Source organism: Mytilus edulis, chromosome 4, assembly GCF_963676685.1.
Source record: "Mytilus edulis chromosome 4, xbMytEdul2.2, whole genome shotgun sequence".
NCBI lineage: Eukaryota > Metazoa > Mollusca > Bivalvia > Mytilida > Mytilidae > Mytilus > Mytilus edulis.
In genome coordinates, this window is record NC_092347.1 from 39,739,020 (window position 1) to 39,793,067 (window position 54,048).

The window sequence follows — 54,048 nt, forward strand, 5'->3', positions numbered from 1 at the left end:
CGCTGTGTGGCAACGTGTAAGTCTTGTCCATGAGTGCAATCTATTTGGATTCTACTATTTAATTACACGTGTTCAATTGAGAAACAGTAAATGTATTTGTGTACCTATAATACATAAGGTATTTGATCAGACTCGGTAAGTATCGAATCCGCAACCAGTAGTCTCGGATTCACAATGATATGTCTGGGAAAAGTGAAATGTCTTCTTGATGACGTTTATCATGTGAGCTAGCCCAGTAATAATCCTGCTCAAAATGTCGGTCTTGTACTTCGAATTTTTTTCAATTACAATTCTGAATAGCATGATATATCTGCTGCTGGACATTAAAGAGTCACCAATCTACGTTGCTATTTAGTCACTCAATAAATTATAATCACTTAATTTGATATTTTTTCTTATTATATTCTAGGGAGGGTTTCAGATTGCCTATGATGTTAAAAGACAAAAAACCGTTATGATGGGAGAAGGACAAAACATGGGAACCCGCTTTTATGAACATGTTCTCGATGATTATGCATATGTAAGAAATGACATCTGTGTTTAATTGTTTGAGGAGATCATACGATTTCAGATATCTATATTAATTAGGCATGAACTTGATTTAATTTGTTTCATTTCTTTTTTAATATCAGACCAAAAAAAAATGTTTTGTTTATATTTATTTCAATAAACAAATTAAACATTGGAAAATTTGAATATGAAATCGTATTTTCCAATCACATCAGATCATGTTCTTGAAGACGTCCACAAACAAATAAATGTTTTATTCAAACTCAAACTATAAAAATGGACAAATAATCTCGACATACGATTTTTTTTAATTTCTTCATACTATAAAGACTGAATTCAGTTGAAAAAAAGAGAGATATGCAGTCTTAAAATACATGAACACGAATGAAAAATCACAGCCCTTTTGAAGGTTTTTAAGACCAAACATTCATATAACTCTTTCTATTGTATTTTGAAGTGAAACCTGACATAAGCATTTAGCATATCAAATACGTCAAATATATTTACGCTGCTTTTAATTTACCAATTATATTGCAGGGAAAAGAGTATGTTGTTTTGAATGGCAAATGCACCATTTCGCCTCTGAAACGTAAAATGTTGACTGGAATCCCAAGTGAGTAGATGTATACTTAGTATTTATTTATTTGCCAGATATTTCATAACAAAATTTTAAAGAGAAAATTATTAAAAAAAAAACAACATATAATTCCTTTCTATATTTACACTATAGTGGAGAAAAAGCTGCTTATCCTCGACATTGTTTACGTTTGCACGAATTCGGTGGAACAAGTCTTTACCGAACCTCTTCGAATGCGGGACTTTTTGATTTTGTTCGGTTTGGCAGCTGTTCGATTTTAAAATCATGCAGGTTCACAATGCATAAATTTGTACATCATTGGACTTAAGAAAAATTTTGGCTTAAACAAGTTGAAAGTTTATTTGATTGGCTGTAAAGATAGGATTCCGACACTGTATTTGAATGTTTGTATATATATGTAAGCATCCTCGATGTTTATGACTGTAATTAAGGCTTCAAGAATTAGAAGATATTGTATTGTATTTTAAGCTCCGATGGCATCCATTTGTGATTTGATGGTAACACATTTTAAAAGTTTACTGGCGACGCGTTACCGATCCGCGAAGTATCTCCATTCTAATGAAACTTACAGAAAACAACGTATAAACATACATTTAAAATCCTTCATACGTCTTCATCGCTTACGCGTAAATTTACACGTAGCATCAATTTTGAATTTTGAATTGATGCCATGATGATTATTGACGTTATTCAATCAAAATGAACGTTACACACAATGTTGCATTAGAATACTCAACATGGTTTCTTTTATAACGTTACTGTATATAAATATCTATAACACAATGATTTTGTTTTACGTAGGCGATGCAAAAAAGATTATGTCGTCGTATTATGGATTTGATGATAAGAAGATTGGTATTGACGTATACTCATTCTCCTATGAAGGAAGTCAGATAACTATATCTGTACTGAAAGAGGGGTATGTTCCCGTTGGGGAGCATATCACAGGAAAAGCATTTCTGCTTGACGTCGGATTCATGGGAATGACCAGTGGTGTCAAGAATGCCACGGTCTTTGATATCCCTAAACCGTGTCAGAGATCAATGCCACTGAGTTTCCTAGAACATAATGTAGGTACATTTAACTTTAGAGTTAACATTTATAAAAGTTTCAGGCAAATATTTCAAATTGCTTCATTGCTTATCTACATGTGCCACAAAGTGAGAATTTGAGGGAATCCGATGTTGAATCAATCACTGTATATTTCGAAAATGCTCAAGTTATCGTCCTCTCGCCTTCGTCATAACAAGTCTTTATAGATATTACAGACTGTTCTTGATGAAAATTTTGATATCAAACCAGATTGAATGCTTGTTTGAATACATAGCTAAAAGTGGGACGAAAGATACCAGAGGGACAGTCAAACTCATAGATCGAAAATAAACTGAAAACGCATTTCTAAAAACTAAAAAGACAAACATAACAGTACACAAGACACAACATAGAAAACTAAAGACTAAGCATCACGATCCCCACCAAAAACTGGGGGTTATCTCGGGTGCTCCGACAGGGAAAGATATAAAGATTGTCGGTGCTCGTATTTGTGCTATTTCTACGGAAATCAAACAGTAACTGTTACTGTATCCAATATGTGACCAGTTTTAAACGTTTTGACTTAAATTGAACAGAAATTATCAAAGAAATACTAGAAACGTAGATTTTCAAAATAAAAAAAATAAATAAAAAAATGAGATGAAATTTCAGACATAGGATAGGCACAAGATAATGTGACAGGATTAATTTATAATTATTAAAAATTAAAATTTTCTCATTTTTTAAATCAACTAGTGTATCCAGTAGATTAACGAAAGGTTCAACATTCACTTTCAATAAGGATCAGCACAGAAATATTCACTAAACTCGATAATGGTAAAAAAAATAAAATTAAAAAAAAAGTGACAGTTATTTGTTGGTAACATTTGAATAAATATCATGTATAACTATATATTGGGAAAATAATTTGAATCCATTGTATGTTTTTCAGAGTGTTGAATTTCTGAGGAATACAAGACACTTCTCTTCGATTCATTAACACCTGAAGTTAGTTTTACAGCACGGATTATTTTGTCCATTATTTAAATCATGTGAACGAAACCAGAGTTTTTCCATAACGCATTCAACGTAACTTGTAATCTTTTGATTATTTTTTGATTTTGATCATTGACTGTGTTTGTTTTGTCTCTAAATATATAATTGCACATTTTATTGATGCACATAAAGAATAATTAAACCATCCTCATTGACTGTGATAGGAAATCGGATCTGAAAGTTAGGAGCTAATGAAGATCTGAAGAATTGCTTATGTGAAAGGAATTTTTAACCTTCGAAATAAAAATAAAACTTGAATTGAGAAAATGTGTGTGTGTTGTTTTTCTCAATTTGAAATGCACACCTAAGTAAAAAAAATCAGTATCAAACTGACTTTCAAAGATGAAAATGCTATAAACGTGTAGTCAGAAAGCCGAGCAAACAATAGGTATCTTCAGTTTGAATTATCCGCAGTATTGGTCAAGTTAAAACTGGGTCACGTTTTATTAACAGGCTATGATTCTCTTCCAAGGTAGAGTGAGTTCTTCTAAAACTGGGTTAATCAAGTTAACTATACATATTGATATACAAACTAACAACTCTTTGTACCCTTCCCAATCCATACATGACCAGCATAGTTTTTCTCCTCATTATTGGAGCCGTACGGTTATCTGTAATTGTTTACATCCTTGTCCTTAAGTCTGGTAGATAATTGTATCACCGGCAATCATACCAGATCTCCTTACATTCATATATTATGGTTTTTAAGTGCGACTGTTGAAAAGGACAATAGGAATTTTCTCAAATTCCATAGTATAACCATGACGATAAAACCGATGGAAATCTACAAATATAAAATATAGGTAACCCGGTTTGATTTTTTATAATCCAATTATATTGCAACTTGGTCCGGTTCTTTTCAGTTGCAGCTTCTTTTCAACATTTTCTTTTTGCAAAATGTATTAAACTAGTCTAACTTATACTCTTATTCCCCTGCAATTGTTTACATCCAGGGATTGTGCTGGCTCAATCGGTCCAGTTGACCCCGTTCACGTTAGCTCCCACCTTTTTATGCCCCATTTATGGGCATTATGTTTTCTGGTCTGTGCGTCCGTCTGTTCGTTCGTTCGTCCATTCGTCCGTTCGTCCGTTCGTCCGTCTGTCCCGCTTCAGGTTAAAGTTTTTGGTCGAGGTAGTTTTTGATGAAGTTGAAGTCTAATCAACTTGAAACTTAGTATATATGTTCTGTATGATATGATCTTTCTAATTTTAATTCCAAATTAGAGATTTAACCCCATTTTCATGGTCCACTGAACATAGAAAATGATATTGCGGATGGGGCATCCGTGTACTGGGGACACATTCTTGTTTTCTTCAGATTTTATGTTCTTTTTGTGTTGTGTTTAAGTTAGTGTACTGCTTTAGATAAACATAAGTAAGTTTTTGTCGAGCCTGCGACTTTTGTAGCAGAAAGCTCGACATAGGGATAGTGATCCGTCGGCGGCGGCGGATACTACTGCGGCGTTAGCTCACTTCTTAAAAAAGTTGTAAGACCCGGATGCTTCATACTTTGTATACAGATGCCTCGTGTTACGAAGTTTCTGTCTGTCATATGTCCATTGACCTCACTTTAATGGTTCAATAGATATAGGGAGATGTGGTTTGAGTGCCAATGAGACAACTCTCCATCCAAATAACAATTTATAAAAGTAAACCATTATAGGTCAATGACTGCTAGTACTTGAAAACAAGGAAAGATTATTTTGTAATGTTAATTTCTCTCTTATTATGAGTAATTATAGGATAACTATATTCAGTATGTGCTCCTCATGCCCATCAGACAGATTTCACTTGACCTCGATCTCATTTCTTGGATCAGTGAGCAAGGTTAATTTTTGGTGGTCCAGTCCATATCTAAGATACTTTAAGCAATATGACTAGTATATTCGCTGTATGGAAGGACTGTAAGGTGTACATGTCCAAATGACAGGTGTCATCTGACCTTGACCCCATTTTCATGGCTTATTGGTTATAGTTAAGCTTTGTGTTTTGGTCTTTTTTTTCTAATACTTAATGCAATAGGTCAACTATATTTAGTGTATGGACTTATTTTATGATGTACACGCCAGTCTCATAAGTTTTTTTACCTTGACCTCATTTTCAGGGTTAATTGCTCAGTGTTTAGTTTTTTGTGTTTTGGTCTGTTTTTCTTAAAACTATAAGCAATAGGTCAACTATATTTGTTGTATATAAGAACTGTAATTGGCACATGTCTGCCTTGCATAGTTCAGATCTGACCTTGACCATATGTTCATGGTTCATTGGTCAATGTTTTATTTTCTTGTTTAAGTCAGTTTCTTAGAAACTATAAGTAATATGTCAACTATATTTAGTGTATTGAATGATTGTAGGGTGTTAATGTATTTCTTGTTTGGTATATATGACCTTGACCTCATTTTCTTGGATCATATTAAGTATGTGATAGTTGTAGTAAAACCTTATATTTAGGACTATCAACAAAGTATCAATGATGACTAGTAAATAAAATCGTTCTTATGTTGTACTGTTACACCACTGTCCTAGGTTAGGGGGAGGGTTGTGATCCCGCTAACATGTTTAACCCCGCCACATTATTTATGTATGTGCCTGTCTTAAGTCAGGAGTCTGCAATTCAGTGGTTGTCGTTTGTTTATGTGTTACATATTTGTTTTTCGTTCATTTTTTTTACATAAATAAGGCCGTTAGTTTTCTCGTTTGAATTGTTTTACATTGTCTTAGGGAGCTACCATTTGATTTTTATAGGGGGGCTAGGATGAAATTTGAAAAAAATAGGCAGGACAGGAGTTTTGAGTAAAAAAAAAGGCAGGATGAGACACTTGCAAAAAAAAAAGTCAGGACGACAATTTAGGTAAAAAAAAGTCAGGATAAACTAAAAAAAAAAAAAAAAGGCAGGACCGAACAGAGTGAAAAATAAAAAGACAGGACAGAGATTACAGCTAAAAAAAAAAATGCAGGACAAAATTTTTCATCCTAGCCCCCCCATAAAAATCAAATGGTAGCTCCCTTATCGGGGCCTATTATAGCTGACTATGCGGTATGGGCTTTGTTCATTGTTGAAGGCCGTACGATGACCTATAGTTGTTAATGTCTGTGTCATTTTGGTCTTTTGTGGATAGTTTTCTCATTGGCAATCATACCACATCTTCTTTTTTATAGTAAAGAAGGCTAGACATTTCAGTGTGTGGGCTCTTGTTTATTTTATTTAAAATTTAACATTGTGAAATATAAACTGGCTTCCTTTATTGTTTTGTGAATTATTTTGACAACGTGAATAATGAATACATGATGATCAAATACCAAGTTAGACTTTTAAAAGAAAGGGGGAAGATACCAAACGGCTTTCAAGCTCGTCACAATGACATTGGCATGGCAACAATGAATAAGACAAAAACCGGATCACAAAGCACATGTCCATTTGGTGTTCCTGGTGTTGCATTTCAGCTTAAAGTTCCTACACCGTATTTATTTCCATGTTAACGGAAGATTGAAGGTAACAAAATATAAATGTGATTATTTCTTATGCAGCAAAATATTGCAATCAAATTATGTACACCCCTGATTCAACCAAGATAACTAATATTATGCTTATTTGGTGAATTACAGCTGAGTTCATATACAACATTGATTCCCATGCGTAAAAAAAAGCTTGAAGCTATCAATAAACAACTTTAATCTCTTACAATCATTCAAATCATTCACTATTCCAAATTAAGAAGAGCACTAAAATAGAATCATATTCAAAACAGTGTAGCTGTGGCCATTGATTGACAACCTTAAAGTATCACATTGACTGGGGCAGATTAGGTGAACGTGTGTCTGCAACGACAACTGCTCACTACTTACTTATTATAGAATTTAAACTGTGGGATCACCAAAGGTTCTTAACGCCTTTAATATTAAAATAGTTCGAAAAATTAATCAGGAATAACTTTATGTTTTGATTTATATTATTGATATAAATCAAAACATCGTGTTATTCCTGATTAGTTTTTCTAATTTCTTTATTTTGGTGTTGAGAACCTTTTATGACCCCACAGTTTAAGTGCCTTTAACAAGTACATAGTGAACAGCGGTTGTTACAGACAAACGTTCATATAATCTGCCCCAGTAAATGGGATAATTTAAGGTTGTCAATCAATGGCCACAGCTACACTGTTTTGAATATGATTCTAGTTGTAGTGACCATAATAACTACACAAAAGCAAGTTATAACAGCAATCATGATTTTCCAAACCATAACAATATATAATACTAAATTATATTTGTAAATTCAAATTAACAGTTATGAAGGACGCCTCCGGGTGCGGGAGTTTTTCGCTACAGTTGGCCTTCGCCTGTTTTCTGCTCTATGGTCGGGTTGTTGTCGCTTTGACACATTCCCCATTTCCTTTCTCAATTTTATCCTATAAAATAATAAACATTAATTTTATCAATTAACCATCTTATAATAGAAAAAAATATTTCGTTTAAAAAATTAACGAATTTTTATTCATGATTAAATAAATATTTTGATATTTACATCTAAAAACATCTATTCTTATATGACGTGCTCGATATCTATACTTGGCGCAGACTCAGAGATATACATAATAATGGCTGTTACAATATACTTCCCACGTAAATCTACATGTATTGGAACCTATTTGCAGACTCTGTGTCGATTTTATTGTTTTAAAAAGTGCAATTAAAAAAAAAAATAACTGTTATTCTTATTTTTGTTACAGAGATAACAACTAAAAATAATGAAAGACAAAATATTATTTTTATATTTATATGCATAATAAAAAGAATTAAACCATTGTGGTGACGTCAGCCTATTCATTTACCGTGGATTCTTTTTCTAGAATCAACGCTTTCTAAATCCGTCGCTGAAATTGACTCACCAGATTATATTCTATTGTTTCCTTTGTGTGCCTAATATCATTAAGCTTGAATTTAGTAATTTCCTGATTTCTGTTCACTAATGGAATTATTTTTAAAAACTTACCTTTAATTTTTGTAATTTCTATATGCCTTCACTGGGAATCGAACCCGTCCATAAATTTTGTAACTTGTTACTGACATTAACATATCGACGAAACCTCTGGGCTACCAATTGGTTACGATTTTAAAGTTTATTTTTATATATATAAATGAATATATGATACATGTATACATCGGTACAACGGACACATGGCTTCTACCTTTATATATAATTAATAGGTAATGGTATAGTATGAGTTGGTAGCCACGAGGTGTCGTTTATTAAGATAAATGAGTTAAAGCTAAGGACTTGTCTGTTTAGGTTCGAATCCCTGAATTCTCTTTGTTGTTCCAATAATCTAGTTTTCCAGTTTTTGTTCTTGTTTTGAATGTTATTGGGGATATTTTGTGTAAAAAAAAGCGATTATGGTCGTTTATTATCGGATAATGGTTGGCTATTTCATATGTTTCGAGCAAAACAAAAATGGATTGCATAATATTGGTCCATTTTTGTTTTATAAATTAATATTATATGATTTCATCTGTTTTACTACCTAATTTTACAAATTTTAATTCGCAAATTCCTATGCTAGAAAATCGTGATGTGTCTTGAATTAGGCTTATTGCTAGAAATTTCGGAAACAAGTCATACTTATTATATGCACTATATATAATGTTTTTTGTCGGGTTGTTGTCCCTGTGACACATTCTCCATTTCCATTAAGATCAATTCAAATAGAAATAAGTTCCAATATGTCTTATTTTGTAAAATCAGAAAACATTCGGATGCCTGATGATATGAAGATCTTTAAGGGCAGACGTGTTGTGTTATAATACATTTGTATTCTTTTAACCATTTAATTGTGATATCTAATTTATTGTAATGGATCGTTCGGCACAATATCATGGTTAATTAAACTCACTTACAATACCTTCTAATTAAGAATAGGCGTTAATTTTCAAAACACATTATCACAATAGTTAAAGTGATAGATACAATGGATAAGCGTTGATTCATGAAAAACAAACCATTCGCCCTGCGGGCTCATGGTTTCTTTTTCAAGAATCAACGCTTATCCATTGTATCTATATCACGTAATGCACAAAAGCTCGGAGAAATCAACAAAATAAAATATCACGAAAGTCTATTACTTTTTTTGGCGCATTTAAGTCATTTCAAAACATGACGTCATACAAATGAAACCGCTAAAGTTGAAAGTTTTCTGTTACGTGAACCATCAAAATTTGTATGATATTGTATTAAAACTGATTTTGAGGAAGGTTTTGTTTTATTTTCTATTCTATTGCATTATTTGCATATTTACTATTTCAGCAAGTCAATATATGGCGGCTCCTTAGTTACGAAATGTCAACTTTGGATTTGACGGAAGCTTACGAGAAAATCATGTAAATCAAAAATGGCAAATGTTGGGTTTGAGAATTAGAAGATTTTTTTTCTAGCGGTTATTCACGAAATAACCCATGCAATCTACGGATTTATTAAGATATTTGAGCTTTATCTAACAGGGAGTAAAAAGGATCAGCCACACACACACCAAACCAACCCTCGCTTCAGTATTTTAATGACCGTATTTGTCCTATTAGAATCGAAATAATTCATGGAAGCCATAGATTGTTGGAAATTTACACATGGCCCGTTAATTTTATCCCTCTCTAACGCTCATAAAATTCGAATATCACGTCCCAGGCCATGTGTAAAGGACAAGGTATGATAAGGCCAGTTTTTGGCCCCTATTCTCTCATTTTTCTAATTCTGTTTAGGAAAGCTTCTTATTATGTTAAAATATTCCCCGAGGTTGGAATTTTGTTTGGTTGACCTTCAAAACCACTAATTTTAGCAACTGGGTGAGGTAAGAGGGGTTAACTTTTTGTTATTTTTCAAATATTGTAATTATAATCATTTTGCAGGTGATTTTACAACAAGGTTTTTGTTTTTTAGTGCCTGCGCCAACGTGAACCAGGAATTTTTTTATTCCAATGTCAAGAGAACTGTTTTTGCTGTCTAAATCGCCATCATTTTTCCCGGGTCACGTAGGCGCACGCTAATAAATTTTAAGAAACAATGACCAAAAATCGTTATTTTTCCTTCTTTTGACGTTTTTGAAGCCCTTTTACCCCCCTCACCTCACCCATTTTCTGAAATTAATGGTTTTGAAGTTCATCCAAATAAACTTCAAACCTAAGGGAATATTTTAACGTGATAAATAGCTTTCCAAAACCAAATTTAGAAAATAGGGAGGCCAAAAACAGGCCTTAACGTACCTTGTCCTTTCCAACAATCTATGGCTTCCATGAATTATTGCTTAAACAACTTATAGATATAAGTAGATGTGGTTTGAGTGTCAATGATACAACTCTCCATCCAAGTCACAATTTGTAAAAAAAACTGTCTTAGAATAAATATAAGAGAAAACGCGATATTGGAACGAACAAATTGTTGCCAGAGAAAAATCGACAGGTTTTTTTTTGCCACGAGTTCTATGTATCCCCACTCTTATAAGAACTGCATTTTCCCCATTCATATTAAGTTAAATCGTGCATATCTGGTATCAACATATAGATGGATCTTGTTCAGTTAATCAGTATTATGGAATTTGTATCAGAAAGACAATGCATAACTTTACTTCTAAAAGGGGCCATACCAGGATTGTTTTCCCTTCTTGGTCTTCGATGAATTAGCATTTCTTTTTCTTCAAAAAATTGGACAAAATATTTCTTTGTTTTAAATAAAGAAATGCTTGGCAAGAGACCGGTTTTATTTGTCAAGTACTACAGCGAGATAAAGGATACAAAATATACAGTCAAGGCTGTCTTATATCTTCACATATATATCTAGAAATTAACACTGGGGGTAAGTTTAAAGCAATACTTTTTGAAAAAAAGAGATGATTTCAGTTTCCCCATTTTGAACTTTCCATTCTATGTAGCAACCTTGCAGCAGCACCTCCATACGGAGTATATGTGTTGCAGTTGATACACTATTTCACTACTTGTATTTACTATCATGATTTCCTTGATAGAAGATGGCAACTAACCAGGACGCTATTAAACCAAGGACTCCCAAGAAGTGAAGTTGAAATCATCCCATCGTAAATTGTACGGGCTCTCTCATGATTTGTATAGCGTTATGGAATATTTCTTTCACAGATGACGACGGATATGTTCCAATGGTCGTTACTACAATCCCGTCCCCTTTTTCCCGAATGTGACCTACTGAATTAGACTTACAATTGGTTTTTACTTCCATGAGCATCAACACGGGTGCCTGACATGTGGAGCAGGATATTCTAACCCTCCCTGAGCACATGAGATCAACCCGCGTTTTTTGTGGGTTTTGTGTTACTCTGTCTTAAATTTTTTCCATGATGGTGTTTTTACTGGTGTTCGTCTTTTTCTTTTTAAGCCATCGCGTTATCAGTTTTTTTTCGACTTATGAGTTTGAATGACCCTTTCGTATCTTTGTCCCCTCTATTGTCCTACTTACTCAAATTCTGATATGAATACTCAACGTTCTGAAATACGACAAAGCGTTGTTTTAACTCGAGTTACCCAGACTACATACATGAAGCTGTGATACTGTGATTCTTTTTAAAGATGAAATTGCTTTAAAAAAGCCCTGTGTTTAAATAAAATAAAGGGCATTTAGATTCTACCACTTATTGCAGAATTATCTTTCTGCTGAAATTTGTATCTAGTAAAAGAAAGTCCTACTGATACATTATTAAATTATTTTGTTCGTCTTTTTTAAATTCAAAAGCAATCTGATCTGTCGGATGTACTGCCACAAACATTACAATACAAGTGTTGGTTTTTTAATATTGATTAACCATCTCTAAATTTCAATGAAAAAAAACACACCATACTTACAGTCTGGACAGATTTTGTAATGTAGATGATTATATACTGGATAAAAATATAATTCATCAGTTAGAAGTTAATATTTTTGATAATTATAAAACTGAATGGAGTACAAGGCTTGATTCTTATGGTCAAGGAAATAAGTTAAGAACTTATAAATTGTTTAAATTTTCATACTCTACTGAACAATATTTGTTGCAAAATATACCTATTCGTTATCGCAGTGCATTTGCGAAATTTAGATGTGGAGTAGCACCTTTAAAAATTGAAACTGGTCGTTACGAAAGATTAGATTTAGATAAAAGATTATGTTTCAATTGTGATAATATAGAAGATGAAAAACATGTATTGTTAACATGTCCATTATATGAAGATTTAAGGCAGTCTTTATTTATTGATATAATTCAACATAATGATATGTTTTTAACTTTGTCAGATGATGAAAAATTTATATTTCTGTTCAAAAATGAAAATGTTTGTAGTTCTGTTGCCAAAACCTGCAATAATATTTTATTACGACGAAACAGTATCTTATACTGTTAAAAATCAAACTGTTTCAGTTATTTTTATTATGTACATGTACAAAATGTATCAGGTTTTATCCTTGGATGTGCATGGTGATATTGCACTTTTATGTTTTGTATAAATAACAAAACTTATGTTTTAATTCTGTTGTTTTAAAATTGTATATAACAGTCTCTCATAGTTCTTTTAAGAATGGCACATGCATTCTAAATTTTATATTGTGTACTTGATATTATATTGTGTTTATACTTGTATGTATGTGGTGAGACTTAATAAACTATTGAATCTTGAATCTAGTTAATTTCCACATTTTATATTTACAAATATTAATTACAAATTTGACCACATGATCATTCAACAGACCAGATTGTTACAAATTTAATTCATTTCAATCAAGCAAATATCGCTGTTGATTAATTAATCTGATACAAAGAACATTTCCCATCATATCCCGCAACCAGTAACAAATCCCTCTTACTGTCAAAAAAAAGTTTGTACGGAGTTTCAATGCCATCTGCAGCACTAAGAAAATCTACTGCTTTCTTCCCATCAGGAGATACTGCAACAATGCAATTGCGTTCACAGAATGCTACATACACGATGCCATTTCTGTCAACAGCAACACCATAGGGACTTTTAAGAACTGTTTTATCTTTAAATTCCCACATTTTATTGCTTTTATCACTGTAGCAACATACTGAATTGGCTTCATACTCTGTTAAGTATATCGACTCACAAAAACACGACACATAAAGCATAAAAGATTTCCTATTACCAAAGTTAACAATGGACTTCGTACAATTGTCTTCAAGTTGTGCGACTCCGAGATGCTCTGCATTTGCATAATATATTTTCCCGTCCTGGTATGCAATACCATAGCAATCGTTTTTTGTTTCAATCGTGGTTTTTATACTTTTTTTCTTAATATCAAAGATATAAATTTTGGAACATTCCCATGCTGTGAAGGCAACTGTTGTGTCATCAATGCAAGCCACATCAAATGGTGTTAATCCTGAAATAGCTTTTTCACAATCAAAAGAACCATCAGTATTGAAAATCACCAGTCGTTTGTTATTATCACAGTCTGCAAAAATAAATTTTCCGTTTGGAAAAATAGCACAACCAGTTATATTACACTCACAACTTTTCCCTTTTGGAATTTGAATTTTTCGCAATAATGTGGCACGGACATTGTCGACTGATTTTGGAATAACGCTAGCAGACATTATCTGAGCTTGTTTAGTCTTCTCCAATTTAACAACAACAGATGGTGAACTAGATTCTATCGATATTGACCCAAATGACGTTTTGCTTTGGAGTAAATTCAAAATCCCCTCATTATGAGTACATTTCAAGGAAAGCTGTTTTAAACGGTCATCTTCCGATAATGACTGAACGTATGTCTCTTCTGCTTCAATTTTCTCCTCTAGCTGTTTGCTTCCTATGAAAGTTTGTAAGTCGGATGCGTGATTCTTAAGATCTTTAATGTTACTTTGTAACACTGCAATTCTTTCTTGTTTCTCCTTAAGTCCATGCAACAGATCCTCAATTTTCGTTTTCAAATCACACACAGATGTGTTTAATTCTTTCTCGATCTCTTGTTCCATTTTATCAAAATGTGAGTTGATTTTTTTGCGTAGGTTTTGAATGCCAGCGAGAATGTTTTGTCGTTGTTCTCTAATTTTGGTCAGATTGGATTGCCTATCTTTTACTACATTATCAATGTTGCTTTTTAGATCTTCTAATGATTTCTGCAAAGTTTCTAACAAACCACTTGATTTAGAAGTTTTCGCCATTTCATCAATAGGTAACATTCCAGTACAATCCTTGTGACTTGTTGAAATACACAAAAGACAACAGAGTTGATCGTGGTGGGGACAGTATATTTGAAGTTTTTTTTCATGTTCTATGCAGTGGTGGACTATGCTTGAAATATCAGGGGACAATTTTCTGTAATCCTCTATCGAAATAACGCCATGAAGTCGACTTGCTTTAGAAAAACTGTGATGGCTGTGACATTCATTACAGAGACCATCGTCACACTCTGGACACCAGAAATCTGCAGTTTTCGTGACATGCTGAGCATCACATATCCCACATAGTGTTTTTGGTGGGGTGTCCATAAGTTCTGAAAAAAAAAAGATAAAATTTGTAAAAACTAATGCTGTTATATTACAGATGTTTGTATAAACTCTACAAGAAACATTTTAGAAAGTCCGACCTCAGATGTCTCACATGCTTTTCTTGTAATGATTTAATTTGGCGCTGAAAATCTTTAAGATTAAAGATTTTAATAAATACACTTGGGAAAAATTATTGCAACACTTCCATTGAAAACCATGTAAAATGACATGATTGTAGAATGAGCATAATTTTGGTTCTGCTAAATACTTTTGATCCATTTATGATTTAAAGTTAAATTCATGGTATTAACCCGGGGGTTGGAATCTCCCTTTTTTTTTTTTTACCGATCAATGCATTTGAATGGGGACATATAGCTGGAACCCCCCCCCCCTTATCCTGAGTTGGGAATCCCTTTTTTTAAAATGGCTGGCTCCGCCCCTGGGTTATGACATAACAGCTGCACTGAAATAGTTTTCTGCGCTGTTCACAAAAATACAAATTTTGCCAGACTTATTTTTTCAAAAACATTAGATCTGCAACAAATACAGATTTTTATGCATTAAACTCAATCAGAACGTTTCGAATGTAAGTTAATAACACAAAGTCAATTTTAAACCCTAAATGGATCAAAAATATTTTGTAAAACCCAAATTAAACACATTCCACATTGTTTTCAATGGACATGATGGAAGTGTTGCAATACTTTTTTCCAGGTGTAAATATAAATATATCACATTTACTTTACATTTTAAATATCAATGAAAATAAGGTCAGTGTCATATGAACCCTTCCAAAACACATGTTCACATTAAGATCATTCAATGCACCAATTATTGGTCACAACTATTGCATTAAGTCATGTAAGTGTTTTATGAACTTATGGAATTCCAACAATTACATGTTGACCAATGAACTATGTAAATGAGGCGAAGGTCAAATTAACCCTGGAAGACAGTCATGGGGGATGAACACCTTACAGTTGATCAATTTCTAACAGTATAAGCAAAAAGCATATATTATGGATTCATTCTTTTAATGAAATTCTTGGGTATAAGTACACTACTTAACTAGATGTTCAACTAAGCTCAAATTATATATATAGCTTTGAATGCAGACTTATGCAAGACTATAAATATGATATCCGCGAAAATACTATTTCTCAAACCCAGAAAATTGGTAACCAGGAAATTAAATAAATCCACAATGAAATATAAATGAATAACGAACATAATGGAACTTTAGGTGGTAAATGTCAAACGAACCTTGTACCTCACAGTCATTTGTCAATTAGTCTTATATGGATGCAATACTGCTTATTTATGCTTTCTGGGATATTTATAATAATCAGGGACAAGGTCAGATGAGCCATGTCAAATGATGATCTTGACAAAAGCTTTTTGCGAAATTAATGGTCAGTATTAAAAACCTGATGTCTGATCAAATTATTGTAACGTTTTATACAAATTCAAAGTTTATGAGGAATTTCTTTAAACAAGGAGAGATCTGTTGCAAACATTTTAACGTAACTGAACTGGGTCAAAATGTCAGAAAATCAACAACTAAAGGTTGCTGAACGGTCTACCAGTGAGTGGTCCAGCTAGCTATCAAAAATAGGATCGTTCAATCTACAATCCACACAAGAAAATTCCTGTACCAAATAAATTAAAAACAGTGGTTATAAGATAAAAGTTATTTAATATCAGGTCAATCTGTTTTGAAACCTGAAGTTCCACCATGCAAAGATGACATTATTGCAGTATTTTGATTGACGGCTGTCATAGTTCAAATAACCAAAAATTACTATAAGAGACATTTTATAATTGTAACATGAATGGTAATTTTTCCTTTGATCTTCTGGTGAGTTAACTCGGTTATTTTTAGTAGAGTGCGTTAACTGAATGATTTTTTTAGTTATTTCACTCTCCAATCCCGCCGTAGAGAACTTCTCGTTTGAAAAGCAAAGAATGGGAGGAGCTTAAACCAGTGCATTAACTTCCATCTCAAAAGTTGTTAATGCACAGTCTAGCTCCGCCTCCTTGGGGTAGTAATTAGGGAGCAACCATTTGAACTTCAAGGGGGCTATGTTTTTGTTTTTTGTTTTTTTTTATCTCAGTCGGAAATTTGTTTTCGCACAAAGCGCGATTAATCTAATTTAGTTTTTCAACGCTATCAATCAATTTTTTTTTTTTCAATATTTAACACTATAAGGAATGGGGAATATCTGGATTCAGAATTTATTATTTGTCATCTGCTTGACCAGAATAAAAAAAAAACTTTCATAAAATTGGTGATCAGAATATCTTTTTAGAAGAATAGAAAACATACCCCCCATGTAAAGTTCCATTTTCGTGTATTGAACAAGCTTCAAACATTTGTCCCTGGACCTTACATGAATTCAGCACCCACTCAATTAACCGATCTTCTCCAGTTTTGGGGAATAAAAGAATGATTTACATTCATAATTAGTATAAGGGATATGTTTCTTTTTTTATCACAACACCCTTTGAAACTACAAGTCTTCCCCTATGTTTTGATGGCAAATAATCATAAAATAAATTTTAGCATTACCCCCCCCCCCCTTTTTTTCTCTCTCCCAACCACACACCCTTTTTTAAGAAAATAAATGACTATCTAGTATGAATCAAACGGCAACATTTCTTTGAATTTTAAACGTACCTTTATCGGACAAACAAATCCAACTGACATTAATTTTCTGAAATCAGATATATAGTATCACGTCACTATTTGATTGACGTATCTAAAAGTGCAGAAAAGTTTTATTGGTTAGGGTGTAACCTTTAACATGTGTCATAGCCCATTAATGTTACAAATCATATATAGACACGCCTTACTCATTAACATATTTAATCCACTCAAAGCTACGCTTTTCGTGAATTAAATAAATTAATTCGTAAAAGGCGTGCTAATTTATATCTAACTTACTGTACCAAAGCATAATCGTACAAGTGTAGATATAAAAACGTCAGGCCAATTCGACATTTTAAACTAAATGCACCCATGGAACACATACAAATGAATATATGTACAGTAATGACAACTTTAATAGTCTTTAATGTGGGTAAACAACAAAACTGTTGAATGGACAGGTTTAAAGGACTCTGAAATAAAGCTAAATTACTTAAGCTATGCAATGATTATTTGCATTTATCAGTAAATGGCTTAAGTGCAAATTGTAATTGAAACAAAAACGTCTTGACCTTATAAAGAAAAAGAAACTAAAAAGCGATGTGACATGCTCAAAGAATGTTAGAAAAACAAACTGCATAGAAACACCTTAAATGCGCATTTGACATGTTGCATATACATCGCAAAAATAGGACTTAAATAAAAGTGAGTCAGTCTTTAACATAAGCTCAAATGACATTTTGCGAATGTGTTATTAAACTTCCAAACATAAACACAAACTGTGTTTCTTTAATATTCAAAAGACAAAACGAAATTGAATTCAGTGCAATAATATTTTTTTTGGTTGTTATGACGACAATGAACCAGACTATCCAATGAAAGAAGCAATACAATGCTTAAAAAGAAAATGATCTGTTTTTTAGTAAAACGAATTCTGTTTAATACAAATATGATCAAGTGATAAATGTTGAAAGTGAAAGAATTAATTTAATTTCAATGCGTTAATGTTCCATGATGTTAATATTTATGCTGTTACCTCTATAACATGCACATGTATAAAGAGATGTATTATTCCCAATAAGAAACCTGAAAACAGACCAAAGGGAGGGTGTCAGCTAATCATACATTTAATTTTAATTGTAATTGACCTAATTAACAATTTTACCCTATCAGTTTGCTCTAAAGCTTTGATTTCAGAGATATAAGCCAAAATCTTCATTTTACCCCTATATTCTATTTTTAGCCATGGTGGCCATCTTGGTTGGCTGTCCGGGTCATGATGGAACACATTTTTTTAAACAAGATTCCCCGATGATGAATGTGGCCAAGTTTGGTTTTAATTTGTAGTTTCAGAGGAGTAGATTTTTGTAAAAGTGAAGGACAGCAACAAAGACAGATAACGGATGACGGACGCAAAGTGATGACAAAAGCTTACTTAGCCCACAGGGGTTTGTTACAATTGCAGGATTTACTAAGCCCACAGGGGTTTGTTACAATTGCAGGATTTACTAAGCCCACAGGGGTGTGTTACAATTGCAGGATTTACTAAGCACACAGGGGTTTGTTACAATTGCAGGATTTACTAAGCCCACAGGGGTTTATTACAATTGCCGGATTTACTATCCCCTGTGCTTAGCCCTTATTATTGTTATATTTTCATGTAACCTTAGCCAGTGCCTTTTTCATATGGTTTTATTATGTCACCCGATCGACAATGTCGGGTGACATATTGCTTTTCCTCTGTTTCTTTTTCTGTATTATTATTATGTCACCCGATCGACAATGTCGGGTGACATATTGCTTTTCCTCTGTTTCTTTTTCCCTATTATTATGGCACCCTAAACGGAGTTTGGGTGACATATTGTTATTCTACGTTTCTTTTTGTTTTTATTTTTATGGCACCCTCAACGGAGTTGGGGTGACATATTGTTATTGTTCGTTTCTTTTTGTCTTATTATTATGGCACCCTCAACGGAGTTGGGGTGACATATTGCTTTTCTACGTTTCTTTTTTTCTTATTATTTTTTTTCTTCCACTTTTTTTGTCCAGCTTATATCTTGGAATTTTATGAACCAATGTTAGTGGAACTTAACCATAATGTTGACCAGCTTGTGCAGATTTGCAATCGGGGTATGGCATTTTCAAGATGGCCGCAGTTACCATGGAAACGGAACAAATGTGAAAAAATACAGTTTTTCGTTTTGGTGAACTATTTGGATATGCTTTAAGTCAGAATCATTATATTTTAATACAATGTAGGTGACCACTATATACAGGTATTGGATGATTTTTGGCCCTCATTGGAACTACTATGTTGCCATGGAAACTACTCCAAAAAATTCAAAAATCTCAAAATGATCCAAACTTAATGAAACTTCACAGTAACGATGAGCAACATTGGAAGATGTGGAATTTGGCGTTGGAATTTCCAAAATCGCTGTTGTTATCATGGAAACAATGCAAAAAGGTCAAAACTTTGAATTTTCACAGAACATTCTAGAACATCAATGTTTAATTTATTCTAGAGACATTAAATGGTATATGATTGTATACGATTATGGAGAGAAAAAATTGCAGCGGGGGTTTGACTTTGGAATATTCAAAATGGCCGCCGTTACCATGGAAACAGCAAAAATACAAAAAACTTCAAAATGCTTCAAATTTATTGAAACTTATAACAAATGTTGCTCAGCTAAAGTAGACTTGACTTTTGAGTTTGGAATTTCCAAAATGGTCGCCATTACCATGGCTACCGCTCACCTGGCAATAGGGGAAGGGTGCCATCCGCTATTGCTTGCAATCGCAAATCTAGTTATGGCACCCTCAACGGAGTTGGGGTGACGTATTGTTATTGTACGTTTCTTTTTTTTTTTATTTTTATTATTTTTCTTCCACCTAATTTTGTCCAGGAGATTTCTGGAAATCCAATGGACCAAAGTTGATGGAACTCTATTATATAGAGGACCCTTAGGTGAAGAGTTGCAGGCACCATGGAATGGTTCAAGATGGCTGCCGTTACCATGGAAACGGAACAAATGTGAAAAAATCTAGTTTTTTGTTTTGGTGAACTGTTTGGATATGCTTGAACTCAGAATCATTATATTTTGATACAATGTAGGTGCCCACTATATACAGGTGTTGGATGATTTTGGCATTCATTGGAACTACGATGTTGCCATGGAAACTACACCAAAAATTTCAAAAATCTCAAAATGCTCCAAACTTCATGAAACTTTACAGTAACGATGAGCAACATTGGAAGATGTGAAATTTGGCGTTGGAATTTCCAAAATATCTGTTGTTACCATGGAAATAATGCAAAAAGGTCAAAACTTTGAATTTTCACAGAACATTCCAGAACATCAATGTTAAATTTATTCTAGAGACATTAAATGGTATATGATGGTATACATAATTATGGAGGGAAAAAATTGCAGCGGGGGTTTGACTTTGGAATATTCAAAATGGCCGCTGTTACCATGGGAACAGCAAAATTATGAAAAACTTCAAAATGCTTTAAATTCAATGAAACTTATAACAGATTTTGCCTAGCTTATGGAGACTTAACTTTTAAGTTTCGAATTTTCAAAATGGCCTCCGTTGTCATGGAAACAGCAAACATTTTCTAAATGGCTGCCGCTGGCCTGGCAATGGGGAAAGGGTGCCATCCGCTATTGCTTGCAATGGCAAATCTAGTTATTATTATTATGTCACCCGATCGACAATGTCGGGTGACATATTGCTTTTCCTCCGTTTCTTTGTTATTATTATTATGTCACCCGATCGACAATGTCGGGTGACATATTGCTTTTCCTCTATTATTATTATTTTTCTTCCACCTAATTTTGTCCGGCAGTTTTCTCAGAGCCAAAGGAACCAATCTGAATGATAGTGCACTATAACAAGGAACCCTGACTTACCAGTTGCAGTGCAACTTTGGAACTAAAAAATGGCTGCCATCACCATGGAAACGAAAAAATGGTGAAAAAATATAATTTTGGAGTTAGGTGAATTGTTTGAGAATGCTTAATCTTAAAATCTTTAGATTTTAATACAATGTAGGTGCCCACTATATACTGCTTTGGGATGATTTTAGCAATCATTGGAACTGCTATGTTGCCATGGATACTACACCAAAAATTTCTAAAATATGGAAATGCTCCAAATTTTATTAAACTTCACAGTAACGATGAGCAACATTGTAAGATGTGGAATTGGGCGTTGGAATTTTGAAAATGTCTGCCGTTACCATGGAAACAATGCAAAACAGTCCAAAAACCTTAAAGTGGCAATAACTTTCTTAATATGGTAGGTCAAATGGATCGAAATTTTGATGGTATGGTCCCTCCCATGTACCAATTTGGTATATGCCATTAAATTTTGGGAATGGTCTCTGTTGCCATAGGAACCATCACAAATGTCAAAAATTTCAAAAATTTCAAAAAGCTCCAAATTTGATGAAACTTAATAGGATTGTAGACTGGCAAGTCTGGATGAGATTTTTGCAGTTGGAATTTCAAAAATGGCCACCGTTGCCATGGAAACTGCAAAAATGTCAAATATTTTCAAAATGCTCCAAACTTAATAAAACTTAATATTATTGTAAACTGGCATGTATAGATGAGACTTTTGAATTTGAAACTTTCAAAATGGCTGCCGTTGCCATGGAAACAGCAAAAATGTCATGTTTTTAAAAATGCTCTCAATGTACTGAAAATTTACAGAAAGATGTATTGCCATGCATATATGTGCATTCACTGTTAAACAATTTTGAAATGGCTGCCGCTTAGTGGCAATTGGGGGAAGGGTGACATCCGCTATTGCTTGCAATGGCAATTCTAGTTCTTCTTATTCTTCCAATGATTTTTGTCCGGCAGATTTTTTGAAGGCAATGGAACCAATCTTAGTGATAGTCAACTATAATGAGGAACACAAAATTTCGGGTTGCAGTAGGTCATAGGACCATTAAAAATGGTTGCCGTTACCATGGAAACGGAACAAATGTGAAAAATTCCACTTTTTGGTTTTTGGGATTTATTTGGAGATGCTTTAACTTAGAATCATTATATTTTGATACAATGTAGGTGCCGGGCATATACTTGTTTTGGATGATTTTTGGCATTCATTGGAACTACTATGTTGCCATGGATACTACACCAAAAATTTCCAAAAAACCAAAATGCTCCAAATTTAATGAAACTTCACAGTAATGATGAGCAACATTGGAAGATGTGCAATTTGGCGTTGGAATTTCGAAAATGTCTTGTGTTACCATGGAAACAAGGCAAAAATGGTCAAAACGCTTTAAAAAACCTTAAAAAGTGGCATTTACTTCCTTAAAATGGTAGGTCAAATCCATTGAAACTCTGCTGGTATGTTCCCTCCCATGTACCAATGTGGTATCTGCCATTCGAAATTTGGAATGGTATCTGTTACCATAGAAACCAGACAAAATGTCAAAAATTTCAAAAATTTCAAAATGCTCCAAACTTGATGAAACTTAATAAATTTGTTGACTGTCTAGTCTGCATGAGACTTTTGAAGTTGGAATTTCCAAAATGGCCACCGTTGCCATGGAAACTGCAGAAATGTCAAATATTTTCAAAATGCTCTAAACTTAATGAAACTTAATATTATTGTTAACTGGCATGTATAGATGAGACTTTTGACTTCGGAATTTTCAAAATGGCTGCCGTTGCCATGGAAACAGAAGAAATGTAAAACTTTTGACAATACTCAAAATGTCCTGAAAATTTACAGAAAGATATATCGCAATACGTTGATCTGCATTTACTGTTAAAATGTTTTCAAATTGCTGCCGCTTAGTGGCAATAGGGGAAGGGTGACATCCGCTATTGCTTGCAATGGCAATTCTAGTTATGTCACCCGATCGACAATGTCGGGTGACATATTGCTATTCCTCTGTTTCTTTTTCACTATTATTATTATTATTATTATTATTATTCTTCCACCTAGTTTTGTCCGGCAGTTTTCTCAGAGCCAAAGGAACCAATCTGAATGATGGTGCACTATAACAAGGAACCCTAACTTTCCAGTTGCAGTGCAACTTTGGAACTAAAAAATGGCTGCCATCACCATGGAAACCGAAAAATAATGGAAAATTCCAGTTTTTGGTTTTGATGAATTATTTGGAAATGCTTTAACTTAGAATCATTATATTTTGATACAATGTAGGTGCCGGGCATATACTGCTTTGGGATGATTTTGGCAATCATTGGAACTACTATGTTGCCATGGATACTGCACCAAAAAATTCCAAAATATGGAAATGCTCCAAATTTTATAAAACTTCTCAGTAACGATGAGCAACATTGGTAGATAAAGAATTTGGCGTTGGAATTTCGAAATGTCTGCCGTTACCATGGAAACAATGCAAAACAGGTCAAAATAGTCCAAAAACCTAAAAGTGGCATATACTTTCTTAAAATGGTAGGTCAAATTGATTGAAACTTTGATGGTATGGTCCCTCCCATATACCAATGTGGTATCTGCAATTTAATTTTGGGAATAGTGTCTGTTGTCATAGGAACCAATCAAAATGTCAAAAATTTCAAAAATTTCAAAATGCTCCAAAATTGATGAAACTTTATAGGATTGTACACTGACAAGTCTGAATAAGACTTTTGAAGTTGGAATTTCCAAAATGGCCACCGTTGCCATGGAAACTGCAGAAATGTCAAATATTTTCAAAATGCTCCAAACTTAATGAAACTTAATATTATTGTTAACTGGCATGTATAGATGAGACTTTTGACTTTGGAATTTACAAAATGGCTGCCGTTGCCATGGAAACAGCAAAAATGTGAAATTTTCTAAAATGCTCTCGATGTACTGAAAATTTACAGAAAGATGTACTGCAATGCAAATATATATATGTGCATTCACTGTTAAACAATTTTGAAATGGCTGCCACTTAGTGGCCATTGGGGGAAGGGTGACATCCGCTATTGCTTGCAATGGCAATTCTAGTTATTATTATTCTTCCACCTTTTTTTGTCCGACAGGTTTTTTGGAGTAAAATGGAACCAATCTTAATGATAATTCACTATAAGGAGGAACACAAAATTTCGGGTTGCAGTAGGGTCTAAGACCATAAAAAATGGCTGCCGTTTCCATGGAAACGGAACAATTGTGAAAAATTCCAGTTTTTGGTTTTGTGAATTATTTAGAGATGCTTAAACTCAGAATCATCATATTTTATCACAATGTAGGTGCCAGCCATATATTGGTTTTGGATGATATTGGCAATCATTGGAACCACTATGTTGCCATGGAAACTACCCCAAAAATTTCAAAATTTCAAAATGCTCCAAATTTTTTCAAACTTCATAGTAACGATGAGCAACTTTGGTAGATGCGTAATTTGGCGTTGGAATTTCCAAAATGTCTGCCGTTACCATGGAAACAGTGCATAAGTGTTAAAATGCTCTAAAAACCTCAGGGTTTGGTAAATAATTTTGGTATGCTAGAACTTGAAATCATCAAATTTTTACACAATATAGTTGTCCACTATATACAGGTTTTTAATGATTTTGACAATCATTGGAACCACTCTGTTACCATGGATACAGGACCAAATATTTCAAAAATTTCAAAATGCTCCAAAATTGATCAAACTTAATAGGATTGTTGACTGGCAAGTCTGGATGAGACTTTTGACTTTGAAATTTTCAAAATGGCTGCCGTTGCCATGGAAACAGCAGAAATGTGAATTTTTTTTAAATGCTCTGAACATACTGAAAATTTACAGAAAGATGTATTGCCATGCATATATGTGCATTCACTGTTCAACAATTTTGAAATGGCTGCCGCTTAGTGGCAATTTGGAAGGGTGACATCCGCTATTGCTTGCAATGGCAATTCTAGTTATGTCACCCCTTTGAAAAAGGGGGGATATATTGTTATTCTACGAATTTTTTCTTCCACACTTTTTGTCCAGCCGATTTCTCGGAGATGCCTTGACATATATTTATAAAACTGAACCATAATGACAATCCCCATGTGCAAAGTTGCAGTAAGCATGGAATGGTTCAAGATGGCCGCCGTTTCCATGGAAACGGCAAAAATGTAAAAAACCGAAAAAATGGTCCAAATTTAATGAAACTTTCAGAACTAATAACTCATCGTTAGAAGGCGTGACATCCATCTTAAGAACTTTTAAAATGGCTACCGTTGTCATGGAAACGGTCCAAACGTGAAAAAAACGAAAATAAATCCTTAATTAATTCATAGAAAATAAACCGCTACAAATACGGCAAAAAAAACCGTAAGTAGAAAACAGCAGTATAAACTGTAGAATTCATTGCCGTTGGAATTTTTAAGATAGCTGCTGTTACCATGGAGATAACGCTAAAAGTGCACATTGGACCCATATGGTAAAACACGTCAAAGTAACATTTTCGTACAAATTTTAAGCTCATTCCCGTTTAAATGCTATTGTATTGTCATCTGTCTTCGAAATTTTCAAAATGGCCGCCGTTGCCATGGAAACAGCCTTAAAAAAAAAAAAAAAAAAAAAAACTCGAAAATTTGAGACAAAATTCTGTGATGAAGACTATGTGCAAAACATCTTCTAGAATATGCTAGAAGAAAACGAATATATAATTTAACGTGCTTCTTTCTATTCTATACAAAAATCGTGCTCTGAAGAGAAAATCGCCACTGCGAGAGAGAGATGGAGAGAGAGAAACATGAAGAGTACACATAATTGACATTTCGGCACTTGCATTAAAGTACACATCCGTTAATCGAACACCTGCAAAAATATACACATTAGCTGAAATCAATCGATAAGCGTGTAATTAAATTGTACAAGATAAAAATACTTGTATCGTGTGATACGCGAGATATTGAAGAATAAAATGAACAGTTAGTATGCCGCTCCGTCAATATATACACATGTTGTCTGTCCAAGGTCCCCTCTAAAAAGAATAGTAATGTACTAACTCCACGATAATATACTTCAGTATCACGTGACAGCACCTTTCTTCCTCAAGCGTGTGTCTAATTTAAGATTTTAAAGAGTTCCCCAACTATAAATAGACATCACTCTTAGTCTACGAGAAGAGAAAATGGGGGGGGGGGGGGGGGGGGGGGTCAAAGGCATGTATACTAGACGTGCCATGTGACTTTGATACACTCAAACTGGTTGATGCTACTGTGACAATGTCAAGAACGGGGGTGACATCCTCCGCTATTGCTTGCAATGGCAAATCTAGTTATTATTATTATTCTTCCACCTAGTTTTGTCCGGCAGTTTTCTCAGAGCCAAAGGAACCAATCTGAATGATGGTGCACTATAACAAGGAACCCTGACTTTCCAGTTGCAGTGCAACTTTGGAACTAAAAAATGGCTGCCATCACCATGGAAACCGAAAAATAATATAAAATTCCAGTTTTTGGTTTTGATGAATTATTTGGAAATGCTTTAACTTAGAATCATTATATTTTGATACAATGTAGGTGCCGGGCATATACTGGTTTTGGATGATTTTGGCAATCATTGGAACTACTATGTTGCCATGGATACTACACCAAAAATTTCCAAAATATGGAAATGCTCCAAATTTTATAAAACTTCACAGTAATGATGAGCAACATTGGTAGATGTGGAATTTGGTGTTGGAATTTCGAAAATGTCTGCTGTTACCATGGAAACAATGCAAAACAGGTCAAAATGGTCCAAAAACCTTAAAGTGGCATTAACTTTCTTAATATGGTAGGTCAAATGGATCGAAACTTTGATGGTATGGTCTCTCCCATGTACCAATGTGGTATATGCCATTAAATTTTGGGAATGGTCTCTGTTGCCATAGGAACCATCAAAAATGTCAAAATTTTCAAAAATTTCAAAATGCTCCAAAATTGATGAAACTTAATATGTTTGTAGACTGGCAAGTCTGGATGGGACTTTTGAAGATGGAATTTCCAAAATGGCCACCGTTGCCATGGAAACTGCAAAAAAGTCAAACATTTATAAAATGCTTTGAACTTTATGAAACTTGATATTATTGTTAACTGGCAAGTAGAGATGAGACTTTTGACTTTAAAACTTTCAAAATGGCTGCCGTTGCCATGGAAACAGCAAAAATGTGAAATTTTCTAAAATGCTCTGAATGTACTGAAAATTTACAGAAAGATGTATTGCCATGCAAATATGTGCATTCACTGTTAAAAGTTTTTGAAATGGCTGCTGCTTAGTGGCCATTGGGGGAAGGGTGACATCCGCTATTGCTTGCAATGGCAATTCTAGTTTTTATTATTTTTCTTCCACACATTTTGTCCAGGTGATTTCTCGAAATCCAATGGACCAATTTTGATGGAACTCTACTATAGTAAGGACCCCCATGTTAGGTTTTGCACGAAGCATGGAATGGTTCAAGATGGCTACCGTTTCCATGGAAACAGAACAAATGTGAAAAAATCCAGTTTTTTGTTTTGGTGAACTGTTTGGATATGCTTTATCTCAGAATCATTATATTTTAATACAATGTAGGTGCCCACTATATACAGGTGTTGGATGATTTTGGTGATCATTGGAACTACTATGGTGCCATGGAAACTACACCAAAAATTTCGAAATTCTCAAAATGCTCCAAACTTCAGGAAACTTCACAGTAACGATGAGCAACATTGGAAGATGTGGAATTTGGCGTTGGAATTTCCAAAATATCTGTTGTTACCTTGGAAACAATGCAAAAAAGTCAAAACTTTGAATTTTCACAGAACATTCCAGAACATCAATGTTAAATTTATTCTAGAGACATTAAATGGTATATGTTTATGGAGGGCAAAAAATTGCAGCGGGGGTTTGACTTTGGAATATTCAAAATGGCCGCCGTTACCATGGAAACAGCAAAAATATGAAAAACTTCAAAATGCTTCAAATTTAAGGAAACTTATAACAAATGTTGCCTAGCTTATGTAGACTTGACTTTTGAGTTTGGAATTTTCAAAATGGCCGCCGTTACCATGGAAACAGCAAAATTATCCAAACTTTCAAAATGCTTCAAACTTAATGAAACTTTGCAAAAATGATACTAGACATCTGTAGATGCACTATTTGACTTTGGAATTTTCAAAATGTCTGCCGCTCACCTGGCAATGGGGGAAGGGTGCCATTCGTTATTGCTAGCAATTACAAATCTAGTTATTATTATATTTATTCTTCCACACTTTTTTGTCCATACTATTTCTCAGAATTGACTTGAACAATATTGATGGAACTATACCATAATGTTGACCACCACATTCTATAGTGCAGTGGGGTATGGCATCATCAAGATGGCTGCCGTCACCATGGAAACGAAACAAATGTGAAAAAATCCTGTTTTTTGTTTTGGTGAACTGTTTTGATATGCTAAAACTCAGAAACATTATATTTTGATACAATGTAGGTGCCGGCCATATACAGGTGTTGGATGATTTTGGCACTCATTGGAACTACTATGTTGCCATGGAAACTACACCAAAAATTTCAAAAATATCAAAATGCTCCAAACTTCATGAAACTTCACAGTAACGATGAGCAACATTGGAAGATGTGGAATTGGGCGTTGGAATTTCCAAAATATCTGTTGTTACCATGGAAACAATGCAGAAAGGTCAAAACTTTGAATTTTCACAGAACATTCCAGAACATCAATGTCAAATTTATTCTAGAGACATTAAATGGTATATGATTATGGAGGGCAAAAACTGCAGCGGGGGTTTGACTTTGGAATATTCAAAATGGCCGCCATTACCATGGGAACAGCAAAATTATGAAAAACTTTAAAATGCTTTAAGTTTAATGAAACTTATAACAAATTTTGCCTACCTTATGTAGACTTAACTTTTGAGTTTGGAATTTTCAAAATGGCCGCCGTTGCCATGGAAACAGCAAAAATTTTCTGAATGGCTGCCGCTGGCCTGGCAATGGGGAAAGGGTGCCATCCGCTATTGCTTGCAATGGCAAATCTAGTTATGGCACCCTAAACGGAGTTTGGGTGACATATTGTTATTCTACGTTTCTTTTTTTCTTATTATTTTATTTATTCTTCCACACATTTTGTCCATGCTATTTCTCAGAATTGGCTGGAACAATGTTGATGGAACTTTACCATAATGTAGACCACTATATGAAATTGTGCAATCGGGGTATGGCATCATCAACATGGCTGCCGTTGCCATGGAAACTGATGAAATGTGAAAAAAAATGCAATTTCTAAATCTTTTATTATAAGACCTAGCTGGATGAAATTTTATGGTAATGCTCCTTGGTACGCCTAGGTGTTGTGACAATATTAGGAAATTCCAAAATGGCCGCCATTGTCATGGAAACAGGGCGAAAGTTTAACATTGGCCCAATGGGAAAACATATTCAAGCTGAATTTCCTGCAAGAATATTATATCAAACCTTCTACAACTTAATGAATATGTTACATGGCATGTCCCAAAGTGGCACCTGTCTTTGGAATTTTGGAAATGGTACCCGTTACCATGGAAATAGCAAAAATTTCAAAAATTTCAAAATGCTCCAAAAATTGACGAAACTTTACAAAAATGTGAATTGGCATTTGTATATGTTATCTTTGACTTTGGATTTTTCAAAATGGCTGCCGCTCACCTGGCAATGGGGGAAGGGTGCCATCCGTTATTGCTAGCAATTACAAATCTAGTTATGGCACCCTCAACGGAGTTGGGGTGACGTATTGTTATTCTACGTTTCTTTTTTTATGGCACCCTCAACGGAGTTGGGGTGACGTATTGTTATTCTACGTTTCTTTTTATTTTTTTTATTTTTATTTTTCTTCCACACTTTTTTGTCCACTATGGATCTCAGAATTGAATGGACCCAAGTTGATGGAACTATATCATAATGTGAAGCACCATGTGAAGATTTGCTTTTTAGTGTTGGCACTTTCAAGATGGCCGCCGTTACCATGGAAACAGCAAAAATCCGAAAATTCTCAATGTCTTCCAAACTGGATGAAACTTCACAGAAATGGTAACTAGCATGTGCAAAATTGCATTTTGAAGTTGGAATTTTCAAAATGGCTGCCGTTACTATGGAAACGGCAAAAATATCAAAAAGTATAACTTTTTCGTTATAAGACCAAACTGGATGAAACTTAATGAAAATGTTACCCAGTATGCCAAGATGTCAAGACAATATTTGGTTAGTCAAAAATGGCCGCCGTTGTCATGGAAACTGGAAGCAAATTTTACATTGACCCTATGGGAAAATGCATAAAATCAACATTTTCTCAAAGAGTATTTCACCAAAGTCAATTAAACTGTACTGATATATAACATGACATGTGACAATGAGATGTCTGCTTTTAGAATTTTGGAATTATCTACTGTAACCATGGTTGCAGCATAAATGTCAAAAAAAATAAAAATGCTGCAAACTAGATGAAACTTTACAGAAATAATATCTGGCATGGGCAAACATGTTTTTTGAAGTTGGAATTATCAAAATAGCCGCCGTAACCATGGAAACAACAAAAATGTCCCAAATTTCAAAATGCTTCAAACTTAATAAAACTTTACAAAAATAATAATTTGCATCTGTAGATTCAACCTTTGACTTTGGAATTTTCTAAATGGCTGCCGCTCGCTTGGCAATTTGGGAAGGGTGCCATCCGCTATTGCTTGCAATGGCAAATCTAGTTTTTCTTATTATTATGGCACCCTCAACGGAGTTGGGGTGACGTATTGTTATTCTACGTTTCTTTTTTTTTTCTTATTATTTTTATTATTTTTCTTCCACACATTTTGTCCAGGAGTTTTATGGAAATCCATTGGACCAAAGTTGATGGAACTCTTTCATATTAAGGACCCTTAGGTGAAGAGTTGCAGGCACCATGGAATGGTTCAAGATGGCTGCCGTTTCCATGGAAACTGCAAAAATGTGAAAAAATTTCAAAATTCAAAATTCTTCATTATAAGACCCAAGTGGATGAAACTTTGTGGAAGTGTTACCTGATATGCCTAGATGTGCATGCAATATCAAGAGGTTCCAAAATGGCCGCCATTGTCATGGAAACAGGGCGAAAGTTTAACATTGACCATATGGGAAAACACATAAAAGCTTCATTTTCTTGAAGAATATAGCATCAATCCCAATGAAACTTTATAGATATGTAACATGGCATGTACCAATGTGGCACCTGTCTTTGGAATTTTGGAAATGGTACCCGTTACCATGGAAATATCAAAAATTTCAAAAATATCAAAATGCTCCAAAATTAAAGAAACTTTACAACAATGTTTATAAACATCTGTAGATGCGATCTTTGACTTTGGAATTTTCAAAATGGCTGCCGCTCACCTGGCAATGGGGGAAGGGTGCCATCCGTTATTGCTAGCAATTACAAATCTAGTTTTTATTATTTTTCTTCCACACATTTTGTCCAGGAGTTTTATGGAAATCCATTGGACCAAAGTTGATGGAACTCTTTTATATTAAGGACCCTTAGGTGAAGAGTTGCAGGCACCATGGAATGGTTCAAGATGGCTGCCGTTTCCATGGAAACTGCAAAAATGTGAAAATTTTTCAAAATTCCAAATTCTTCATTATAAGACCCAAGTGGATGAAACTTTGTGGAAGTGTTACCTGATATGCCTAGATGTGCATGCAATATCAAGAGGTTCCAAAATGGCCGCCATTGTCATGGAAACAGGGCGAAAGTTTAACATTGACCATATGGGAAAACACATAAAAGCTACATTTACTTGAAGAATATAGCATCAATCCCAATGAAACTTTATAGATATGTCACATGGCATGTACCGATGTGGCACCTGTCTTTGGAATTTTGGAAATAGTCACTGTTACCATGGAAACAGCAAAAATTTCAAAAATTTCAAAATGCTCCAAACGAGATGAAATTTTACAACAATGTTAATAGACATTTGTAGATGCCCTCTTTGACTTTGGAATTTTCAAAATGGCTGCCGCTCACCTGGCAATGGGGGAAGGGTGCCATCCGTTATTGCTAGCAATTACAAATCTAGTTATTATTATTTTTCTTCCACACATTTTTGTCCAGTCTGGAACTCTAATGTGAATGGACCCAAGAAGATGGTACTATACCATAATGTTAACCACCAGATGAAGATTTGCTTTTTGGGGTTGGCACTTTCAAGATGGCTGCCGTCACCATGGAAACGGAACAAATGTGAAAAAATCCAGTTTTTTGTTTTGGTGAACTATTTGGATACTATTTAACTCAGAATCATTATATTTTAATACAATGTAGGTGCCCACTATATACAGGTGTTGGATGATTTTTGGCACTCATTGGAACTACTATGTTGCCATGGAAACTACTCCAAAAAATTCAAAAATCTCAAAATGTTCCAAACTTAATGAAACTTCACAGTAACGATGAGCAACATTGGAAAATGTGGAATTTGGCGTTGGAATTTCCAAAATCGCTGTTGTTACCATGGAAACAATGCAAAAAGGTCAAAACTTTGAATTTTCACAGAACATTCTAGAACATAAATGTTTAATTTATTCTAGAGACATTAAATGGTATATGATTGTGGAGGGAAAAAATTGCAGCGGGAGTTTGACTTTGGAATATTCAAAATGGCCGCCGTTACCATGGAAACAGCAAAAATACGAAAAACTTCAAAATGCTTCAAATTTATTGAAACTTATAACAAATGTTGCTCAGCTAATGTAGACTTGACTTTTGAGTTTGGAATTTCCAAAATGGCCGCCGTAACCATGGCTACCGCTTACCTGGCAATAGGGGAAGGGTGCCATCCGCTATTGCTTGCAATGGCAAATCTAGTTCTTATTATTTTTCTTCCACCTAATTTTGTCCGCTCGCTTTCTCAGAGCCAAAGGAACGAATCTGAATGATGGTGCACTATAACAAGGAACCCTGACTTTCCTGTTGCTTTTTAATATTGGCACTAAAAAAATGGCTGCCATCACCATGGAAACGGAAAAATGGTGAAAAAATATAATTTTGGAGTTAGGTGAATTGTTTGAGAATGCTTAACCTTAAAATCTTTAGATTTTAATACAATGTAGGTGCCCACTATATACTGCTTTAGGATGATTTTGGCAATCATTGGAACTGCTATGTTGCCATGGATACTACACCAAAAATTTCAAAAAAATGCTGTGAATGTACTGAAAATTTACAGAAAGATGTATTGCCATGCATATATGTGAATTCACTGTTAAACGATTCTGAAATGGCTGCAACTTAGTGGCAATGGGGGGAAGGGTGACATCCGCTATTGCTTGCAATGGCAATTCTAGTTATTATTATACTTCCACCTAATTTTGTCCGCCCGCTTTCTCAGAACCAAAAGTACCAATCAGAATGATGGTGCACTATAACAAGGAACCCTGACTCCCCAGAGTCTGTGCAACTTTGGAACTAAAAAATGGCTGCCATCACCATGGAAACGGAAAAATGGTGAAAAAATATAATTTTGGAGTCCCTTGAATTATTTGAGAATGCTTAAGCTTAAAATCTTTAGATTTTAATACAATGTAGGTGCCCACTATATACCGGTTTTGGATGATTTTGGCACATTTTGGAACTGCTATGTTGCCATGGCAACTACACCAAAAATTTCAAAAATATGGAAATGTTCCAATTTTTTTGAAACTTTAGTATAACGATGAGCAACTTTGGTAGATGTGGAATTTGGCGTTGGAATTTCCAAAATGTCTGCCGTTTCCATGGAAACAATGCAAAAAGGTCAAAATGCTCCAAAAACTTCCGGGTTTGGTGAATAACTTTGGTATGCTTGAACTTAAAATCATCAAATTTTTATGCAATATAGTTGTCCACTATATACAGGTTTTGAATGATTTTGATAATCATTGGAACTACTATGTTACCATGGATACAGGAGCAAAAATTTCAGAATGCTTCAAAATTGATGAAACTTGATATGATTGTTAACTATCAAGTCTAGATATGACTTTTGAAGTTGCAATTTCCAAAATGTCCACGGTTGCCATGGAAACTGCAAAAATGTCAAAAATTCTCAAAATGGTTTTAACTTAATGAAATTTGATATAATTGGTAACTGACAAGATAAGATGAGATTTTTGACTTTGAAATTTTCAAAATGGCTGCCGTTGCCATGGAAACGGTATAAATGTGAAATACTTTGAAATGCTCTGAATATACTGAAAATTTACAAAAAGATGAATAGCCATGCATATTTGTGCATTTACTGTTAAACAAGTTTGAAATGGCTGCCGCTTAGTGGCAATAGGGGGAAGGGTGACATCCGCTATTGCTTGCAATGGCAATTCTAGTTGTCTTTATTCTCCCATTATTCATGTTATTATATGAGAGAAAAAAATAAAAATAACTTAATTTTATAAATATTTTTGAAAATAAAAATAAAGGGGGATAGATTCTACCCTCATTCAAAATCTTTGTAACCATGGTTATTACGAAATATAACAATATGCTTAGAAAAGTCATTTTTCATTTTACAATGTAGTTGCAAGTTGGTTTTTATTAAGACCAATCCTTTATAAAGATTTGAAAATGCAAACAAATATGCCTTATACTGTTATATGCTATGGCATGAATGGGGCGTTACAAAATTTTGCACAGGGAATGCGAAAGTTGAGAATATTTGTTTTCCTTGTCAGTGTGACAAATATATATTTTCTTACCTTCCAATAATGTTGTTAATATCAGTTAAGGGTAAATTTCAGATGCAAGTCATTTTTGATTTCTTTCATGTAACAACTGACCCGACACAATCTGATTTCTACTTTCACTTTCGTGTAACGCATAGTTAAAGAGTCAAACACGGAAACAAATATACGTGTTTTTTAAATTGTATATTAAATTACACCTGTCCGTATGAACTATTTTGTTTTAAATATGCAACACTTTCCTGTATGTTCTTTTTTTTACCTGGCCCGATTAAGTAGTGTTACATCTTAACCACTCTGTCAAAACTATTTTTGCAAAGAATTCTGCTAAAGGTGCCGTCTTAAACTTGCAGTGAATTGAGAGTTTTTTTTTGTCCGTGTTGAAGACCTCACTGTGACTTTGAGATGAAGAACAGCAATAAAAGCGCTGTTCCTTTGCTTTTTTGTGTGTTTTTTTATGTTGTGCATGTACCCATTTTGTGTCATGGATAGATACCTCATATCCTTTGTTTTTCTATTTTATAAATAAGTATGAATATAAGTATAGAAGTTAAATTCTTTAAATCATATACTTGTATTGAACTTTTAAAGATGAAAACATTTAGTCTAGAATATGCTCGTATAATATTTGTAACAAAAAGTTTTATTTTTATTGTTTCATTTCAATCGGAAATCCGCCTGTATAATCTAGCTTTTTCTATTATACAGGTTTGAAATATCAGTAGGAGTATTCAAAATATTTATTATGATGCTATTACATTTTATTTTATTGAACATTTCTTTCCTCAAAAGTTAAATGATAAATGACAATATTTTGATTTTGAAATGAAATATAGTTTAACATCTCGCTGTTTGCAGCTGCTTACTATAAAATGACAAAACATTACTTTGAAACAGCTTTCCTAAATGAAGTATAGTAATCATTGATTGAAAAAAAAGTGCTAATGTACTGTCCTGACCAAACTGTAATCACACTTGGCAGTTACTATTTCAGACATAATGTATATTTAATGTTCATACTTCTTGCTTATTAGCTTTTTGACTACATCGTCGCTTTCAATATTTCGTTATCACCTTATTTACAATTGACTGTTGAATACTCGTGTAAACATGCCTGAATTTCCGATGTATCATCTTGATAAGTATCTGCTGCTTTTTCTTTAGTCCACTTATCCGACGACGTAGCAGGCAATCGGTCTGGACAATCATATATAGATTTATATTCGTGCAAATGTCTTTCTTGTATATCATTGGTTGATATGGATTAACAAAAATAGCTTCCTTCATTAATAAAATTAAGAATGAAATGGGGAATATGTCAAAGAGACAACAACCCGTTCAAAGAACAGACAACAGCCGAAGGTCACCAAATGGTCTTCAACGCAACGAGAAAAATGTTTCAGACCCTGATGAACCGGAATCATGTATGGATAAATACTCATGAATATCTGCTGAATGAACGATAGGTTGATACGGATTTAGATAGCTAGATCTGCTATTTTGTGCGTCTGAAGTAGAGGAAGTTGATTCAAGATCACTTGTGGTTTGGTTATTACCATCTGACATCACTACAAGGTCTGTTTTATTATCAGTTACATGGCTTGTTTTTAAATCTTTATCACTAGGTTGATATGGTGTAAGATAACTGTTGCTATTGGTCTGGGAATTTCTTTCGTTTGTGTTCAAAATTGAGCTATTGCATTCCATAATGGTCTCAACGTTATCTACATGTATCATATTCGACTCGTCTATTATTTCATATGTTCCCTCAATTTCCTCTAGCGGAATGTTTGGCATTGATATTTCTGGTATATTTCTATTTCTTATATACGCAGTGTGGTGTCTCCTAAATTTGACGCAGAATCGTTTGCAATTGTAACGGCGTTGACACACCGTACACAGGAGAATAACGAAAACAAATGCACCGGTACCAGTTGAATAAACAATAATTTCTCTTTGACTCAAAGCTGAAAAACAAAATGTGAGTATATTAAGAATAAATAGGAGGGAACAGAAGTTGCAATTCATTTTCGATACACAAAACAAGAATAGAAATACGTGGGTATTGCATTAATTGCAAAAAGTGAAAAAACAAAAATATCTATCTGCAATGAAATTCAAATGAAAAGTCACTCAAGAAGACTGAGTGGCTATATCAAAAGATTAAACATATCAAGCGAATGGAAAACAACTGTCATGTTTTAACTTGGTATGACATTTCCTTTAGTGTTGTGTTTTGTAAACTATTGTTTGGTCTGTTGTCTTTTTCTTTTCTTTGTCATGGCATTGTCGGTTTATTTTTGATGTATGAGTTTGAATGTCCCTCTGGTATCTTTTGACACTCTTTAAAGTAGATAATGTTGGGATACTCAACAAGACATAGTGCATAGAGAAGGCGGACAACTCTTGCTATGTCAATCTAGCTTTAAGTAAATGCAAACGGCATATTAGTTTAAATGATATCTTAAATAAATTTCAAGTTGGTTTCGCCATACGTCAGTAAAGTTTTGTGGACTGTTGTTGAGTATGTCAAATCTCGAAATTCATTACACAATAAGTAAGTTAGTAAGTAAGTAAATTGTTTTTTTTATAGTGACATGTGTAAATCAGCATAAATATATAAATTTGTACAAAATATAATTACATATATAATACACCCGGCCCAATGGACCAATAAGTCACCTTTTACTTTCATTTCAATATAAATGTTCTAATAGCACGTGTCAATTGACAATTTGAATTTAAATACAGATAATTATAGATTTAGAATTAACCTTTGTAAGAGTTCCTATATTATTCATCTAAAGTTTGTAAAAAAGTTTAAGAATCTTAACTAGAGTTAACTGTTTGTTTTCTACGGAAAAGTGACGCTGCTAAGTATTTAGCTATTTTCCTTGGATGGTTCACCATTAGAAATGCTAGTTTTCCCTGGTCATCTAGTTGCGTATAGTCAGGCACCATTAATATCTCGCTAAAACAGTTTGTCTGTTATCATTATAAAATGTACAGTTTATAAAAAAATGTAACTCACTTTCAACATTTTGAGAATTACAAAATCGACACAGTCTGTTTTCTACTGGTTCCCCAATATATCTACCAGTCTCAATTCTGATCGGTAATATCCCGCACAATATGTTAAATCACGTGTTCTATTTCAAGAATAAATTATAATCAGATCTAGCAAAACCATTAATTATAAGTTTGAAAGTTCTTCTACTTCCTAATCTGCCTTTTAACTGTTGTAATTCTTGCGGTACTTGTTTGATTTATGTAAATGATACGCGCATCTGACAAACGGATTTTTACACTACGTGCTTTGTTCGTTTTTATCCATCCTATTCCGATACATTCAGTAAATCATATCGGGGTCTTTTAATATAGACTGATAATACGTTACGTGATATACATTTTGTTTACCTAAACCGTTTGCATTAGACTTTGTGGTTTTGCTTGTTATTTTTCTTGTACTTGTCATGACAGCTGTGTCTTTTTCTCTAAAAGTGAATGATTTCGTTGAAGCTAGCCATATGACTGTTGATTCTGAAATGGTTTTTTTTATTTAACACAATAAATCATGATAGAGCACATTAAAGGGGTATTCGCTACGTATACGAGATATATTTTTTGTTGGTTAATTCACTTATTAAAGTTAAATAGTGGAATAATAATTTCGATTTTAGCAGCCATTTGGTTCAATGTAGTTAAAATAAACTAAAAACACCTCTGATGAATTATTCACTTGCAGACGCATTGTTCGACCTCACTGAATCTGTAGTAATGTGAACTTCAATTTAAAAACCTCTCGGTTACAGGGGTGTTGCTAAACGTCGGAAACGGAAAACGGAACGGAAACGGAAACGGAAAGAAATATTTATATGGACAGAATTAATTTAAGGGGGAAAATGGAAAGATCGACGAAAGTCGATAACGATTGAAGTAACAACAATTATGTTGACAATAGAACAGGAGCAAGATATATATTACATAGCAGTTATAAAAAAAACACCAAGAGGCTATAAAGAGCATGTGTATATTAAACAATGGGAACTCTCTAACCATATAGACTTGATTAGTTCATGACAAAATTCTCTCTATCTTCTGAGTTTTTGTACAAAACATTTGACCGTTTTGACGTGAATGAATATAAGGTAGAGCTCAACATTCTAATCATGTTTTTAGATCAGGTTTTCGCTATTCATAGCAGTTTTAAGGTAGCGCAATACAAAGATTTTTCATCCCCAATCAGACATCTTTAAACTGATGTAATTCCACTCATCTTTCTTTAAATTTTATAAATGAGGTACCAAAAGAAAGAAAAAGGATTAATCTTTCAAATTGTGATAATTTCATTATGACATAATTATTACATAATTAATTGTTATGTAATTAGTTGCCATTCTGTGTCCATACTTGAATGAATTTAGCTTCTTTGTTCTTCATAGCATCCTGAAAAAAAATTATAGATTCTTGCAAAACACAGTTTGAACTCCAAAACTGTGTCTCAGATTTTTCCTATTGTATTTCATTCTCTCATAAATCTTCAATGAAGTTTGCAACACCAATTCATTAGAGACCACTAAGTTCAATTGGGTATAAAATTTGTTCTATTGGTGTTTTTGGAAATCTGAGACACAGTTTTGGAGGTCAAGCTGTGTTGTACAAGAATCTATAAAATATTTTGGGATGCTATGAAAAACAAAGACGCTAAATTCATTCAAGTGTGGACATCACAATATAGCGACTAATTACATAATAATTAATTATGTAATAATTATGTCATAATGAAATTATCACAATGTGAAAGATTAATCTTTCTTCTTTCTTTTGGTACCTCATTTATAAAATATAAAGAAGGATGAAATGAATTACATCAGTTTAAAGTTGTCTGATTGGGAGTGAAAAAGTCTTTGTATTGTGCTACCTTAAATAGACAGCACATGTGTTTTATCTCTACTTTTTGCCGGCTATCTTGCCTGACAGACAGGGTTTATATTAAACTAGATACACCAATGAAAACTTTTGCCAAGGTTAACAAAACTCTCAGTCGACTTCTTATAAAACATGTGTCCGGTTACATTTTGCCCAGTAGGTTCAGAGAAGATTTTTGTAAAAGTTAACAAAGACAAAAAAAGACGACGGACGACGAGAAAAATTCACTTGGTAGGGTAAGGTCAAATAAAAAACAAACCTCTCAAAGTATACCATTACTAAAAACTGAAGCAGGTCTACCAGCAGAAACGACCATGACAGAGTAGAAATAACATTGAATGAACAATTCACTATCATTGTATCAACTTAGAAGACATCAACTGAATATTACAACTAAATAACCCGTTATATCTAAAATGGAAAGACAATAACTTAAGTAGAGAAAAAAATTAGAACATGGAAAACTGCAGATATTTGTGTATTTGCCCTAAGTATCTCAAACATGCTGTGACACCGTTAGAGTCCATGTCCAAGAACTTATGTAAGGTAGAAATAACTTTTATTTCTTCATTTTTTTGACGCTATTTTAGAGTATGAATGTTGAACAGGCGGTCTAGGGACATGCCATTTTGGTTGTTTTGGACCATTCAGGAGTAAATATCTTATCAATCCCTCTAAAAACAAACTGTTTTTTTTGCTTAAAAATGTTAAATCTTATTCAATGTACTGACTGCGCAAAAAATTACTTGCAAAGATCAAACTTATGTCAGTGTCTCCAGGCAGCATATACACGAAGAGAACGTTATGTTGGAGTTTCTTGTGGATGAACAAATGTTTACTAAAGAATAAAAAGAGCACCATAGCTTGATAACTTTTCAGAAATGTTGTCTGTTTGATTGATTGTAAATTTCAATACACAGATCAAATTTATGGGGATCAAAAGCAGATACGACACGGGTTATGTTCTTCTCATATATTTTATGATGGTATAACCCTTACGGGATGGATTGTGCCTGATATTCCCATAATGAAGGCATAATCTTTCAATCAGTCGGGCTGTTGTCTCTTTGACACATTCCCCATTTCCATTCTCAATTTTACTACAATCTTTTCATTTATCACAAATATAATTCAAGCTAATGAGAAATACTTTCCAGGAACAGATTGTAAATTTCAATACACAGATCAAATTTATGGGGATCAAAAGCAGATACGACACGGGTTATGTTCTTCTCATATATTTTATGATGGTATAACCCTTACGGGAGGGATTGTGCCTGATATTCCCATAATGAAGGCATAATCTTTCAATCAGTCGGGCTGTTGTCTCTTTGACACATTCCCCATTTCCATTCTCAATTTTACTACAATCTTTTCATTTATCACAAATATAATTCAAGCTAATGAGAAATACTTTCCAGGAACAGATTGTTTAGCAACACCCCAGTTATAGATAGGTTACCCATGCACTAGGTGTGCTACTCTATTAAAAGTGAAACAATGGTAAACCATTTGGTTGATTGATGCGAGCCACAAAAAACTTATTCTTATTATACAGGTTAAAACGATGATTAACAATTTTTCAACCTATAATATAAAATCAAACACACCCAGAAATTTCCAATTCGACATGTTCACTACCTATTTATATCTGCATTTATTGTTTATGACCGTCTGAAGTCTTTGGAGCTCATCTCGATGGTTAATTAGATAGAGTCTAGACTAAATCTAATGTTGATACAGGCTTTTAATTTAATCTATACTATCGGGAGTAAAAAAAGCGAATTGATATTTTGATAATGAAGAAAAAAATGTTTGGACTTTAACGGTGTTTTTTGTGGACTTTAGCGGAACTTGTTAATGTGGACTGTAACGGTGTTTTTTTGTGGACTTTAGCGGAGGTCATTTTGTGGACTTTAGCGGAAAGTTTGTGGACTATAACGGCGTTGTGTACTTTAGCGGAAAATTGTTGTGGACTTCAGCGGTGTTTTGGACTTTAGAGGAATTGTGGACTGTAACGGTGCCATACATAATAAAATTGAGAATGGAAATGGGGAATGTGCCAAAGAGACAACAACCCGACCATTGAAAAAAAACAACAACAGAAGGTCACCAACAGGTCTTCAATGTAGGGAGTACTTATCTGCAAGATGCTCTAAAATATAGTACATGGTATGTTCCAGCATAATAAGTAACCGGCTAGATAAACATCGATAAGGACACGTTACAGATATTTTCATGTTATATTTTGAAAAAGCCCCATATGAACTACTTAAATCAAAATTAAACAGGTACAGGGAAACCAGGTAAAACACAATATATGATTCCTATGCTTCCGCGAGCAAATAGTTGTTTTAAATTGGACAACATCCACCAGGTCAAGGAACTGTTCTAGTTCAGGTGTTGTTTAGTAAATGATATCTCTCGGATATTCGGGTGTTTGGCCAGAAGAAACATCCAATCGATCTGATACTTAGTGTAAAAATAAGTATTATTTCCCTCATAATTACGAGAAGAATTGTCTTGACATAGCATCAAAATCTTCTATCAATATAAATACAATTAACTTTCCAATTTCAACATTCCTTTAATGTAAATGAATAAAATTCATTTCTAATTTGTTAATGGGTGTCACATGTGAAGATGGATATGTTTACACATCCGGACTGGAGCAAATGAAATCACCCCAGTTTTTGGTGGGGTTCGTGTTGCTCAGCTTTTAGTTTATATTTTGTGTTTTGTGTACTATTGTTTGTCTTTTTGTCTGTTTGTCTTGGTTTATTTCTTTTTTTGTCATGGCGTTGTGAGTTTATTTTCAAACTGTGAGTATGCATGTCCCTTTGGTATCTTTCTCCTATCTTTTAATGTTTTCAACTATAGTAAAACAGCATAATGAATGAGTGACACTCAACTATAGGGTGAAATTACGAAATAAAATTAACGGCTACTTCAGAGCAAGGACGTATAACTAACGTCCTTGATCAGGGGGATTAAATTAATTTTCAGAAGCGAATTAAGCAGCATGGTGGACAATTTGATTTTGAAAACCATAGGACATGACTACGACTAACTTGGTAAGGGCACTGTGCAAATCGTATATCGTATATCCATGCAGGCTTCTAATTTACCGCCGCTTCTTTCTCATCAATATTTATCTATAGAATCGAGGCCATGTCCATCTTTTTATGTCCATGTAGATTTTTTTTTTGTGTTGTTGGGTTACTATCTTATTGACATTTATCCAACTTTTTTTAATAAGAAAAGTCAAACAGACCTTACTGAATTCCATGAACGACATACGCATCAAATATTTAAAATATTTAAAAAACATAGTCTCATCATCTGCCGCTAATTCTTTTAATACTTTGTGCTTAAAAATCTTTTATATTTAATTTGATCCTGTTTTATTTCTTGTAAACATGTCTTATACTATATAAAACATGCTTATGCAGATGAAATAACCAAAAGGAAAAGATAATCATTCTTTCTGTTTCCGTTTTCCGTTTCTGTTCCGTTTTCCGTTTCCGCCGTTTAGCAACACCCCAGTTATAGATAGGTTACCCATGCACTAGGTGTGCTACTCTATTAAAAGTGAAACAATGGTAAACCATTTGGTTGATTGATGCGAGCCACAAAAAACTTATTCTTATTATACAGGTTAAAACGATGATTAACAATTTTTCAACCTGTAATATAAAATCAAACACACCCAGAAATTTCCAATTCGACATGTTCACTACCGATTTATATCTGTATTTATTGTTTATGACCGTCTGAAGTCTTTGGAGCTCATCTCGATGGTTAATTAGATAGAGTCTAGACTAAATCTAATGTTGATACACATAATCGACTCCATGCATTTCTTATTGTTATTCTCAACATTTTTTTTTAATTTGGATATACATTTCAGTGTGTTATAGAATTTGAGTGAAATCGGTGAATATGAATCTGACAGCTAATGACCTTTTTGATAACATATACACATATCTTTACGTGATTATACAGAACCTTTTAACAATACGTGGTAAAACAAAAAACTTATGAAAAAATATGAAATGTTACTTAAGAACAACATATTTTATCTGTACTGATGGATAGTCCTTCTTAAATCAAGGAAATATTATAAATATTTACCGGCAACTTCTTCTGTAGAACTTTGCTGTATGGTAATGCAACCAAATTCGTGATGACATCTTTAAAACACACAAAATATGATTCAATTGATTTTGTAAAATAGATCATCATGGGCATTTTTTTTATTTACATCATTTTCGTCAGGTGCACCATTTTCATCGGATTGTCTAGAATAGGCGATACTGCGCAGATTGTTTAAATATATTATTATTCTTAGGCAGACTGTTACAGTACATAAATCGTCAAGACCGTCTGTTTATTTTTGAAAACATAAGATTTTTGCACGGATTTTTGAACAGATTCATTTGTTTTAACCGGGCTAATATTAAAGAAGCCACCTGGTACCTGGCGAGTTTTGAAATCAACTTGTTCGATGCCAATGTTGGTTGACGTTTTGTTCCTGAGGCTATCACTAAACCCCTGTAACCAAATATTGATACTTCATTTTCAATATATTCAGTGTTTATATAACTTAAATATTCGAAGTAGAAGACTTTATATATCTCCAGGCATAGGAACAACTCTTGTTTTATTATTTTTTTTATGTTTTGTTCTACTTTTGATTTTTATATCACCAATTTAGCGCCATCTACCAAGTTTATCCCTGCAACAGTATATATGAGCCTATCTCAAGTCGGGAGTCTGTAATTCAGTGGTTGCCGTTTCTTGTTGTATATTCTTTTTTGTTTTTCGTTCATTATTTTGTACATAAATCAGGCTAATAGTTTTCTCGTTTAATTGTTTTACATTTGTCATTTCGGTGTCTTTGATAGCTGACTATTCTATATTAGTTTAACTCATTGTTGAAGGCCGTACGGTGACCTATAGTTAACGTTGTTGATTTATTTCTATGTGATTTAGTCTCTTGTGGAGAGTTGTTTTATTGGCAATCATAATTACGAAATCTTCTTTTCATATCAGAAAGGAGATTGAATGCAGTATGTACTATGTTAGCGGTGAACATTTGTTCTTGCAAAAACTAAATACCAATACTTACTTTTCATTTTCAGAACATGAACATGTTTTTATGCATTTGATACCATAATAGTTTTCATCACATTTCAGTCCACAGTTTGTTCCAAAGTAACCTGGGGAACAATCTGAAAGAGTTAAGTAAAATAAAACGAAAGACAACTTTGATATTTTTTTGTCGTAATAATAACGAATGTATAAAAAAAATGTATGAAATAATCACATAGATTGTTTCTTTATAACATCACCTGTCTTCAAAAGTAAGCATTCTATTTCAAGTTTATTTTTCCCATACTTAGTTTTTTAATCTTCAATGTTTTAATGACTTGTATAATTTACTGAGTGTCAATAGAAACGTAGTTACTACATGTATTTCCCTTTTAACAGTTTAAATAATTAAAAACCAAAACGACAGATCTTTTTTTGATGTTGTCAAAACATTCTAATTTAGAAGACTGCGTATGGATATACATGTACCTACAATATACAAGTATTTCAAGCAAATATCTGAGCTGTTAGATTTTCACATTTATAATTTACAAGTTAATCCTTTTTAACGTTCACCTCTCTGTTTCAAAATGACTGTTGTAAATTGGTTGTATATAAATAACAAAACTAAAAAAATAATAATAAATAAATAAAGGGGTGTGACTGTCCTTGTTTTTAAAATATAAACCACTAAAATTGGACGGGATTTGAATATCTACATTTTTCTGCCATTTAACATTGGTACCTTAAGCTTGTTTTCTTTTAAAACAATTTATGAAATAAAACAAGGATTTTATAAATTTTATAAAATTTCTGTTTTTGATTATGTGTGTTTTAAAATCATGAAACGAAAAGTAAAGGTTATCAGGCAAAATGTATTATTGCACTACATGGATAAAACCAGACAATATTTGTCAAAAGATATAAAAAAAAACCCACATACACAGAAAAACACAGAGAAGCGATCATCCTTTGCCTCCCAAACAATGAAATACAATTCGAATAGCGAATTCTCTTCATAATGAACCCCATAGCACAGGTAATCAAAATTAATGTATAAATGTTCCAATAAATAATATAAAGATACGTGCTTTTACATGATCCATTTTTAAACTTTTGTCCGAGAGGGCATTGTTCTGTTGCAATATAACTGGGAAATATATATTATATTATTGAAATATTACGTAATTTAAATTAAATATTTAAATATGACTCCTTTGTTTGTTAAACGATCTAATTTCTCGCCACTTATCCGTCGTTTTTTCGAGAAGAAATTTCTGATTCATGATTTTGTTGAGAGAGTCAGAGAACATTGCAGATCATGTCTGCACAGTACGGAATGGACCTTAGTTGTTAAGTCTGAAAATTGACCGAAGGACTGATTATGGCAGCATAATTCAAATGATGGCCAGACCAAAATTGCATCAATGTACGAGACAAGCGTATTGTTTTAACGAGGTCTTGCGCTTATAGTTTTCTTATGCATTAAACGCTGCTTTCATTTTAATACCACAAAAATACCAAACCATGACTAGGTTTTGTATTAACAACAACCATTGTGCACCCTGTAACTGATTTTATTTTTTGGAAGACCATCTCTCATCGCACATCAGGTCCAGGTTACAAATAATTTTGTACTTTGTTTGCGGAAGAATTTTAAATACATGTAAATGTAAGTGTGACTTCATATTTCTCTGAAATTATCTTAGCATTATTTTTTTTCGTAAGAATATCGATCAAATTAATTTGTTTATAATAGTTCGGAAAATTCAAAAGCGACGAATGATGCATTGCAGAACAGCAACCTTTTCTGTTAAGTGTTATATTGTTTGTTTTAAGATTGTGACATAATGATGACTGATGTACCCATATTATGACCATTTTACGTATTATGTCTGTTTTGTTCACGCATCGTTGTAAAAATAACGGAATTTGATGCGACTCTCATACAAGTGAGAGGTTAAGCGCTATAAAAGCGGGTTCAATGCATCATTTTTTGCATTTGAAAATGCATATACTAAGTACAAGACACATTTTTAGGAAATTTTTAATTTGAGGAAATAAAAAATTTTGTGAAAAAAAAAATCAGTTTTGACTTATAATATTTAAAAAAATTTGAATATCGAAAAAGGAAAAAAAGGAAAAAGGAAACAACTTGTGTTTGGTGTATTCTAAGTCAGGAATATGACAGTTGTTTTCCATTCGTTTGATGTGTTTTGTCATTTGATTTTGCCAATTATTGATTATGGACTTTCCGTATTAAACTTTTCTTGGAGTTCTGTATTTTTGTACTTTTTACTAACTTCTTTGAGATAAATCGCTATTATAAAAAATGAAAAGGGGTCAGCAGCTTTCGAAATATACGAAAAACACGACATACCTAAAGTATTATAAGGTATATATAAAGCATACTCTACAACCAAATGCACTAGTTTATTTGCTAAAAACAATTGCCATTAAACAGATACTGTGTAATTCTACAAAACCAGGTTCAACCCACCATTTTTCCACAAAATGCCCTGTACCAAGTTAGGAAAATGGCCATTGTTACATTATAATAGTTCGTTTTTGTGTATGTTACATTTCGCTGTTGTGTCGTAGTTCTCTGATATTTGATACGTTTCCCTCAGTTTTTAGTTTGTTACCCGGATTTGTTTTTTCTTTATCGATTTGTGAATTTTGAACAGCGGTATACTACTGTTGCCTTTATTAATCACGAAAGTTACAAAGACTGCACTTTTCGACCAATTAAAATCTTATGATTGCATGACGATTGTTCTTGGACAACTGTAATGTCTTTCACATCACAGATAACCCTTAATATGATAACTTCTAGATAATAAAGTGTCATCAGAAAAGACTATAAATAAGCTTGAGGACAACAAAACAAAGGAAACTAATGCAAGGAGCAGGATTGTCCCTTGAAAACCAAAATTAGATCAGGTACTCTAGCTTAGACTCAAAGCTATGTTCCGAGAAAACAAAAAAGGAAAATCAACAATAATACGCACTTTTGTTTATTATTTACAAAGTTTTGTCTTTTTGGGTTATTTCTTGGCTGAAAATAATTCGTAGCAGCATATAGGAGAAAACATTTCAAACTCGTTGAACTAAAAAAAAAATCCATCAATATAGATAAGTGTAGTAACTTGTTGATTTTATCAATTAACACGAATAGTTTTAAAATTTGTCTTAGTACATATTTGCATATGATTTTCACTTCAAAATACTTTTAATTAGTACAAATCTGCAAAAAATATTACAATAACATCATTATGAGTTCTTGTCATTAAAATTTAGATGAGCTGAGGCTCTGTACATCTTAGATGTGAGCGTTCCTACTGGTGGTAAATCCAGAAGAGCGTTAAGAAACACACAAAACTAATTATTAGTATTTTCATTCACTGATAAATTGCCAAACTTTTGCAGTCAACCTACCACTTTCATTATATTCCTGGTACCTTTGATGACTATTTAACACTTATAGCATCAAAATAAACAATTTTATTTGCTAATTGAAAATTAAGCAGAAAAAAATAATTTAAGACAGATAATTCTGTTTTAATTGGTTATTACTAACCGACTTAAATAAAAGAGTGAGCTATTAATACTGTAAATGTATGATGTCTCTAGTCTGGTCAAAGGGTCAGAGTGTCCTACTTAATTAAACGATAAATTGTTGAAATTAGATAACATATTTTCACGTGCAGAGAAATTTCACTTATGACCAATGCATCTTTCTTATTGGTCAATAATCTTGCGGGTCAGTACGAGTTCACGTGTAAGTGTATTGTGGTCACTTCCTTTTATCTTCAGCATTTGATGTGTTAACTTGTGATTCTTATCAAACAACTTGTTCAAAATTCCCGCCCACATACCGCCCTTAATGTTATCTTTTGAAGTAGATATGTATATATGTTTATTTATGGGGCAGATTTTTCTCCCCACCTTTGCTATTCTTTGTCATTTATTCAATTGACATGATATTAGTTGATGTAATTTCGTATTAATTATGTATTATTATTTCATATTAAATATGAACTTTTATGTCAAATGTTTTATTTGCAAAATGTATTTTTTGCATTTTATGATTTTGAATAAATGACCTTTTTTCGTCAGTTTAGTTTTTATATCATATAGCAAATCAAGCTCAGACTCTGTCTTGTGTATACATAGTATGTTAATGATATCTAGCTGTCTGTCTTAAAGGATAATATATAGTTATATAAGTATCATTAAGATTAAAAAATGGAAAACTTTGTTACTAATTATAAATAACTTTCAAAATTGCAAAATATAATATTACCTTAAACCTAAGCCAAATGAGATTGATATCCGTATCTATACATCAAAGTTCATCATTTTTAATCTTTGCAATATTGATGATGATGATGAATATTTTAACATAAACGAGGAAGTCATTGTAATAAGTGATATTTAAGGGCATACATTTATCATAAAATGTTTTCAGAAATTGAGTGTAGTGATACATGTAATATAGTGTGTGATACATGTAATATAGGACAACAATATTAAAGTAATTTGACTGAGGGGCGGATCCTGACATTTGTAAAAGAGAGTTGGAAGTTCCCAAATCAGGATAAAAGGTGCTTTTAACCATATGTCCCATTTTGAATGCATTGATCGTCCAAAAAAGGTAGGTTCCAACCCCCAGACCCCCTGTATCCGCCACTATCAATCATGGACGAAATTTTTGGATTATTAAAATGACCAAACTCACAAGTGATTAATTTTATTGGGTTGTCGTTTGTTGAAAAATAGTGTGTTTGAGAAAGGTTGCATTGTCTTTGTTTCAAAAGATTTAGGATCTATGTGGGTAAAACTCTGTGGTCTAAATAGTTCGTTAAAATGTTATTATCTAGTTTTAACAAAGCTGCAAAGTATTAACGCACAAAGTTGTAAAATTATTATATTTATTATTCAGATCCTTGATGAATTGCTTCCTTCATTTTTAAAAAATAAAACAGTCTATTGTAAATCTTCTGCCGTTTGTTTACCTAAGATGACTCGGACAGGCACATGACGATTTTGATGGGTTTAATAGATGTAAGAAGATGTGGCCAATCAGACAACTCTACGGCCATCCATGCCACAATAAATTATATGTCAAAGTACGGTCTTAACACGGTGCCTTGGCTCACACCGACCAGCAAGCTACAAAGGGCGTTAACAATGACGAGTGTACAACCATTCAAACGGGAAAAACAATTTGGCTAATTAACATTAAAAAAAGAGAGACGAATTATAAAGTATTTTCCTCTTTACGAACGAACTATTTATGTTTACGTAAGCAGTAATATTTGCATTTCAATACTAAACCATCTACATACATTAACATTTACTGAAGTTGTATAGTGTGCAGGGTAACATGGGTATAAAATTAAAGATTCCACGAATAAACCCTCCACACAAACCCAGAGTCGTCATTGACCTGTTTAATTGTCTTCCAAAATCAGTATGGTAATAATAATGAAAAAATAACAAAGACTGTCACTCCTGCAGCGTTACTATGAACTAATAAATATAAAAAAGAAGATGTGGTATGGTTGCCAATGAGACAACTCTCCACAAGAGACCAAAATGACTCAGAAATTAACAACTATAGGTCACCGTATTGCCTTCAACAAAGCCCACACTGCATAGTCAGCTATAAAAGGCCCCGAAATGACAATGTAAAACAATTCAAACGAGATAAGTATACCTGATAACTAAAAATATAATTTTAAACTTGCAAAATATATAACAGATCTTAAACAAAGATCAAAAACTGCATTTAATTTCACTATTTAATAATTGTTTTTGTGAATATATATCGTACACGTAAATCCATCTTACTTTCCCTGTTCTGAATCACAATCAGAGAGTTTTTTTTCTAGTTTTTGTCATTTGGATCTGTTCTACCCTAGAATAAATTGGATATCCTGCTCTAGGTCATGCAGATCCTGACAGTATTATTCTACCATAGAAATAATTCTAAACTATCATTGGTATGGTCATAATTGTAATTAACCGTTTACAAAACATATTATTTAGGCTGTACCATGATTCGAATTAAAACAAACCCAGTCTCTTACCTTTTCATAGATATCTTTCATTTCATAACTCAAAATTGAAGCACATGCATTATTCATAAGTAATTTTGAGATCTAAATCGTTTTTGACCTAAATAACTCGACTGATTGTTTGTTTTAAATCAAAAATATTTATTATGGCCCATAGCTATACATACGTTTATAAATATGTATGAATAAGTATAGAAGATAAATCCTTTAAATCATAGACTTGTATTGAACCTTTAAAGACGAAAACAATTATAATATGCCCATTTTCTAATTTGAATAATTTTAAAAGAGTTTCATTTTCATTGTTTAGTTTCGAACGGAAATCCGCCTGTATGAACTAGCTTTTTCCATTAAAGAAATTTGAAAGATCAGTTAGAGTATTCAAAATGTTAATTATAATGCTATAACATTTTTTATTGAACACTTCCTTCCTCAAAAATGAAAGGATAAATGACAGTATGTTAAATTTTATTTTAATTTTGAAATGTAAACTAATTAAACATATCGCTGTTTGCAGCAGCTAACAATAAAATGACAAAACATTTCTTTGAAACAGCTTTCATAAATTAAGTGTTGTTCTCATTTATCGAAAAAAGTAAGCACACTATTTTGCGAATGTACTGTCCTGACCAAACTGCAATCACAATTAGCAGTTGCTCTTTTAAACATAATGTATATCTTATTTGTATATTCAATGTATAATTTTCAAAATGTTTATTCTTCTTGCTTTTTAACTTTTCAGCGAAATTGTCGCTTTCTATATTTCATTATCACCTTTTGTACAGTTGACCGCTGTATACTCAAGTAAACATGCATGAATATCCGATGTATCCTCTTGATCAGTATCTGGAAACTTAACTGCCTTTTCTTCATCACACGTATCTGACGATATAGCATGCGATCTGTCTGGACAATCATATATATGGAATAATATTCGTTCATATTTATTTTTTGTATTATTGGTTGATATGGATTCAAATAATAAGCTTCCTTCATTAATCAAATTGAGAACGGAAATGGGGATTATGTCGAAGAAACAATAACCCGAGCAAAGAGCAGACAACAGCCGAAGGCCACCAATTGGTCTTCAACGCAGCGAGAAAAATGTTTCTGACCCTGATGAATTGGAATCATGAATGGATAAATAATTATGAACATCTGCCGAATGAACGATTGGTTGATACGGATTCAGATAGCCAGATCTGTTATTGTGTACGTCTGAAGTAGAGGAAGTTAATTCAAGATCACTTGTGGTTTGTTTCGTGTGTATACAGTAAATTTCGTGCCTATTTTACAGCTTTTCAATATTTTACACTTAAAAATTTCGCATTTCATTCTTCTTGAACATAATGGAGTACGAAATTAAACTTTAGAAGGCGAATTATCACCATAATGAACCACTATAGCAAAGGTTGTTAAAATATAATGCATATTGTTATGTCAATAGCTGGAGATGCAACGTCCATTGCAGAAGATGTAAACTCCAGCAGTGCATATGTAAAGTCTAGAGTTATAGATATATAAAACGTTTAGCGCTGATATGTAAAGTCGAGCGCTGAAGATATAGTCTAGTGCTTGAGATACAAAATACCAGCGCTGTAGATATAAAATCATTAAAGGAGATGTGACATCAATCAAAAGGGATAAACTTTGGATCAACATCGCTAAAGCCTTTATATCTACATAGCTGTGCTTTATATCTCCAGCGTATGTGAACTAAAATATTATATGAAGAATATCAGATTTTTGTATTTTCAGAATGATTACCGTTTGTAATTGTGGCTGAGTAAAATCTTAGTTTAAATGCAACAAGCTCAATTTTAACAATAACAGGGTATTTATTAGCTGTCAAATTCATGTTCTCCGATTTGACTCAAACTCTCAATCTCATATTTGATTTATAACATACTAACACCTTATCCAATTTATAAAAAGTAAGAAAAGAAACAGTATAACAATGCAACTCGTTATTATGTACAAGAAATTCGCGTGTTTTAGGATAGACGCCATCTAATTAAAGATTCAGATAACCTCCGAAGAATGTTGATTGTGTGATTCTCCTGTTTGTTTCTGAACGGTTTCAAGGGGTTGGAATTTTATAAATTTTAGATTGTAATTATCTATAATACTAAAATTACGAGGTCCTATTTGTCAGCCGTCATCACGTAAAAACGACGAATCAAAGAATTCGACTTTATATATAACTAATATAGTACAAAGGTGTAGATTCAAAATTACACCACTCCAGGCCCTTTTGTTTTCCACGTTATTAATATTGCCAATAATTAAGAAGTTCCGGGTCGAGTCCGATACCGATACCAATAGTATATTCACCTGTTACCGATTACCTTATCTGTACGTTCCGCATCTGACAGGCGCACCACCAAACGGTGTATTCGGGATTAATATACTTTATAGTATTACACGGGTCATATTCACAGGGTTGACACTACTTAATTGTCAAATTGTTACCTATTGTAGTATTTTAATCAGTTAGACTTTCTAAGATAACAATACGAATACTAAAAATCTGGACTAAAATAAGGCATATAAGTACAGTTTTCAATTTGTTAGCGGGCATGACGTAAAACAGCGAATCAAACAATTCAACTTTATTTATAACTAATATAGGACAATGCTGTTGATTAAAAAATATTCCATTCCAGGACCTTTTGTTTTCCAAATAATTAATATTATCAATAATTGATAAGTTCCAGTTCGACGGGTTCAAACAGAAAGATTTGAAAGCAGAGAAAACTGTGTATCTTATAATCGGCATGACTTTATCAGATGACAATACTAATACTAAAATAAGGCTTGCGCATAGTTATATAATTTAATTCAGTCACGGACCCGCGATATCACGGGTGTGTTCTAGGGAAAACGGTAGTATTTAATTTTCCCAGCATTAGGTTGGTCTTTTGTGTACCCAAGACAGGTGAAGGAAG

General features: G+C 33.3%; 3 protein-coding genes across 4 annotated transcripts in view; 1 reads left to right on the top strand and 2 right to left on the bottom strand.

The window, feature by feature from the left end:
- Positions 1–3,463, top strand: part of LOC139519682 (uncharacterized) — a 39,212-nt gene extending 35,749 nt beyond the window's left edge. The window contains exons 2-5 of the mRNA XM_071311896.1: positions 410–520; positions 1,048–1,123; positions 1,910–2,178; positions 3,093–3,463. Of these exons, the coding sequence (XP_071167997.1) occupies positions 410–520; positions 1,048–1,123; positions 1,910–2,178; positions 3,093–3,140 (504 nt within the window). The 3' untranslated portion in view covers positions 3,141–3,463. The remainder of the gene's footprint in view (positions 1–409; positions 521–1,047; positions 1,124–1,909; positions 2,179–3,092) is intronic.
- Positions 3,464–12,856: 9,393 nt separating this feature from the next.
- On the bottom strand, positions 12,857–35,144 carry LOC139521859 (tripartite motif-containing protein 5-like). Of its 2 annotated transcripts, XM_071315521.1 has the most exons (3): positions 35,010–35,118; positions 17,363–17,444; positions 12,857–14,690 (listed from the first exon to the last, which is right to left on the bottom strand). In XM_071315521.1, the coding sequence occupies exon 3, from the start codon at positions 14,683–14,685 to the stop codon at positions 12,976–12,978; it is 1,710 nt and encodes a 569-aa protein (XP_071171622.1). In that variant the 5' UTR covers positions 14,686–14,690; positions 17,363–17,444; positions 35,010–35,118; the 3' UTR covers positions 12,857–12,975. The 2 variants fall into 2 exon arrangements, with proteins under 2 accessions (XP_071171622.1, XP_071171621.1); XM_071315520.1 differs by lacking the exon at positions 17,363–17,444 and having other exon boundaries at positions 35,010–35,144.
- Positions 35,145–36,262: 1,118 nt separating this feature from the next.
- LOC139521860 (uncharacterized) lies at positions 36,263–45,237 on the bottom strand. Its single transcript, XM_071315522.1, has 4 exons — positions 45,055–45,237; positions 44,058–44,116; positions 38,412–38,534; positions 36,263–36,961 (listed from the first exon to the last, which is right to left on the bottom strand). Exons 3-4 carry the CDS (start codon positions 38,467–38,469, stop codon positions 36,372–36,374), a joined length of 648 nt encoding a protein of 215 aa, XP_071171623.1. The 5' UTR covers positions 38,470–38,534; positions 44,058–44,116; positions 45,055–45,237; the 3' UTR covers positions 36,263–36,371.
- Between the last annotated feature and the right edge of the window lie 8,811 nt (positions 45,238–54,048).

Excerpts from the sequence above, each read along its gene's own strand:
- LOC139521860 (XM_071315522.1), bottom strand. The coding sequence starts at position 38,469 with ATGACAAGTACAAGAAAAATAACAAGCAAAACCACAAAGTCTAATGCA. Across the intron at positions 36,962-38,411 it reads GTCTAATGCAAACGGTTTAG|CTTTGAGTCAAAGAGAAATT; the intron begins GTAAACAAAATG and ends TTTGTTTTTCAG.
- LOC139521859 (XM_071315520.1), bottom strand. The coding sequence starts at position 14,685 with ATGGACACCCCACCAAAAACACTATGTGGGATATGTGATGCTCAGCAT.